The sequence below is a fragment of the Saccopteryx leptura genome, chromosome 6 (assembly GCF_036850995.1).
Source record: "Saccopteryx leptura isolate mSacLep1 chromosome 6, mSacLep1_pri_phased_curated, whole genome shotgun sequence".
In the NCBI taxonomy this organism is placed as follows: Eukaryota; Metazoa; Chordata; class Mammalia; order Chiroptera; family Emballonuridae; genus Saccopteryx; species Saccopteryx leptura.
The window spans coordinates 183860569-183932657 of record NC_089508.1 but is presented as its reverse complement, the minus strand read 5'-3'; positions in this window follow the sequence as shown (position 1 = coordinate 183932657).

The following is a 72089-nucleotide window of genomic DNA, read 5'->3' as shown; positions in this document are numbered from 1 at the left end:
AGTGTTATAAAGGAAAGAAAATAAAATTGACTTTTATTTTCAGATGATATGCCTATATCGAAAATGTGCTAGCCTGCGGAGGACCCGGGTTCGATTCCCGGCCAGGGCACACAGGAGAAGCGCCCATTTGCTTCTCCACCCCTCCGCCGCGCTTTCCCTCTCTGTCTCTCTCTTCCCCTCCCGCAGCCAAGGCTCCATTGGAGCAAAGATGGCCCGGGCGCTGGGGATGGCTCTGTGGCCTCTGCCCCAGGCGCTAGAGTGGCTCTGGTCGCAACATGGCGACACCCAGGATGGGCAGAGCATCGCCCCCTGGTGGGCAGAGCGTTGCCCCTGGTGGGCGTGCCGGGTGGATCCCGGTCGGGCGCATGCGGGAGTCTGTCTGACTGTCTCTCCCTGTTTCTAGCTTCAGAAAAATGAAAAAAAATAAAAAATAAAAATAAAAAAAAAAAAGAAAATGTGATACTTTATACAAAAAAAGTTAAAGCATTTATAAGTGAATTTGGCAAGATTACAGATATAAGATCAGTATCAATAAATTAATCGTGTCTGTGTATTAGCAACAACAACCAGAAATGGAAATTAAAAATACAAAATTCTTAGGAATAAATCTGACAAAAGATGTAAATATTTCTACATAGAAAATAAAACAAATATTGCTATAAGAAATGAAAGAAGAAATGGGCAGAATGTTATATTATGTTCATAGTTTGGAAGATTCTATATTGTTTAGGTGTGAATTATTCTGAAACTGATTTGCAGATTCAGCACAAACCCAAATAAAATTTTATAAGGCTTTTCCTGTATAAACTCAAAAACTTACCCTAAGTTGATTAGAAATTGCAAAGGGGCTAAATAAATACAACTTTTAAAAAGAAGAATAAAGTTGTAGGGTCACCATTTTCTGATTCCAAGACTTAATATAAAGCTATAGAATTAAGACATGGCGCTATTAGCATAAAGAGAGACCAATCAATAAATGGAAAAGACTAGAGTCTTCAGAACTAGATCCGCACACATATGGTTAACTGCCTTTCTGCAAACATACAAAGACAATTTATTGAACAAAGGGATAGTAGCCTTCAACAAATAGCACTCCATCCTTGGACATACCAATTTTTTTTTCTCATTTTACTTCCTGTGGGCATTTCGGAATTATCCATTGGCCAATATATTTGGCAGTAAATTTGGGACCATGTGGTAGAAGTAATGTAAAACTACTACATGCCTGGATCTTATAAACAAACCACATGAGCTTCTTGCCTTCCCTAACCCCACCAGAGAATATCTGAAGATCACACGTTTCAAATAATTAAGCTATGGGATGGTGGCATCGTTCAGCTTCTGACAGACTCTGAGCGGCGATCGGAGCAGAGTCCATGCCAACCTGCATTAGACACACCACGTAAATCAGAAACAAACCTTTGCCCTGCCACGCCCCTGAAATTTGGGAGTTTGTCACTGCAGCATCACCTAACAAACAGGACTAAGAATTTCTCCATGTTTGCCAACTCTGTAAAGCTCCAGGGAAATATATATAAAAGTAAGAGATTTTTCTCCTTTAATTTTAAGAAATTTGTGTTTTATTTCCTCTTTTTCTCTCATCTCCATTTTATTTTTTTTCTTCTAAAAATACATAAGTATAATGTAATTACTAAATTATTTAGAAAAAAAATTGCCTGGATATTTTTTGCAGTTATTAATGAAGACAAACTCAATAATTGAACATTTTTCTCTATTGGTGTTTTGAGAATTTTTTTCAAATTTATGTCTCATTCTCAGCTTAATATAGGATTTTAAAAAAAATTTTAATTGATTTTACAGAGAGAAGAAAGGAAAGAGAGAGAGAGGCAGGAATATTGCTCTGTCCCTGTATGTGCCCTGACTGGGGATTGAACCAGCAACCTCTGTGCTTTGGGATGATGCTCTAACCCAGTGGTCAGCAAAATGCGGCTCTTTGGCCCCTTGAGTGTGGCTCTTCCACAAAATATACGTGCAGGCGCTACCTCGATAAGGAATGTACCTACCTATATAGTTTAAGTTTGAACAATTTGGCTCTCAAAAGAAATTTCAATCTTTGTACTGTTGATATTTGGCTCTGTTGACTAATGAGTTTGCGGACCACTGCCCAACCAAGCTACCCGGCCAGAGCTTAATATAGGTTTTAATCTCAGTTTATTTGTCCTGATTTGAAGCCCTTTAAAACTATACTTATCTTCATTTATATTGTCCTTGGAACAAATAATTTTTCATTAAATCGCCATGCTACTATATTGTTTTCTTTAAATGTTTCAAAATGTCTTTATTTCAGATTGTGTTTGAAAACTCTGACTACATTGTTTTTATTGCCTTAAGCTCCATACAGAGCTTTCTAAATATAGAAAAATATTTTATAATATTTGGTATTTCACACAAGCCCATGTATAGCTATGCCTCCAAAAAAGGACACGTCATAAACGTGGAAATCTTCATCATAATTTTCACTTTAGGGTTTATTAAGAAAGTCTCCAAGTACCATGCATTGGTAACCTAAGCAAGAGGGACCAGATGAAGAGGGAGGAAGTGATTATGGATAAGAAGAAAGTTCAGTCAATATTATATCAAACAGTGGCCTCCAAGAGACTCAGAACTGTGTATTGGTTATTGATAAATCTCTGAGTCTATAAGCTGACCAGTTGTGAGGGCTTCTCTAAAAATAATCCTTAAATCATTTGTCTCACTGATCCAGGAAGCAGCTCTTCCAACTTATTATTTTTTTGCATTTATGTTTTTTGTTGTTGTTGTTTATGTCCCTGTACCACAGAAGTTACCAAGTTCAGGAAGGAAAGGAGTCAGAAAAGAAGGTAGGCATGAAGACAAGCTGACTGGAGCTCACAAACCCAAGAAGCCACTGGCCAGTTGGATTTCTTTTCTCTTGAGCAATTGTATCAAACAACAGCTCACCTTGTATATAATCCTGCACCAGTGACAAGAAATCCAGGCTAAAAATCTCGGTTCCTGGGTATCATTTGATTTATTGGATATTGAGGAATTAATACCATATCATCTAAATCTCAAACAGCTTCAGAAACCATGAGCTCTCCTTTGACTGATACTACTCTATTATCATCAGAACACAAAAATAGTTTGGGGCAAAGTTCTTTCAAAAAGCATATTTGCAGGATTTCCCATTGTTTTTCAATTAGGAAATGACATATGTTTTAAAGGAAACATTTAATGGTAAACGTTTTGAAAAATGGGTTACTTTTTAAGCAAGGATTTCCTGAAAACACAAATCAGGAGTAGAGGTGCCTGGTGCTCATTAAGTTTTTTTTTGTTTGAATTTTTTTATTATTAATTTTAATGCAGTGACATTGATAAATCAGGGTACATATGTTCAGAGAAAATATCTCCAGATTATTTTGACATTTGATTATGTTGCATACCCCTCACCCAAAGTCAAATTGTCTTCTGTCACCTTCTATCTGGTTTTCTTAGTGCCCCTCCCCTTCCCCCACCCCCTCTCTCTCCTTCCTCACTCCCCCCCACACCCCCTTGTTACCATCACATTCTTGTCCATGTCTCTGAGTCTCATTTTTATGTGCCGTCTATGTATGGATTCATATAGTTCTTAGTTTTTTTCTGATTTACTTACTTCACTCCGTATAATGTTATTAAGGTCCATCCATGTTATTGTAAATGATCCGATGTCATCATTTCTTATGGCTGAATAGTATTCTATAGTATATATGTACCAAAGCTTTTTAATCCACTCGTCCTCTGACGGACACTTGGGCTGTTTCCAGATCTTCGCTATTGTGAACAATGCTGCCATAAACATGGGGGTGCATTTCTCCTTTTGGAACAGTTCTATGGTGTTCTTAGGATATATTCCTAAAAGTGAGATAGCTAGGTCAAAAGGCAGTTTGATTTTTAATTTCTTGAGGAATCTCCATACTGTTTTCCACAGTGGTTGCACCAGTCTGCATTCCCACCAGCAGTGTAGGAGTGTTCCCTTTTCTCCACATCCTTACCAGCACTTATTCTGTGTTGTTTTATTGATGAGCGCCATTCTAACTGGTGTGAGGTGATATCCCATTGTGGTTTTAATTTGCATTTCTTTAATGATTCATGATGTTGAGCATTTTTTCATATGCCTATTGGCCACCTGTATGTCCTCTTTGGAAAAGTGTCTATTCATTTCTTTTGCCCATTTTTTTATTGGATTGTTTGTCTTCCTGGTGTTGAGATTTACAAGTTCTTTATAAATTTTGGTAACTAACCCCTTATCAGACGTATTGTCAAATATGTTCTCCCATTGTGTAGTTTGTCTTTTTATTCTGTTCTTATTGTCTTTGGCTGTGCAAAAGCTTTTTAGTTTGATATAGTCCCATTTGTTTATCCTGTCTTTTATTTCACTTGCCCGTGGAGATAAATCAGCATTGAGTTTTTAGTAAATTTTAACTACAAGGTCTCTACCCCAAATAAATAAATATTCCTTGTTTCCATGTGGACAGCTGCTCTCACCCTCTCCTAGTCATTTCTACCGTTCTACAAAATTGGAAGTCACCATGGAACGTGTGGCCTTCTTATATCCTCTAGCTCCAGGATGTTGTGGTCATTTAATATACGATGCATCCTGATTCCCTGTCAAAACCTTTGATTAGCTCTGTGCTGCCCCTCTGTTTTTAATATGTGGTCCCCCAAGGTCTCCTGGGCACACCAGCCGAGCCCCTAAGCAAAATGCAAGAAATGACAAGACAAACAAATGTCCTTTAAGATGCAGTTTGCAAACTCTTCCTTGTTTGGTGCCTACTGTCTGTTTTTAAATAATGCACAAATCAACTTCAGTGCCATGGAAATAATCAACACAAGATCAAAACCTGGAGTTTCTAGTTGAGCACAAATCAAAAGCTGTAGGAATCCAACAGCTGGAGCCTGTCTCATTATTTCTCTGTCCTTTGATGTGCTTTTCAGCCAAGTATCTTAGAGAATTACTCGCAGACATGTCTATCTACAAAATTCTACTTTGCTTACACATTATAGTTTCCAACCGAGATAAATACTGTAACTGAGTTCTCATTTTCAAAATATAGAACCCCCCTCTTTTTTCTCATCTTCTATTATGCACACAATCTTGTAAACAGCAGAAATGAAAATCAGCTGCATCTAATAAGAGAGCCTAGTTTGTTACTGACTCTGAGATGCTAGTTTTCATTAGATCATCCATCATAGCTTTATTATGTGATCAACTGCCTAATTAATTTTGTACTGGGGTATTTAGACAGAACACTGAGTATTTCAGTGGGGTTTTGCTATAATCCTGCACCTGCAGCCTCAGAGATTTAGATAGCCTCCCATCAGAAGTTTGCACCATGCCTATAATCACTTCTGCTTCACTAGGATTCCAACAACTCAGCCCAATGAGATGCAGCAATATTAATTTCAGAAACACCAGAATATTTGCATCTGTGGTTATGTTTCTTTGGACTTTAATCAGATCAAAGTCACTGCGAGATATTAAGAGCGCTAGATACAATATTTTGTTCAGACAGTTTTAGTGGTTAAATCAGACACTGTTTTGATTTTCTGTGCTTATCTGTTAATATGAACAGATGCAATCATGCTATTGTATAATGACTCTTGATTGCCAGCAGTATTTGATTTTTTGCAACCATTCGGCAGTGATAATTAAAGATAACGGGATATCCTTTGCGGTAATAATTAAAGATAGCTTTGTGAGCTTTATCACATGAATAAATGCCATAGAGGAAAAATTGGTTCTCTGAAGTCCACTATCCAATGTGTATTTTTGGAAGGCCAAGTTTGAAAAGTCTCAAAAAGAGACATGTAGGTACAACAGGCTTAGCTAAAGCTGAGCTAATGTGAGAATGTCCAATTGTCCCGGTGCCATACCCTAAGGCTTTGTTCTTTATTTGTTCAGAAAAGTGTCACCACAAGTGCGCTGCTCACAAGACAGAAACATAGAGTGTCAGATAATATGGACTCTTGTATTTCACCTATAAATAGGCATTCGCAAATGTACATACAAAGAATCTCGGAATCTCTCTTCAATTTGACAAGTGGAAATAAAAGCTCTTAAAGCCCTGCCTTTATCTACACCGAGAAGCGAGGCGATAATTCAGGACACCAACAACCCCTCTCCTAGGACATTAAAACTCTCGGGACTGAAGTGAAACCGAAAACTTTTATTAATTTTCTTTCTTCAGTTACTTTAAAAAATGACAATGGCTTGTCAATTTAAAAAAAAAAAAGGCAATTCTTAAAGCAAGAGCATCATTGAGTCCCATTGCAGACACTTGCTTCTAGGAATATGCTGCTCATAAATGTAAGGACGATGTATCAAGTACAAAATCACCATTAAATTTGAATTTCAGATTTAAAAAAAAAATCTTGTTTTAATATGACCATGTCCAAGGAACTATTTGGAATATGCTTATACTACAAAATCATTTGTTGTGTATCTAAAATTCAAGCTTAATTTCTATAGTTGCATTTGAGACATCTGGTAACACTTGATAAACATCTCAACTTTCTGAAAACCTGGCTCTGAGAACCTACTGTGTTTTCCTAAGTGATACCTGACAGGGTGGATGACAAGTCAGAATAGCACGATGAAGCCTTAGAAAAGGCAAAGTCAGGGCTTGATTGCTTCGAGTTAGCAACCAAAATGTTAGGCAAGTTAGTCTCCTGGACAGGGAACCCACCTCCCCTCGGGCCAAAGCTACATGGGCTTTCTTCCCACATGTGGCCCCTTGAGGATGGTGCTGTTGAATGAGACGGAAATGGGTGACACATTAATCAGCAGTCTATTGCACTCATACAAAGCGAGAGTTTACAGGTTTTATCATCTTCTTACACAATGGATAAGAAGTAAAGGTCTCCTGTTTGACCACAACTTGACCAATCTGGAATAGTGTTCCTGTTTTGAAGTTCCCTTATTCTTAGTTCACCTCCATCCTAATGAGATTCTTGACCTTGTCTTCTAAATGAAGGGGAAGGGGAAGATGAAGTATTTCTATACATGGTCTCGTAAGTTTTCTGAGAAGCCAAAGTAAAATCACAGAAAAATATCTAAAGCATAAAAAATCCATTAATAGACATAACGTACTACATAGACATTAAGAGTCAAAGGCAGGCCCTGGCCGGTTGGCTCAGCGGTATAGTGTCGGCCTGGCGTGCGGGGGACCAGGGTTCGATTCCCGGCCAGGGCACACAGGAGAAGCACCCATTTGCTTCTCCCCCCGCCCCTCCTTCCTCTCTGTCTCTCTCTTCCCTTCCCGCAGCCGAGGCTCCATTGGAGCAAAGATGGCCCGGGCGCTGGGGATGGCTCCTTGGCCTCTGCCCCAGGTGCTAGAGTGGCTCTGGTCGCGGCAGAGCGACGCCCCGGAGGGGCAGAGCATCGCCCCCTGGTGGGCAGAGCGTCGCCCCTGGTGGGCGTGCCAGGTGGATCCTGGTCAGGTGCATGCGGGAGTCTGTCTGACTATCTCTCCCCGTTTCCGGCTTCAGAGAAATACAAAAAAAAAAAAAAAAAAATAGAATCAAAGGCAGAGACAGCTTTCAGAGAGGACAGAATTCTCCCTCTCAAATATATATGTCAAGAATTTAAAATGATCTCTGAGTAGTGCTTAAGAGCCAGAATCAAAATTCTATAATCATTAGCTTTCTACTTATTAGCTACGTGAACTTGGGAAAATTACCTTCCCACAGCGCTCTCAAATGGGTATATGAACAGAACCACCACAGGTACTTAACATAACCAAGAGAGGCAATGAGGCAGAGTGGGGAGCACAGTTCTAGCACATGGTAGCTACTGAGTTCAAATGAACTATTGTCCTTATAAATATGACTTGATTATTCCTAACAGTTCAGGTTTTGAAATGTACCTTTAGAGAGTAATTTAGATCAGCTACCAAATTTATTTCTACTATTTATGTATTGCTTAACCGTTTGATGTGTAAAACTGTGCTACTGCCTTTGCGAGGTTCCTATCTTTTTCATGTCAATAATAGCAATTACAAAGAATGTCAAAAAGAAAGTTTTTGAGTGTTATACCTTAACTTCATTTCCCCCCATTAGTCCCCTGGTTCTTACTGAATGATTTTGCATAGCAAAGTGATTTTTATAAAGGGGTATGTTGCATTATACAGAACTGACTATACAGAAAAGATACACATTTCCCCATTTTGAATTAAGTTTATGGTCAGAGGAAAATAAATTAATCTTTTTTTTTGTTTCTGGAGTTTTATTTTGGACCATAAGCATTTCATTCAACATGTAGTCTATAACTTGCACATTTATTCAAGATTAGAGAAGGTAAGGGTAGACTAGAAGGTTAGTAGTAAATCTTTCCCTGTAAACAGTTTGACAACTAATTTTGAATAATTAGCTGAATCTTGCCTAACATAAATAGTAGCTTGCTGTCTAAAAGTTTCCATGGATACTTAAGAGGCTGATTCAAGTAGGTATCTATAATCAGTAAACCCACAGTTAGCAATTTCACTTTCTTCTCTCAAACAAGAATAACAATTTAATTTTAAAATAATCTAATGATTTTCCAACTACTTGGTTTTAAAGCTCAGGAGGTTTATTGTTTTTTAGGTATATTTGCATTTAAAAGTATAGATACCTACTTCACCTTCAGTCAAAAACATGCCTGATCTTAGTGCTGTTATACATCAAAGTCGAATAGGCGCATGCTACTAAGCAGATGCTGCCATTTTCAATGTGGCATTCAAATGCTTGTCACTAAATTCCAGATTGCACGATTCATTTTGATCATGGTTCAGAATCCAGCTTAGCCAGCATCCCAGTTAGTCCACTGGTATTTCATCTAATAAGTGAGAAAAAAAAATTTTAAGTACTTGCATAGAAGCTTTATTCTGTTTAAGATCTGATGTGTGTCATGCATTGAAAAGGCCAATTAAAGTATATCTTTTCTAAAGCTGCTGACTATATACTAAGATATACCTGTTTTTTAAAAAGAAATCTTATGTGCTTTCCTGTTCTCTTTACCCATTGGGGCTGAGAAATGTCTGTGTGTATTTTTCTGTAAGAAAGCAGGTGAATAATGGTTTGCTAGGTGTCCCGTTCTTCACTTTGGTCTTGTGCCTTAAAAAGAGATCAGTTTCTTCCCGAAAAAAGAGTTCCAGTAGCATTTGTGCTGACAGTGTGCTAGTCTCTTTTTATGCCAATTTACACATAATAGGGTGAAACAATCGCGTGGCTCCATGTGTGCCCTATTGGGGTGACAGTATAAGCCTTGATTAGCTCATCAGAGATCAAACTCTTTAGCAGGTAACCGACAGATGCAGTCTTAAATCTAGGAAGTAGGTCAGCTTTATTACCTACATCAATCCTTTTATATAGGAGGGTAGAGACATAAAGCGAAGGAAAACATTTGTGTGCAGGAATGAGTTGACAGACACAATACAAAAATAAGTCTATCCTCCCCCAAAATCCCTCATTTAAAAAAGAAAGTGAACGCTACATCTCAAGGTAGAAACCGCACACAAGCCAGGCTGCCCTGTGTATAGTATGGTTGTGCTGCTTGTCGTTGAGTATAAAGACACTTTTTCATGATACATGGTAAGGGGCAAAAAAAAACCCCATCATTTTCTTTAGGCTAATAGAGACCTGTTAACTAAGTAAAATACCGCTGTAAATTCTGCTTTGAATACGACCTCTGAATTAAAATATACAGATATCTGTCAGCTGAAAGGTGAGCCTGTGATAATCAGATGTAAGCCAAAAGCAATTGCAGATCTGTTGCCACGATTTTGAAGCTTGTCTAACGTTCTCAAGTTATTTCTTAGATCATCAATTCTCCATTTGATCTCACTCCTTTGTGCCCTTTTAGTATGTTATTTTCCTCTGCTGTTAGTAAAAACAAGCTTAGTCCCAAAATAAAACTTAATAAAGTAAACAAATATATTTTTAGAAGTGTATTTACTTTGATTTTTGAGGGAAGATAATTATAGTTCTAACATTCTTTCTGTCCCTTACTGGTTAAATAATTAATGGAGGAACTAAAGAAAACAAAATGTAATCATTTCTATGAAAACTGGGGGGTTTGCTATTTACATTGAGAAATTATAATACAGTCACAGACCTTTTCTTTCCTTGATCCCTTTTTGCATTTAATCTACCCACTAAAAGTAAAAAAAAAAAAAGTGTTCTGGATTAAAACACTTAACATCTACATGTGCTAATTATTAAAAATTTAAAGACCTAAAAAAATAAATGGAGCTAAAACTGAGCTCCACAGAAAAATTATATTTCATAATTATAACATATGAATGCAAAATATGCTTTCTTGGCCAATCATGTCATTTCTATGGATATACCATAAAAATTAGAATGCCATCACATATTCCAATTAATGTTTCTATCTTGGCCAACTTACTGGGTGGATTCAGAAAGCCTGAATATTCTAACAACTTCACATATACAGCAGATGAGTTGGGGCCATACGCTAACGTGTTATTCTTTCCAAATACCAACACATGCTGCTAATACAAAATGACAGGTAGATTTAGAAATAACAGTCTAAAAAGCAAAAAAAAAAAAAAAAAAAAGGCAAAATTAATATTGCATATTAATGCTTGTAATTGTAAACCATTATACACTTTCACTTTATTGGTTGAAGTGGTTGTACAGCCCATGAGGAGCCATCTGTTAAACAGTGCTGATACACGTCAATACAAACAAATTTAAAGACATTGTCAAAGCACTAAATCAAGCCACTTAGTTATTGGGTTGGACAATATTTCTGAAACAAAATAAATTAATAAATTCCCATGAGTCAATCAAAATCTCTACTCAGTATTTCATTCACCTGTTCCATAACAGACACATTCGTAGTTGGTCAAGGCATGGCTGCCAGACTATAATCCTAGTTTGATATCATTCTTTCGAAAAAGTGCAGGCAGACAAAAGGGAGAGAGAAATTATTAGAAATAAAGTATTTGTGAGGATTGGGATAGATTTTAGCCCAGAGAAATACCTTTCAGGATAACATATGTTCTTAATTTAAGTTTGTCTCTCCTTCTGACTTGTTTTTCTTAAGCAATATTTAATTGGTTTCTAAAGCAATTGATCAATTCCTTCCCATTCTGCTGCTGCGTGGTATTCATGTTCCTTTGGTTGCTATTAGATATTGAAAGCTAGAGTTTCATTCTGCTCACCATATCAAATGTACATAGCTAAGATAGCTTCTGTTCAGCTCTACAGAACTCAGAATCTGATTATTCAGGCTTTACTTTTGTACCCAATAGATATCCCTCTATTTCTAGGCCAATAACTACATGGACACAAGACTATTTTTAATGGTGGTTGCAGAATCTTTCAAGTGAAATTACATACAGTACTTAATAAAATGCTTATTCCAGGGTGACTGAACCAGATACTTAGGGTCATAAAGCTGAAATATTGACAATTTTCCCAGTTGATTCTTATGTCCACTAATGTTTGGAGATGAGTGCTTTTAACAATTTTACAAATCAATAAAATCTCCATTATAGGTTAATGAGCAGAACCCAAAAGGAGAGAAGAAAGCACCATTCTATTTAAAAAAGAAAGTGAACGCTACATCTCAAGGTAGAAACCGCGCACAAGCCAGGCTGCCCTGTGTATAGTATGGTTGTGCTGCTTGTCGTTGAGTATAAAGACACTTTGTATTTGTTAGTCACACGTTGGTGGAAGCAAGAGAGAACACAAGCTAAATGAGGGTTTGGAACTGGTCCTGGCTTTTAGGAATTCCTGCCTCTCCCCTACTCTCCCCATCCCCCTCCACGATCATAAAAAATAAAAATATGATGACCTGAACTTTGGGTCCATGATATACACTGAGTTTCTGAATCCATTGTGGAAAATATCTCCTAACCAATGAAATGGAGACACATTATATGCATTCAGCCATTCTTTTATATATTCATTTTTATATCAATCACATATTAATTGCTACATATTATGAGTGCATCACATACTATTTCCAATCTCAGGCAAAATGATGAGATGCTCTCTGCCTCCAGGGAGAAAAATATGTTACCAACAATTTCAAAATAACTATAAATACAATGATTAGAATAGACCATAAGTGAGGTCTGGCGAAAGTACTTGGGAATAGCGTTTTAACGCAGTTCTTGTGGGCAATAAAGGGAAAAGGATCAATAGAGTCTCTTTGAGGTATGAGTTGGGTCTTCTTTAGGCAAAATGATTACTATGAGCAAAGGTATGACGCAGTGCATGTTCAGGAAATAGGTCAGTGTGGCTCATGGAAATTCACATCAGAAAGTAAGGAGGGAATGACCAGCTCCACCATATATTATTTTGCGTCTATGTTTGAAATGAGTTCTAGGACCTGTGTTCACAGAACAGTTGACATTAAAGCTGTCTAGCCCTGGCCGGTTGGCTTAGTGGTAGAGCATCGGTCTGGTGTGCAGAAGTCCCGGGTTCGATTCCCGGCCAGGGCACCCAGGAGAAGCACCCATCTGCTTCTCCACTCCTCCCCCTCTCCTTCCTCTCTGTCTCTCTCTTCCCCTCCCGCAGCCTAGGCTCCATTGGAGCAAAGTTGGCCCAGGCGCTGGGGATGGCTCCTTGGCCTCTGCCCCAGGCGCTAGAGTGGCTCTGGTCGCAACAGAGCGACGCCCCAGAGGGGCAGAGCGTCACCCCCTGGTGGGGATGCCGGGTGGATCCCTGTCGGGTGCATGCGGGGGTCTGTCTGACTATCTCTCCCCGTTTCCAGCTTCAGAAAAATACAAAAAAAAAGCTGTCTAGAAAGATGAACAGGATTTTACCACCAATGAAAGCCCAGTCTGACAACAGAAACAGCATGTGCTAAAGGAACAAGAACATTAGAATGTTCCCTGTCACTGGGGAACAATGTCATTTCATCACCTTAGAATAGTAATCATGAGGCAGGTGATGGTATCATATCAGGTTGAAAGATAAGATTAAGGTTAGATTATAAAAAGCTATATATGATGAACTAAGAGATTTAGATTTTATTCTAAATGAAAGAAAATGAATGAATAAATCAAATGAAATATTTAATAAAATATTTAATAAGGGGAAGGGCACAATCACAGGTCTCCTAAAGTGATCATTATAGTAGCAGCATAGGAAATGGACTGAACCTAATAAGGGACTTTCACTCCAGAAATGAAAGGTGAAGTAAATATTTTGGGAAAACCTTCTAGTGAAGAAAAAAATGCATATGTAGTTAATTTGTAATATTTAATGTGTTTGTGTATTCTGTTTGAATGAGTAGAAGGCCTCAAACATAGTAAATAATTACAGGGCATGAAAGATATAGACTCAGGGAGGTGACTTTGGAATTGGAAGCCACTTTTTATTTTTAAAGTTGTTAGCCAATTCTACGGCTAACAACTGTAGGCTGATCATGATTGTTGGGTAATGGACAGAATCTAGTATCTAAGGTGTCAATGAGAGAAAACTGATCTCCCTTTTTGTGGGTAGAGATCCTAAAATGCTGCATCTTAGGAATAAGTTTAAAGGTAAATAGACCCCTAGAGGAACTTGCAACTCATCTCCAGATGAGCTGAATCCAAGATTACTATTTTCTGCTGGTTAGAAGGCCACCTATGTCCAGTTTGAAAGAAGATAACAATATCAGACCCAAATTATTTCTAAAAATAATCCTGCAACAGACAATGCCCAACAACAACAACCAAAACAACAAGATGGGTCTCCCATTAGGAGACAAAACCATATGAATCCAACCAACAGAAACAACACAAGTTAAAAGCAGATCTACTGATGGTCCAGATACCAGAATACTCAATTGTAGACTTCAAAAGTAACCACTTTATTATGTTTAAAAGAATAAAAGATAAAGTGGTAGAATATTGGTAGACTTAGAAATTAAAAAAAAACTAGTAGAAATCTCAGAACATAAAAATATAATAATTCAAATTAAGAACTCTGTAGCTGAGATGGACAGCATTTGAAACATAGGTGACAACAGAATTAGTGAACTGGAGATTAACTCAGAATAATGAAGAAAGCAGAGAGAGACAAAGGAAGAAAAGTACAAGGAGGAAGATAACAGCCAAAAAATACCCAGTGAGCCTAGAATATGGAGAAAGAAAAGAGGAAGGGAAGAGAGAAGTCATCATACTCGAACAGACAATACCTGCGAACCTTGCAAAGCTAATGAAGGTTATCAAAGCTGTAAGGCAAAGATGTAAGGCATTAGACTCAAATAGATGCCTGACAAAAGAGAATATGCAAGAGGAAAATGAACATATAAACAGTCCTTGATCTCTTATTAATTAGGGAGATGCATATTACATTCATAATAAAATACCAGGCAAGCATGGCTAAAATTAAAAACAGTAATGATCCCACATATGTAGAGCAAAGAAAACTCTCATACAATAATGGAGCTTTATGTTTACACATGTAGAAATCTTATTCCTGAAATGCACATAGCCTGTGTGTATGCAATGTAGATACAGAAACCAGGAAAAGAAAATGGAAAGTTAAATAAAAAATAAATTCTCAAGTGATACCATATCTTTTTTATAGTCTAGTAAAGATGCAATCTTTTCTTAAAAATGTAAAAGGGCCCAGGCCGGTTGGCTCAGCGGTAGAGCGTCGGCCTGGCGTGCGGGGGACCTGGGTTCGATTCCCGGCCAGGGCACATAGGAGAAGCGCCCATTTGCTTCTCCACCCCCCCTCCTTCCTCTCTGTCTCTCTCTTCCCCTCCTGCAGCCAAGGCTCCATTGGAGCAAAGATGGCCCAGGAGCTGGGGATGGCTCCTTGGCCTCTGCTCCAGGCGCTAGAGTGGCTCTGGTCGCGGCAGAGCGACGCCCTGGAGGGGCAGAGCATAGCCCCCTGGTGGGCGTGCCGGGTGGATCCCGGTCGGGCGCATGCGGGAGTCTGTCTGACTGTCTCTCCCCGTTTCCAGCTTCAGAAAAAAAAAAAAAAATGTAAAAGGGGGAAAAAAAAGATAACTTTTCAGAGTAAAAAAATGGGGGCGATCCTTCCTGAATCTCCCTTTAATTTTTCACTGCCAGTGCTTGGCTGATTCCTTCTGCATCTCGCTTTGGTGAATGAGAACTCCACTGTAATCACAGTGGCCTTGCCCAGCCCCTCCTGCTTCCGACACTGGGCTTTGTCCTGTATTCTGTGCAGTCCACGGCGCTCCAGATGGATCTGGGAACTGTGCCATGAGCCTCACTCACCATCCCAACACGATTTTATGACCTTCTGTTGGAGCATTATACAGCACTATCGAGCCTAGATGACATTTTTTAGTCACAATAATAATGACATATGGCACTGCCTTCACAACCCTTCCATTTGGGAGAAAACAATTTTCTACTTATTTTCTTAAAACACAGGGGCTGAGTGACTGCTGCAGCTTCTGAAATGGACTCTCAACACTAATGAGCAGTAGCCTACAGTGACCTATTCAGAACGGAAGGCTCACAGTGTGACATTCTGTTTAAGTGGGCTAAATGATTGGACATCAGTCACAGGAGTTTAAAGGTCTGAAGAGATGGTAAAATATTATTAATTCAATATCTTTCCAATGTTAAAAAAGTATGGCCAGAGGAACCCTTTGACAATTTCTTGGGCTATCAGAATACCGAAATGAAGATTGATCTCTAACAACCTCTTAATACCATTCAGAAGTTTAAATGCAGCCCAAACAAGAAAGAAACAGTCCGTTCAGTAGCGTCATTTAGAGCTAATGCTATGAAAAACTGTTTCATTCATTACAGAATGGGCAGAGAGGCCCATTTCAATTCTTGCCTTATTTCTATCTGGCCAATTAAATGTAGTGCCGGCTAAACTCTAAGATTGAAAAATGGGAACTCCTGCACCAACCTTAACTTCTTCAGAGACATTCTGGGCTGATGACCAACCATCCATCTCGTGGTTTTGCGTCCTTTGCACCCCAAGCTAGGAGGTGATGCCCTCTGTATCCTCGTAGCACTTACCAGACAAAAGTTTAGCTTCAAAAAAATAGTCACCTCCCACAAAAAGGAAACTCCATAGGAAGAGGTGATCTTACTAATGTATCTCAGCACCTGGAAGAGAGCCTGACTCACTAAGTAGATACATTCTTACTCATTGGGAAAAAAAAAAAAGAGTGAATAGATTTAAAAAATGAATGAATGTACATGGAAGCCAAATTTTGAAATCTATTGTGAACGTTTCACATGAGCTCCTGCTCTACAAATATTATTACTCTCTTAGCACATAGTTCTGGAAGAATGGAAGAACGTTTTTAAAACGTGCTACAATTTTCAGCCCTTTAGAAGAGATGTGTCTGGGGTCACGAGATTCTAGCATGTCCATGCACTTCTATGTGTGATAAGAAAGGACTGACCTCAGCATTCTTAATATTGGTCCCCCAAATTGGTTTACTCTCTTAGCACCCCTGCTCTGTCCTCACTGACTGCCCATAAACTGCCGTTGCTTTCTGGAGTAGGGAGCCTGTGGCATTCTCACCTAGCAGGGAAAGGCCAGTGAAATAGATTCGGACCCCATCTTTTGACGTTGGACTGATGAAAGTGGCTACATGCACCTTCCTTTGCCCCTATGGAACAGTCAAACCCCACACACCACCAACCCAAACCTAGCAAATTCCTCCTGTCACCACGTTACCATGGTAACAGTTTAACTCTTTCCCTCTGTTCCATTCAAAACATCCTGGACCTGCTTGTGCCCACCCGGCCCTTTCCAGGAATCTCTTGAGTGAGTTATACACTTCATTACAAATTTTGAAAAATTCTTGACATCCTACCTGTCAACTGGGAGGTGGTCCAACACACCTGCACGGGGTGATCGCACAGTAGTTAGCCTGCATATCCGTTCTCATCAGTGATGAGGTTTTATACCTCAAAATCATTTGGGTACATTTTTGATAAGAGTTCATCTCTAGAAGGCCTTTGTTAAAATTCACCTTTGACTCATGATCCCATGTTGGTTGGTTCTACATAGGGATTCTAAAAACCAAAGTTTTAAACAATAAAATATTAATACAACACATGGACTAAAATTAGACCTATGGGCATCTACTATATCAGGGTCCCAGATCCATGGGAAAACTGAACGGAAAGGAAAGAGTGTTGTCAAGAGAGAAGTAAAGAGGAGAGCACGGGTATCTTATGCCATTTCCGGTGTTGCCCTGGCTATCACTGAGGGTAATGACACTTGGAGGGCTGATGACAAAGACTTTGCAAAGACCTGCTTTCTTAGTCACATGCTAATATGTATAATTTTCTTCTCCCATCTCCCCTTCTTCTCTTTCATCCTTTCTTTTATAAATTCTTAATTTCCACATTTTATTCAGCAGGCCAATGTTAAATGATAAAGTACATAATAAAGGCCCAGCACAAAGCGGTGACCGAAGAACTATTTGCTCTTTTGAGATCAGCAAATCTCTTTACTCCTTGGCCTGGACCATCAGAAGCCCCTCAATAGCCAAAGGAAAGCTGCTATGGTGGGGCAAGAAAAAAAGAAACAAGATGTCCCATTTGTGGCTTATTAGTGTACAAAGTGGTAATCCAGGAAGCATTAACGGGGGAAAACTTGACCTGGCTAGTTGGTTCAGCAGTAGAGCATCAGTCCAGAGTGTGGAAGTTCCAGGATCAATTCTTGGTCAGGGCACACAGGAGAATTGAACATCTGCTTCTCCACCTCTCCCCTCCCACCCACCCCTTCTTTTCCTCCCACAGCCATGGTCTGATTGGTTCAATCAAGTTGGCCCCAGGAACTGAGGATGGCTCAGGCACTGAAATAGCTCAGTTGCTGAGCAACAGAGCACCTGACTCATATGGGCAGAGCAGTGTTCTATAAGAGGCTTGCTGGGTAGATCCCAGTTGGGTCACATGTGGGAGTCTGTCTCTCTGCCTCCCCATCTCCCTTAATAAAAAAAAGGGGGTGGGATTTGTAAAAAATCTTTGCCAAAACACTTATGTCAGCTATGACTCCTCTAAGACAGTAGGGTCACTGACACTAGATGGGACTTGTATGTCCTGGCAGGCACCAAACCCTGCTGAGAATTTCTAGGACAAGATAGTTCGGGAGGGTAGAGCATCCCTAAATAAATTAGCCCCAGGCCTAGACCATGTAACATAGCAGGTGAGCCGCTGTTTAGTGGGAGCAAAGATGGTGACATGGTGACACTAAGAGGCTGGCAGATAGGGAGTAATTTCAGACCTAATGAAAAGATGAGAAAGAAGAGAACAATATGTTACTGTGGGCTGGAACAAAGAAGGTTGAGCAAATACTGATACAATGTCCAGAAAAATCAAATGCACCTAGAGAAGACGCTGGTAGGAATGCAGTGAGCGGAGTAAATACTGAATTAAATCTTTTAATCCTAAAACAACTCAGTATACACGGAGTGAATTAAGACTATATGTTTGTCCATCAAGAAGAATGGGAGCTCAAGATAGAGTCGATGTCAAGTTGTAGAAAACAAGAATTATATATATATTTTTCTGCATATCGGAATTAGTAGCTGGGAAATATGTTCTCCAATATTTCCCATTAATATATCTATGTTAGGAGCCAGCTTGTTAACTCTGTCTTAGAAAATGCTTTCAGCCAAGGATTTATTGAAATATCACTGACTATTTTACTAAATAACATCCTGAAATCAAAATGAGCAAGTCACCAAGGACAAATCTTGTCCTCTGGTAGATGCTACATGAATGCTTTCTGTTAGCTCCCTTTCATCAGGATTTTTTGCCAATTAATTCATAAATATTAGCATTTCATTAATTGCACCAATATTAACATTTCATGTCAGTAGGGATTTTTAAGCAAATTTCTAATTACATTCAAAAAATAAGACAAGGGAATGTTTTCTAATAATGCTGGCATTAGCAGACACCAGAACTAGTTTTGTCTTGAGTACACATACATTCTAATATGAAAATCTGTTGCTCTGAGGTTTAATGGTCAATTTTATGGGTATATTATGAATAACACATACTGAGTGCCATTAATTGGCTAATGAATTTCAATGCTTAGGATGAATTTAAGAAGCAGTCTATACATATTACAAATTTCTCTCCCTCTCTCTTTTAAATCAATAGCAAATCAATTCCCTGGAAGTAAAATATTTTTTTACGTTCTTTATTTAAGTAATCAATAAATCAAGTGAATTATAAGCATAATTTAAGTATATTTTGTTTTGATCATTTTTTTCCAAGAAGAAAATTGTTTCTATAGTAAAATAAAATAAACCAGGGCAGGGGGATTCTTTTACGAATATTCATCTTATTTTTTATTTTAATAATAATCCAAATAGACATTTCCATTATTTTGAGACTCTCTGACTGTCAGAATACTAAACTTTATGCTAATTTATCAAAATTTAATTTGTTTTACATATAAATTGTTTTCACACTAGCAGTGTGCTACAGGAGCTAAAATAACAATGCATTTGTTTAATAATGCCTTTATAGACACTCCTGAGCTCTAATGAGGTGCGAACCTGAGAAGCAACAACTTTGGGGTTTCGATTGGCATAAATCATTTTGCTTGTTTTCTTCCATGTTGGACTCATTTTAATTTCCACGGGGAATCCTCAAATAATCTGAGGGACTATCTGGTGATGAATAACAAACATAAAGGTAACTTGTGAATTACGTCTGCCTTTGACCTAAAAATCCTCATTATTTCTTGACTATTCAGTTCTTTTTGTACCATTTTTTCCCCTTAAATCTGTGACTGTTTTCTTTAAAAATGTAAATCCCTTTCTGAAAAGTAATTAGAATTTGTGTCTCTTAAAACATGTCGAGGACACAAACATCCTTCTGACAGCCCACCCCTGTGGTATGACACAGCAACAGAGACCTTCTTTCAGTCTCTGAGTATTCTGAGATCTTTCCACCAAAGTCCTTCGCACATGATATTTCTGTCCTCTACTTCCTAATTTTTAAAATACCAATTAGAAAAAAATGTCACTTTCTCAGAGTCTTTCCCTAACTCTGTAATCTGAATTAGATAACTGTGTTCCTCTCATTGGTGATGTCCTGTTCTTGATCTTCTCAGCATTTAATACAATTTGAATTATGTATTTCTTTTGTGTATATTTATCCTATCGATGTCTACTTCTCAGCCAGGGGTCTCAAACTCACGGCCCACAGGCCGCATGCGGCCCGCCGAACAATTTTGTGCAGCCCGCAGACTAATCCACGAAGTTCAAAATATTTTGGATAAAATTAAGTAAACCCGTGGATTAGTCTGCGGGCCGCACAAAATTGTTTGGCGGACCGCGAGTTTGAGACCCCTGGTAGACTAAATCCAAGAAGACAAAGGCGTTGTCTGTTTTGGTTTGTTGATATTTTATTAAGCATTGTGTTTGGCAAATAACTGGAACTCAGTAAGTATATAGAGAGAATAAATGAGTGAGTGAATGAGTGAAATGTATTTGCCTACGAGACCCAACTTACTAAATTACACAGCACCCCCATACCATAACACTTAAATAGATATTTGTAATGATTCTGAGCTCCCTATAATAAAGATAAATTATGTTCAGCATAATGATGTTCTGAAAAAATATATATCTAAAGTAATGCCCATAAAAATTAAAAATGGCAATGAAGGGAAAGGCCCCAGTTACAGGGAAATGTATACATTGTAAATTATATCTCTCTAACTGGCTCCACATGCATTCTGTCTTATTAGAGTCATTTATTCCCTCAACATCTAAATACTGACCTCTTAGGAAGATGCAGTTAACTGTATCCAGCCTAAAAAGTTTTTCTTAAACTTAAAATTTATTTTTTTGAATCTTTAAATTTTAGAAGCACTTCATTAGCTAGCGGCTGGAAAGACGACTGGAAATTTACAAACATTGATTAAAAGTCATGATCCAGTCAAACACTGCAAACTTAATGCTCCTCAGTTTTTTTTCCCCCAAGTATCTCAGGGTTCTTATAGAAGAGGAAGAGAAGATGCTGAATGTGGACACTGCACACAGTGACTGCCTCCCTCCATTGCTTCAGCGTGGTACAGAAAGCTGGTAACCGCCATACTGACTGACAGAGCGACAGGGGACCCCCGATGCCTCCTGATTCAGTTGGTATTATAAGGACAGACCAGCAAGATAAAAGCCTGCCAGGACTTCAGCTTCAACTATAATGACAATGCCCTCCCCAAGAAGATACGGTGGCGTGTGGATGGATGGAGACAGAATACGTGGATGCTGTCGGCAGCCCTGATGTCACTCAGAAAGAATGCCTCGGTGATGGGCAGATGCTGTGTCCGCTCAGGGTAAGGATACCAGAAACGTGTGCAATATTTGTTTTCTCAGCTAGAAACTGTCACGTGCCTAGTTGTACAAGTAAGTTTGGGGTCCATCTTAATGTTGATGTTGAGAGAAAGAGAGAGACAGACATATGGATGACTGCCCCTATTAGAAATGAGTATATACCTGACCTACTGCTGAGATGTAAGACAGGTTCACACATTGCTCAGAAATAAAATATTTTCCCAGGATTACTGGAACCTCTACTTTCCAAATGCACCCAGATGCCACGATGTGATTCATTTTTCCTCCCTCTGTAAGACAGACATAGTTGTCATTGTTTATATAAATACTATTTCTCTGAGTCTTTTCTTCTAATTCCATAGAGCAGAAAATTTACCCTCCAGAGGTAAATTTTCAGATCCCCCCTTTTAAAATTTTCTCTCCAAATAGGACACTTGGGAGTAAAATGCAAAGGACACATCACTACACCTCTATGTTAGAGTAGTTAATAGCATTGACTTTGGAATTAGACAATCCTGAGAACCATTTCTCTAGACATCTTAAGAGAGTAAGTATAACTCTAAACATCATTGGGCTGTTGGATTTAATGAGTTAATGATCATAAAGTGAGGCAACAGAAGCTTTCTCTAAATGGAAACAACACCATCATCTGTTAGTCATGCTAACTGATATTTTATCCATTGAACTTTGCTGAGGATGAGGCTGAAGTATGGCAATTAATTAGGTGGGTTTTGTTTTGTCGTTGATTTTTTTTCTTCCTCCCTCCCTCCTTCCCTCCCTCCCTCCCTCCCTCCCTCCCTCCCTCCCTTCCTTCCTCCTTCCTTCGTTCCTTCTTTCCTTCCTTCCTTCTTTCCTTCTCTCCCTCCCTCCCTCCTTTTCTTTCTTTTTTTTTACAAACAGAAGCCAGAAAAGGCTCTCAAACTTCACCTGAAAGAGTGAGCTGCACTGCATGAATCTGGGTCTTTACCTTAGAGAAATGGTAAGGGAAAAAGTCCTTTCTGTGACATGACTAAAAAAGACATTCTGACATTTTAGATAAAACAAAGTATTTTCAGTAAAAACTTAACTGTCATTGGACTCAGAGCCTAGGGGATGTGTGTAATTCCATAAAAGCACTTCAGTAGTAACTCCTGCTCTTCTGTATAATGTAAATCAAATACTTTGTATTTTTCTGCTCTCATCTGAGTCACATGGCTTGCTTTCTTGGTGATTAGGAATAATAGAATGAAACATAACTTTTAGTTTATACTGATGGATATTTTGGGTATAAAAATGTGATAATCTGACAACATATAACAAACATAGCTTTTTATGTTCACTCCTGTCAGTGAGTTACTGAACTGGTCGCATGTAGAAAAAGGTGTTTGACCTTTGAACTCTAAGATTACTTAGAATGAAAGATCATGTATCAATATCTTTCTCTGACACAGTTAATATATGTTATCCTGTTTAATGTTATTATTTTCTATTTTTTTTCTTCTATTTCCAGAACTCAATCTGTACCCTCCAAGCCTTACTGAATTAAAAATTGAGTATTGCCACACCATTGTAGTTTTATATAAGATCACTTGAAAATATTTTAGTCATCAATATTATAAGATAAAAATTACTTGACTTCAGCTCTTCAGTAACTGAGACATGGAACTAAAAGAGGAGAAAAATAATGAGTTTGTTTTTTGAACATATTGTATCTTATACACCTACTTACACACCAGCCATCTGGGGAGACTCAGCATGCCGAGGTTTAAATCTGGACCACATTTGAATGGCATGTCCTAAATACCTAAGAGCTATCAGCCGACACGACATTAGAAACCACACGTACAAGTGGCAATACTTCTTCTCTAGCTGTGCTGTGTTTACTGAGGAGCCACGTGGGAGTTTTGTTAAAATGCAGACTTGAGACAGCGAGTCTGGCTAGGGGTTCTCCAGGTCTAAACAGGTCATAGAAGCTGTTGCTACTGGTGGACAGAGTCTACTGGGAGTGACAAGAACTTAGACCAATCCAGGAAAAATTAGACCGGAAAGAGCAGATCGCTAGGGCAATGATCTGGGTAACACATCAGAAAATAACTTAAAGACAAGCCGCAGAAATGATGAAAATAAATGAATTAGAGAGAATTAAAAATGAGCAAAATAAGAAAAATAACAATGAAGAAAAATCAATTTTCAGGTAGTAGCTAGTGAAACAGGGCCAAGTGATGTGAAAAAAGAAAGCCACAGTAAGAAGAAATAAAAAGTCCATATATTTAATAATGAAGAGATTTTTAGTTATCCCCTGCAAGTACTTGTCAGATATATGCGTTGTGAATATTTTCTCTGTGAGATGTCTCTTCATTTTCCCACTGGTGGCTATTAATGAGCAGGGGTTTTTAATTTTTATGAACGCTAGTATAGCGATATTTTATTATATGGACAGGGCTTTCTCCGTCCCATCTAAGACATTTCTGTCTATGTTATAAAGGCATTTCCCCAGGTTTTCTCTGAAAAGTTTGCAGTTTGGGTAACTTCTATCTTTCATTTCCTACTCTATTTTTAATTAATTTCTGTGTAGGCTTGGATGAATTGGTTTCCTGAAAATAAATAACTAATAAAAAAACAATGCAGAAATCAGCAAAATACTTAAATACTTCACAAGTAGACACTAACATCAAGATAAAAAGTGCTCAACAGCTTTAATCATTAGGAAATGCTAATTAAAATCATATGAAGATATTGTACCTATGTGCTAAAATGGTCAAAATTAAAAAGACTGAAAATGCCAAATGTTGGTAAACTTATGGAGTAACCCAGACTTTTACTCACTACTGATGGGAATGTAAAACAGTGATCCGCTTTGAAAAGCTGTTCAGAGGCTTCTCATCAAGTTAAACATCCATCTACCCTATGACTTGGCAATCCTGCACCGAGGCACTTAACCAAGAGAAATGCAAACATGCCCACGAGGAGACAAGTGCATGTCCCTAACAGCTTTATCATAATGGCCCCAAACTAGAAAAACTGCAAATACACACAAACAAGAGAATGAATTGGTAAGTTAAGGTATGTACATTTAACGGAAAGCACCTAGTAGTAAAATAGAGTGAACTTCTGCTACACGTAACAACTTTGCTGCAACTCCGAAAGATTGTACCCGATAAATGAATCCGGATGCAAAAGGTAGACACTGTCTGATTCTATTTATTTTAGGTCTACAATCAGGAAAACAATCTAGGATGACAGAAATCAGAACGCATTGACCATTGTCCCTGAGGCATTTCTCCCCTCACAGGTTAGCGTGACAGAATGTTCTGGAATGGGACAAATGTACTATATCTACATAGGTGAGCAGTTTATAGAGAGTACACATTTTAAAAAATATTCAGGGGCTCTCTGTTTTTTCACTGATATACCTTATATCTCAATTCAGGAAAAAAAATAACAGGCAGAAAAAAAGAATAATCAATCATATATAGAAAAGATATTTCAGTGGAGTGGTATGGCTGACCTTTAGCTCAGGGACTGAAGGAATTTTTTTTTTTGTAACAGAGACAGATCGAGAGACATAGAGAGGGACAGATAGGGACAGACAGACAGGAAGAGAGAGAGATGAGAAGCATCAATTCTTCGTTGTGGCTCCTTAGTTGTTCATTGATTGCTTTCTCATATGTGCCCTGACGGGGGTGGGGGGGGGTTACAGCAGACCAAGTGACCCCTTCTTCAAGCCAGCGACCCTGGGCTCAAACTGGTGAGCTTTGCTCAAACCAGATGAGCCCACACTTAAGCTGGTGACCTCAGGGTTTCGAACCTGAGTCCTCTGCTCCCCAGTTCGATGCTCTGTGCCACTGCCTGATCAGGCTGAAGAAATTAAAAAAAAATTAGCTTTGGAAGGAGAGAGACCCTAGAGTTGTTTGATATGAAGCATCGTAGTTTCATTGTGGCTGTTTGATTTAGTAACAGTCTGAGGAACTTTTTATAATATAAGAAATTTGTAAAAAAGATGAAGAAATAAAAGAATTAGATGGCCCTTAAATTATGTTTATCCTTTTCCCCCCTATAATGACTCCATCCTATGTTATTACAGTTAAGTGTGTGCATATGTGTTCAAAATTATTTTAAGGAGTCTAGAAAATCTTGTGTCTACACAGCACCCAACAAGATTTATTGTGTTCTTCCTTCCTGTTTGTTTATTTGGTGAACTGCTTGTTCAGGGTTGAGAAGACTTGAAGAAAAATTGTTATTCAAGCTCCAGGAATGCAGCCATCATGCAAGATTACACTTAATGAGAAAATAAGCTACTTAAATGTCCCTGGCATTTAGCTCTGTGTTCTTCAACTAGTGGTCTTGGTTCTTTTAGGATGGTCACCATCATTCTCAGAGCAGAGATTTTCTGTGGCAGTGTCTTTCATGTCTATCTGAAGCCCAGGGTGCTTGAGGGCCCACTGTATTTTAAAATAAACTACTACCTGAAATAATTCACATTTAAGAATTTATAAAGTTTCCTGGGATAAAAAGATAGCTTAGGTGTGAAAATAAGACACACACACACACACACACACACACACACACACACACACACAAATATAGAAAGCAAGGTTAGCGTATTCCTGAAAAATACTGGCAAATACACAAGGAAACCTGCATAGCAAAATGACTACATGTGGGGGTAAAGAACAGGATAACTATTTAAAGTCTCCATTTCCCTACAATCTATCTGGATGCACTCTGTAGAAAACAGGCAGTCATAAGCAACGGTGGGCCTTCTGCAATGAAGCAAATAGAGGAAAAGCTACTTGCTAATATTTTTCATGGGCTCAAACTTTAATCTATTACATGTTCTACTTCTCAGTTTTATACTCTTTTTTTTTTTTTTCACAGGGACTGGGTAGATTCATGGTGTTCTTTCCTATTTCTTAACACTTCATCTAGCTTCTTAGATATTAAATCTACTGTACTTGCCACAACCACTATTACCTTGTTTATCCTAATTCCCCAATTCACATAGTAGATTTGGGCAGAATGCAAACCCTAGAGGAGGAACATACATATGTATATGGCATTACATAAGCAACACATAAATCAGCGTTCCCTAAAGTCCAGGGAAATACAGAGGATCCCATCACGGATGGTTTTTTCTTGAGAACAGGAATCTGGATTTGGAGAGAAATCTGCAACACAGTGGTTGGAGCCTGAGGCCAAATGATCTGTTTTTGGAAGTTGCTTAGTCTCTGTTTGCCTCAACTGATTTACCTGTGAAATGTAGTTTATAATACTTATATGACCTACCTCACAGAGCACCTGTGAGGAATGAAGGAGATGATATCACTGATACTGAGGATTGTGCTTTGCTGTAATAGGCACTCAGTAAATATTAGGCATTGTTAATGGAATGAATATAAATACCTCATGGCTTCCATTAGCTGTTCGTACTGAAACACCGTACACACACATAGACAACCCACAGAATCCTGGATTCATGTTCCAAAGTAGGTTTGAATTCACACAGCCATTGTTCCAGATTGATGACATCTAAACATACATTTCTAGCTCAACAACGCCATTCATTTCTCTTTCCATAACCAACTCAGAGTCCATTTGTCAAATACCTGCCAGAATTTCTGTGTGATTCAAGGACAATTTCAAATTCTGTACGACGTACCACACATTCCTGTCTCTGTTACTCTCCGTGGATGCTTTCAAAGCCATCTCCTTTCCTGAACTACTAGAACGGGACTCCTCTTTGTTAAATACCTCAGTTCCTATTTTCTTCTTTCTGATGTGGCTCTCCTTGTTATTTCCGGGAGCCTCCCAGCACTCCATTCACTGCAGAGGTAGCCTGCCCCGGAATCTGTAATTACTGCTCATATCACTCTCCTGATCGCCTTTCCTCCTTAGCTCTGTTCCCCTGAGGCTGATTTGTGTCTTCTGTCCAACTGCTTCTCAGTGTACATCTGCCCCCCACCCACTGATTTATTTCTTAAAAAGTACCTGTTCTGCAAAGACTGCCACTTTGAAAGGTTGTTAATCACCACGTGTCTGTCCTGAATTGTATTATTCTGTATTGTATCATGCTGCTCGATTGTACGCCACAGGGGGCAGGCAGAGCCTTTGTTTGCCATGCCTGGGCTATTTCTCAGTGCCATACACGTTGATGGCACTATAACAAAAACAAACAATGACTTTTCCCACGTTTCCTCATTTTAATTGTCAAATGAGATGGTATAAAAGCGCAATTCGCACAGGAAGTTGAGTATGCGGTCCCTGAAATGGCTAAGCTAAACTAAGCTGGCTGAGAGACTAAACTTGTCTTTTTAAAGAATAAGTCAACACTTGTGCATTTATCATTAGCGCCTCTAAAAATTACCTGGAAATCAAACATGTCTATTTAAATAATTGCAGGTACCCTTCACTCATTTGACTTCAGGGAGAACTCTCTGGGTGTTGAAGCCTGTGCCTGAATAATCTTGGCACCGCCAAATTTACAGGAATTAAAAGCAGTGTCTGTTAAATGCTCTTCGCAAGCTGGCTGTATAAAAGGCACCATTCCCAGTGAAGTTCTCTGTTAGCACCATGGACAGCAGTCGACATCTTTTTTAACCAGTGTTGTTTTTTTTTTTTGAGTGTGTGAGGAAGTCATTTTATTTAAGGGTGTTAATCTCTTACGGATGCACAATTTGCCTTCTTTCTAGGAAATTCACACAATGAAAGCATAGCAGCTCATTCAGGTGCCAGGTATTTTAACTGCTGCCTAACATCAGTTTCTATCACGCATTTCCGTTTCAGTGCATTTCTGGATTCAATATCTTACTAAATAGAATGTTGATCGAATGGTCAAAACTCTAGATAGACTCTAAGAAGTGGCAATATTACAGAAAATAGGCATATAAATCTCATAACTATAAAGGCAGATTCCAGGAATACGGACTTATAAATGGATATCACACAGGTCTACATGTCAAGTCTTCCCCAAAGTCTCAAAGAGAAATTCAGACAATTTAAAAATAAACATGTAATAAAACATTTAAGAAACTGTATATAGGATTAAGTATTAAGCAGTAATCTTTGATCTTTAGAGACAAAAATTTTTATGTTGCAGCGTTTTCTACAGTGTCTGCATCACAATAATTTCCAAGGACGTTTGTCAAAGAGAGAATTCTGAAGCTCCACTCCACACCTAATAATTTAGATCATCTAAGTGAAAATGCTAGGTATCTGAATTTTTTTAAGAGTTTGCCCAGTTGATTCTTTATGATCAAGCAACAAGAGTCAGAACCATCAAGTAAAATTGGGGATATCAAGCACTGATTATTGTTTGTATGGTTTGTATCTACCGGATATCTTTCTGTGAGCCTTGGGTCAGTTGTTTTAGCATTCCGAGTCTTTTTTTCAAATACAAAAAGATGAGCCTCGACTGACTCCTATTTAAAGGCTTTTTCTGTTTCAACATTCATTCTATGATTCCAATTAAGAAAATGAGTTGGTTCATATTGCTGTCCTCTTTACATATCTCAGAGATTCAGTAAGCTTGCTAAGAACAAAGCACAATTACTTTGTTGTTTCTCTTGATCCATCATATTCAGGGTGAATTCTGTCTGTTCTGCATGCCAATACATGAACACTAATGTAGAATATACTTCCTTAAGAAATTGGGATGGTGGGGGTGGTGTTTTGATGAAAATAAGCAATAACTAAAAGTGTTTGATGGAAAGATTAAATTAGGTTTTAGAAGACTCTTAGCAGGCTTTTTAAACATCTATTCATGATATGGCCACAAGCCCCTGGAGAGTCAAATAAATTATTCTTCAGATTATTTCATAAGATAATGGAGGCTAATTTGCAGAAGTAAATAGTAATTGCGATATTAAGCAGTTCAAACCACCTTTACAACTATTTCTGGAATTCCCCATGCTGACAGCTTTATTTGATACTAAGTCCTTTTCCCTCATCTTCTGAAAAAGCATTTTACATAATCCAGCATTACCTATTTTACATATGTGGCATTTTGCTTAGCATTAAAGTCGTTTATTTGGAGAAGATCTTTTACAGGCTATTCTGGGGAACAGGCTGCTACCCTCTTCAAGAAGCAGCAAAAGATGCAGGGATGCTTGTTTAAATGTGGCTCCTCAACAGCTTGTTGAGATAGGGAGCAGAACCAGAGTGTAAACATTATTAAAATAGTCTATAGTGCCAAACGCAAGGAAACACGTGCCAAGAATGCTCCCAAACGAGCGCGGAATTGACAAAGGATGCATACTCCAGTATTTACGCGCTTGCTTTACTACGATTTACCAAGGCTCCTGCAGCAGCCACGTGCTCTAATCCCTGAGCTCCAGCGGCACCCCTTCCCTTCCCAATGGCTCTGCAAAGAAAACAACAGGTGTTTCTAATCACATCATCTAGCAGAACACAGTCAACAAAGACCCAGATGGGCATAGTAACCCACAGATTTGCTTTAAGATTTTCTTTTCGTAGTCTCTTTTTGCTTTCCTGGTCTTTGAGAAACACATTCAAACACACACACACACACACACACACACACACACACACACACACACGGTTTAACAGAATTTCACTGTGTTCTCAACCTGACAACAGAGGCTTAAGGTAATAAAAGAATAGAACAGACACAAACATAGGGACGCCTGATAATGCTGAGTACCTTAAATGTAACCACCCCTGCCCTCTGTAAAACACTAGCTGCTCCATGCTTGTGCATGAACAGAGTTCAAATGCAGAGCTGAGACAATAGCTAAGTCCTTGGGATCCTCTTTTGAATACCGTGTACAAGAGTGTGGCGAGGATTACAGGAGCTGTTCCTGCTAGGCATGAATTTTAATCCGCCCCCTCTGGCCTCTTGGAGGTCTGACAGTTTTGTACGGATGAGGTAGGAATTTACTCATGCCTTGAAAAAAGTTGAAGTTATAGGCTGTTTACCTTGGCAACAAGGCAGGTATATATATGGTCCCTCTAAGGAGACTAACCCTGCCTGACAGCTGGTGAGTCTCGCGTTACTAGAATTGGTTTTCTCATAGTTATCCAGTTCCAGGAATTAACTGACAATGGAAGATTGTGACAGAGCTATTTTGGAGTTTTTTTGTTTGTTTGTTTTACTATAGAATCTATGAGATAAAAGAAAGTTCCTGTGACAACAGGTGACAAGTTTAGATAGCTCATTGTGTCATCTCCATCAGGATATAGAAAACTGTGTTCTCTGCAATTTTTATGTGTGTATCACTACTTCAATTTTAAGGCTACAGTCTTGGCTGCTCTAATTTGCCACATGCTTATCCATTCTATCCTGCTGTTAATTATGAAAATACTGTTATCTCATGAAAATGCTTTAAATAGATTTAAGCTCCTAGAAGTTACGTTAGTTAGATACAGCACATTTCTGGACACACAACTGACATATGTTGAATAAATAAATAAATAATGATAATGCAAATAATTCTAATGATTAGTGTTTTTGAATGTTCACTATGTGCCAGGCATTATGTGAACTATCTTATTTGCATCATTTCATTTAATTTGCCAAAATAACCTTTTAAATTAAATACTTTTTTCCCACCAAAAATAATAGAATAAGTAATTTTCACAAGGTCCTATACTGAATAAGTGAACAGAAAACTAATCATCTTGCTGTTTATTCATTACTTTAGAATGCCTCATAAAAAACTTACACATGACTACTAAGACTCACTTAAACGTACAATTGAAAAGATACTAGTCCTGTTCTTAACATTTTATAGTATAATGTTCAGTAAATAAGCAAGATACAGGGTATAGGATACAGAATACAAGATACACGAATAATAGACACTTTATAATTTTCAAGCACACACACACATGCACACACACACACACCCATATTTCTTTACCCAAGACATGTACTCAAATGCAAGGACACCTTCCTTCTTACTGGTGAAACTGCAGGTGATTGTGTTTCTTCTTTTCGCTCATATTTATTTTATTTTTCAAATTTATACACGCATTAATTGTAAAATAAGCATTTTTGAAAGCATTTAGCAAATTAGAACCCCAAGAGCTGCAATGAATGCAGTGTAACCTTGGCAGGCTTCATGAAAGAAGGTGATTGAGCTAGTCTGAAGAATCTATCAGATGTGGGCAAATGAAGAAGACAGACAAAAGCCTTTAGAAAGGACAGAAATGCCCTGGCTGGTTGGCTCAGCTGTAGAGCGTTGGCCTGGCGTGCTGGGGACCCGGGTTCGATTCCAGCCAGGGCACATAGGAGAAACGCCCATTTGCTTCTCTACCCCCACCCCCTCCTTCCTCTCTGTCTCTCTCTTCCCCTCCTGCAGCCAAGGCTCCATTGGAGCAAAGATGGCCCGGGCACTGGGGATGGCTCCTTGGCCTCTGCCCCAGGCGCTAGAGTGGCTCTGGTCGCGGCAGAGTGACGCCCCGGAGGGGCAGAGCATCGCCTCCTGGTGGGCAGAGCGTCGCCCCTGGTGGGCGAACCGGGTGGATCCCGGTCGGGCGCATGCGGGAGTCTGTCTGACTGTCTCTCCCCGTTTCCAGCTTCAGAAAAATAAAAAAAAATAAAAAAAAAAGAAAGGACAGAAACGTTTCCCACAAAGCCAAAGGCAAGAAAACTACAGAGCATGTTCCAAGAACAAGCGCAGTCCTTCCTATTCTTCATGCCAGATACAGGCCAGGGGATAACGGAGAGTATGCCACAGAGGGAGAAGGGTGGATATCCCAGACCCGAAAGAGTACATGTTCAGCCTTTCGCAAACCATTCCGGTGACAACATCTGGATAGTTGTAAGGCCAACACTAAAAACTAAAATTCAGCCCTGGCTGGTCTGCTCAGTGGATAGAGCGTCAGCCCGGCATATAGACTTCCTGGGTTCAATTCCTGGCCAGGGCACACAAGAGAAGTAACCATCTGTTTCTCTCCTCCCCATTCCTCTCCCCTTCTCTCCCTCTTCCCCTCCAGCAGCCAGTGGCTCGATAGATCTGAGCATGACCCCGGATACTGAGGGTAGCTCAGTTGGTCCAGACAGAGCATCAGCCTCAGGCACTAAAAATTAAACCAGTGATTCGAGCATTGGCCCCAGACAGGGGTTGGTAGGTGGATCTCAGTCCGAGCACATGCAGGAGTCTGTCTCACTATCTCCCCTCCTCTTAATTAAAACAAAACACTAAAATTCAAATCATTTTCAAAAGAGCATTGCTGTCATTTCCATTAAGGTCTGTCATTCACGACTGGCCTTTTCTTCAATACTTCTGTGGCATAAAGGTCCTAAAAATTTAGACAGAAAGCCAAGCCCCACAAAGGCTTTAAAGAGATTCAGACATGGATATAAAGTTGCCTCTTGCAAAACCGGCCTAACAGCAATACTAACTTTCTAGTGTTGGGTTGAGAAATACGTGGGTCACTGCATGTTAAGGACTTAGCCCCGTGTCAGGCCACGAAAAGAATTCCATAAGTGGTAGCCATTAACACTGATACTCAGTAGTTCTGTAGATAACTTCAGGGCATAGTCCCAGACCTAAGTGTTTGGTAGGGCGTTGAAAGCCATATTGTAGGAAAACGGTTTCTCCATCATCTTCATGCAATCTATAACTTCTACCATTAATCATCTTGTTGGTAAAACAGCCAAAGGCTCCTGCTGAGATGCTAGCTTTATTTAAGAAAATAAAAAAGAGGAAAGAAACATTTACCAACCAACTGACATTTCCCCAGGCACTGTGTTGGGCTGTTTACACACACTTCTGTATTTACGTCTCACAAAGAAAACAACAGAAAACCTGTGTCGTTTCTGGTTTTAATCTTATTTCAAAAATAAAATAACAGGGGCTTACAAAACAATATCTAATGTGCTCATAATTACTGGATTAGAACATGGAAAAATGAAATTCTACTTTTTATGGTTTTCCCACGCGTGGTTTTCCCATGGGAAGTCACGCTGTATTGGAAAGAAGTAAGGCATATGGGTGTCGAGCAAGAGTACAAGAAACTCGAGTTCTGGGTCCATGAACCATCGGTTCACCCTTGGTCAGATCGTTCGGTTCTTTACAGGTGAGGATACTGATGACTCAGGAAAGGAATTATTGTAAGTGCTGTCAGTGTTTCAGAACCCCTTCTCTCCTAGACTCTATCGAGGCTCATTACTTAAAGCCTCTGGCAGGGGACACTTCTTATCAAGAGCTGGGGCTTCTCTGGCCCTTGTGTATGTGTCAGGAGCTGTTCTAAGCACTTTACATGTATTAACTTGTTTTGAGTCCTCACAAGAACCGGTGACAGTTATTATTATAGTATCATCATCATTATACATATGAGGAAATTCAGACACACAGATGCTAAGTAACATGTCCAAGGTCTCATAAAAGGCCACCCCTCCCCCCCCCCCAAAAAAAAAAGAAACTAAGAAATTGAGAAGTTTTGTAATTATTTGGATGTTTTGAGGTTTTTAATGAATATGCAAGCAGCGAGTCTTTGGGTCTTTTCAGCAGGCTCTCTGAGGAGAGCAAAAAAAAAAAGACATGTTTGAATTCAGAACGGTAGGGATCAGCTGCTTGAATGTGACCGATTTTACATAGCCAGAATCAAATTATGAAGCTACCAATAATAGCTGGAGTAGAAAGGTCACGGAGAAGGAAAAAGGGCTGAAATACAAGCAAATTATGTATTGTAGGCTTCCAAATTTTCACCGACAGTCATAGCTTAAAACTGTGCTTGCAGCCTGCCCGAAAGCCACTACAGAGAACAGCACTCAGGTGTTTTGGTGGGAAACCGGCCTTCCAATTCTGTGAGGCAGAGGTTTGCAAAGTGTGGCCCTGAACTGGCAGCATCAGCATCACTGAATACTCACAAATACAGCCCTGACCCGCTAGATCACGTACTGCCGGGGTGTAGGGGTGGGGTGGGGTGTGGTCTAGTGTATGTGTGTGAATAAGCCCTCTAGCACAGTGGTCCCCAACCCCTGGGCCGTAGATCAGTACCGGTCCGTGGGCCATTTGGTACCGGTCCGCAGAGAAAGAATAAATAACTTACATTATTTCCGTTTTATTTATATTTAAGTCTGAATGATGTTTTATTTTTAAAAAATGATCAGATTCCCTCTGTTATATCCATCTAAGACTCACTCTTGACGCTTGTCTCAGTCATGTGATACATTTATCCGTCCCACCCTAAAGGCCGGTCCATGAAAATATTTTCTGACATTAAACCAGTCCGTGGCCCAAAAAAGGTTGGGGACCACTGCTCTAGCAGAGTCTAATGTGTGCAAAAGTTTGGGGACAAAACTGCTTTGAGATCTACGGTTTGGATAAATCTAAACTAAATGTGAGCTTTGAAATAGACTTTTTCACATTAGATGTGGCCAATCAGGAACGACCCACCCCCGAGAAAAGTGGCTGATTCACCCAAGGGGAGCCCATGAGACGTAACTTTGAGACTCGTACTGGAACTGTTGAGAGGACCCAACATGTGAGAGTGGCAGTGCTTATCACTAGTATGGGGCAGCCTGACTGAGAGGAGCCAACTCAGAAATGCGGAGACCAAGATGAGCAGAGCCGTGCTGTCTCCTACCAACACCTCTCTGCATCTCTAGTTCCGGGCACCGCAAACCACACACTGTCGGGTGCTCCTTTATTCATGATGTTTCCTCTGCTTGTGGGGCCCATGCCCCTCTTTTGCCTCCCCCAGGCAGAATTACCCATATCCTGTTCCCATTCACACACCAATCTTTTCTTATACTGAACGTATTCCCAGTTACTCTCCGTTCTATAGTTAGTTATAATGTATCTCCTCCCCTCTCCCCAAGAAGGGCCTCTCCTCTGGCTTTGCTGATGGTATCCTTTGCTGTATAGAAGCTTTTAAGTTTAAAGTATACTTATTTATTTCTTTTCCCTCTAGCCTTTGCAGTCAAATTCACAGGAACCATCAACAAAATAAAAAAGGCAGCCAATCAAATATGAAAAGATATTTGTAAATGATAGGTCCGATAAGGGGTTGATTGATACCCAAAATATATAAAGAATGCATACAGCTCAACCACAACAAAACAAGAAACAACCCAATTAAAAAGTGAGCAAAAGATCTGAATAGGCATTTTTCCAGGAATGACATACATATGGCCACCAGGTACATGAATAGATGTTCAACATCACTGATTATTAGGGAAATGCAAATCAAAACCAAAATGAGATATCAGTTCATACCTGCTAGAAGGGCAGCTATCAAAAAGAGAAGAGATAACAAGTGTTGGAAAGAATGTAGAGAGAAGAGCAACCTTGTCCACTGTTGGTGGAAACACAAATTTGTGCAGCCACTGTGGAAAACAGCTTGGAGGTTCCTCAAAAAATTAATAATAGAACTACCATATGGTCGAGCAATTCTACTACTAGGTATTTATCTAACAGAACAGGAAAATATTAATTTGAAAAGACATATGTACCCCTATGTTCATTGCAGCCTTATTTAAAACAGCCAAGCTAGGAAAACAACTGAGCATCCATCAAGGGACGAATGGATAAAGATGTGGTACATTATACAATGGAATACTGTATGGTCACAAAACAAGCTGAAAGAAGGCCAGTTGCAAAGACTTGGAAGGATCTTGTGAGCGTTCTGTTAAGTGAAGTTAAGTCAGGTACAAAAGAACAAAAACCACATGGCTTTACTCATATGTAGATTATAAAACAAAACAAAACAAAATAAAAAATGCAATTCATGGATGTAGACAACAGATTTGTGGTTGCCTACAGGAGAGAAGACTGTTTGTAGGTGTGTGTGGGGATGGGGGTGGGGTGGGGTTAAATGGATAAACAGAGTTAAATTTACGGTGACAGATGAAAACTACACATTTTTGTGGTGATCTTGCTATCATGTATACAGACATTAAATAATAATGTTGTATACCTGAAATTTATGTTATTGACCAAGGCTACCTCAATAAAAAAATAAATAAAATAAAAGGAACTCCCTGTAGGTAGGAGACAAAATTGCTGTTTATTTTTATATTTGTATCCCTAGAACATAGCCTCAAAATAGACGCTTAAAATGTTTGTTGAATAAATAACTTTCCTAAATTCCTCATGAGATTACTGCAAGAATCAAATGAGAATAAGACTTAGAACAGGCTTAGTAAAATATAAAGCTCTATACAAACATGAGTCATATTTATAATTATTAATCTTTTCTCTTGTGGACTCATCTTTTCCACAAATGTGCCATCATACAGAACAACTGGGAAATAAGTCTGTTAAACCCTGTAAATCTGTGATAAATTGATTACAAAAATGTCTGCAATTTTTTTTTTTGCTGCTCCCTGTATTAAATCAACATATAAATACGTAGAAATAGAACCATTGTGATAGGAATATAAAAGAGAGACTGATGTTCCCTGAGTGTGTTTTCTGTAGAAATTTGACTTGGAGTGATTAAGCACAAGAGTAGCACACGGGAGCAATTAAAATGAAATTTTCAGGCCAAGTTTATAGCTATACAAAGGCCCTGTGGCAGCAGTTAACTGGTATGAGGAGGGCTGTAGAGGTAGAAAAAGTCTGCAATGGGCACTAGGCTGTTAAAGAGGTGTTTGTTTGTTTGTTTGCTTATAGTTTTGTTTGCCAAGAATAATGAGAAAGTATGAAAAGGGTTTAAGTAGAGGAATGACATAAGACTGGTATTTTGAGCCTGACCAGGTGGTGGTACAGTGGATAGAGTATCAGACTGGGACATGGAGGAACAAGGTTCAAAACCAACAGGTCTCTCTGGCTTGAGCATGGGCTCACCAGCTTGAGTGTGGGGTTGCTGACTTGAGCGTGGGATCATAGACGTGACCCCATAGTCGCTATTTGAGCCCATAGGTCTCTCTGGCTTGAAGCCCAAGGTCGCTGGCTTGAGCCCAAGGTCACTGGCTTGAGCAAGGGGTCACTCGGTCTGCTGTAGCCCCCCAGTCAAGGCACATATGAGAAAGCAATCAGTGAATAACTAAGGAGCTGCAATGAAGAATTGATGCTTCTCATCTCTCTCCTTTCCTGTCTGTCTGTCCTTCTCTCTGACTCTTTCTTTGTCTTTGTCAAAAAAAAAAGGTTTAAAAAAAAAGATTGGCATTTTGAAAAACTACCCTTGGCCTTATGGCTTTTCCAAAGTGATTCCAGACCCCACCCTGATATTTTACTGCTTTTATTACTTCTTAATTGTAAAGTTTAAAAGTGCAATAATTGTTTTAGAACTTTAAAAAGTTATATTTCTTTTGTTTCCTAACTTTCACTTGAGTTATGAAATTTGCTATATTCTAACCTCTTTTTCATCTCATAGATAGTCCCATCACTTATGCATTGTGAAAAGTAAAGTTCTAGTCACTATCATTTAAGGAAGTAGCTTATTAAAGATTAAATTGCTGTCATATAAAAATGAATATACACGTATCTGATTCTTGTACACATTATTAGAATGCACTTACTAATCTCAGTGGTTTATATGGTAAAAAAAAAAGTTAACCTGCTTAAGCACATTAACACATAAAGTTATTTTTGAAATCATAAACTTGCCAGTTCAGGCCCTGGCTGGTTGGCTCAGCGGTAGAGCGTCGGCCTGGCGTGCGGGGGACCCGGGTTCGATTCCCGGCCAGGGCACATAGGAGAAGCACCCATTTGCTTCTCCACCCCCTCCCCTCCTTCCTCTCTGTCTCTCTCTTCCCCTCCTGCAGCCAAGGCTCCATTGGAGCAAAGATGGCCCGGGCGCTGGGGATGGCTCCTTGGCCTCTGCCCCAGGCTCTAGAGTGGCTCTGGTCGCGGCAGAGCGACACCCCGGATGGGCAGAGCATCGCCCCCTGGTGGGCAGAGCGTCGCTCCTGGTGGGCGTGCCGGGTGGATCCCGGTCGGGCACATGCGGGAGTCCCTCTGACTGTCTCTCCCGGTTTCCAGCTTCAGAAAAATACAAAATAAATAAATAAATAAATAAATAAATAAATAAATAAACTTGCCAGTTCATATAAATAAAACTCTGCTTAAGCATTTGTTCTTATTTAATGCTATTAAAATTAGAAATGATAAAACATGGACACTTCCAGTGGCTACCATTTCTTGATATGTAATTAAGACAATACTGCAATAAAAAGAAAGACAGAAATCCCTAAGGAAATTCAGGGGATTGTATATAGAACCTCATAGCACCATCAATAACGTGAATGGACTATGTAAGTCCTTAGTCTAGGCATAAAAGAGTTTGTGACATATTTCTTTTCCCAGAATCTCCATGTTATGCTAACTTTCCATTCTTTTCAAATGTGGTTTTGTTTAATAGATGCCCTAGCAATGTTGTTTGCAGATGTTTGGCACTGCCTTGCTTAAGTCACAGATTAGACACTCCCACATAATCTCCATGTTTCTCCACTGCCACTACACATGATTGCTATTGTCAGCGACAATTAGCACCCTCTCCAGAGGTTTGCTTAAGCTGTTAGTTAGAGAAAGTGTGTGCGTGTATGTGTGTGTGAGTGTGTGTGTGTGTGTGTGTTTCAGCAGCTTTGAGAAAGAACAAACTATGTATATAATTCACCCTGTGATGTTTACTTTGTGCGCTAGTATGACAAAGGATGAAAAGGCAAAAAATTGAGAAAATCTCAGGTCTTTCTGATTTGGGAACCATTTCCCAAACCCCTGAGCCTATTAGACCACACCCCTCTGAAAATGTTTTCTGTTCACCTGGATTTCTTTTCTTTCTTCCCAGCTACTAACCATGACCTCGCATGGAGACAATCTGAGATATATAGGTATCACATGAACTGATCTCAGACACAGTAACAACTAAAATGATTACTTGCGATTCTATAGAACACACACCTAAAAAGGAGCGAACCTTTTAACTCAGAAATCAAAATTAGAAGACTTCAATAAAAATCATAACCAACAATGAGCCATTAAAAAAGATCCTGTACTAGCTCGTATCAATTCATATGGTAATGAGTTTAATATTGTGGTGGAATTTCAAATGCCAAGTATCAGCCTCTGTGACTGTTAACAAATGGAACGCTACCATGTGTGAAAATTTCACGGTGATGCAATCTGTGCTTCCTAACATATTTCAATAGATGGCAAAGGGTGAAGGTGAAGACTTTTCTAACCCGTCTTCAGATTTCATTGAATTTCAATATGATTGGGTGACCTCCTCAAATCCAATAACAGGCAGTGGTACAATTTTCTGCAAGTGAGGGGATGGGTGTGCTTACAATATCTAAAGTGCCTTGTGAAATATGTTTAATTATGCATAGGTTAACAGCTGTTTGTTTACTGTGCTCTCCTATATAGGATGAGATATTCAAGTCAGAAATAATACACAACCTGTTGGAAAGGATATTAAAGACAGCTACTGTGTAAACATCCACTTCGGAACTGGATGCCAAATGTTAACATTCCAAATATATGAGTAACTGTATTTTCTTATCTTTCCTACGGCTTGTGGTTCTGTAATTAGTCCAATGGGCAATGGCAATATTATAAAGAGTCTATTAATCTAAATTCATGATTTAATTCTACACGATAAAAAAAAAAATCTCTTTACTGGTAGCCAGAGCTTAATTCTGAACCCAACTTAAAACCCAATGCATAATTTAAAATAAAATGAAACAAAGATAAACGGACCACCCACCTTCACAAACACCAAAATATCAGGAAATGCAGGTCCCTCGACTCTGCATCTGAGGAATGCAAATTAGTCAACAACATGGTGGCAATGAAAATAACTATAATTCTTTCAGATTAGCAGCAATGACTTGTATGTCTATAATTTGATTATGTACCCTCCCACTGGTCTCTCAAATTACTCGTATTGCCTACCACTGTTTGGATTTCCTTTGGAAGCAAAGTTTGTATGTGTCTTTTTATTTTCTGTTTAAGTATATATTTATATGCACAAGTGATAAAAATGTTTGTTGAAAATATTTTAAAAATTAATTTCCCTTAGCCGACTCCCCACTGCCTGTTGGTGGGAAGGAAACATCCATGTTCTGTCAACTTATCTTTCGGTTTTTCAGTTCTTTCTCAATCCAACAGTAAATTACTTAGTTATAAAAAAAAATAAGAGTGTTAAAATGTTTGCGAAGAAGACTTGGTAGCTTATAGAAAACTAATAAATGATGAATAGAAAAAGAGAGATGAGGAAGAGATTTTTTTTTTTTAAATTTACTGAAGGCTTAATAGGTGACAATCACAGTGGCATTCTTTTTAAAAATGGTATATCAAGTTAACATTACTAAATCTCCAGAAGGTAGGAATTCTTCATTTTATTTTCCTGGAAATTCAGTGTTCTTTTTTAATATGGCCATGATTATAAGCCAAATATTGGAAAAATCAAAATTCAGAGTCATGTCTATTTCACATTGAAATCCAGGCTTATGTTCTGTATTCGGCTCATATAACTAACAAATATTTTTTAACTATCTACCATTCCCATAAGGCTCTACACAAAATTGTCAGAGTTTTACAAGAGCTCAGATTAAAGCAGAATATAGATTAATAAAGAGATCATTACAATAGATAAAAATAAAACTAGAGGACACGCCTCTGAGTTTTAAGTGAGCACACTGCCATAAAACTACAAGTGACGATGAAATGACTTCAGTAACAAATGGATATGATATTTCCCTTGACAAGCACAGAGGTGCTATTGTAGAAAACACAGAAACATGAGTGAGGACCCTGTTATGTGAACGCTCTGCTGTTTCCTGCCTTCCCATGTTGAGTGTGGTGATTGAGCCATTGTACGGTATCAAAAAGTGATCAACCCTTTCCAAAAAGTGGAAAGCAGCTTATGATCTGGCTCCTGGCAACTATGAATTTGTGAAATCCCCTCTTCTTGAGTGTGGGCCAGGCTACATGACCTGATTCTCACCAACAGATTATTCAAAATGTAATGCAAGGTCACTTCACTGCCAAGATGAACTTATGAAAGACTGTGACTTCCATTATACTTATACTCTGTCTTTGGCCCTCTGAGGAAGCCCGCTGCCATAGCAGGAAGTCAAGAAGTCAAGCCAAGAAGTCAAGGGATGGAGGGCAGCCTCCAGCCAACTACCAATGAGGAACGAGACCTTCAGTCCAATATCCCGCAAGAAACTGAGTCATGCTGACCACCAGGCGAATGAGTGTGCAATGAGATCCTTCCCCAGTTGAGCCTGGAGGTGAGACCGCAGACACTGCAGACATGCTGAGTGCAGCGTTTGGAGACTCTGAAGCAGAGGACCCTGCCAAGCTCTGTCCGTATTCCACAAGTACAGAAAGTGAGATAATGTGTCATTGTTTCATGTCACTGAGTTTTTAGGGTAACTGTTATACAGCAATACATAACTGAATGTACGTGGTGCTATATAGGGTTAAGTAGTGCTGAGAAGACTTTTGCTACAGTTATATTAAAAAAAAAAAACTTTCCTGCGATCAAACTTCTCAAACCTCAGTATCTCTCTAATATTAGGAGTAGTCATAGATGAACAGGAAAAGAAATGCAGAATTGTACTATAATATTAAGTTTAAGATTTGGGTAGAATATGGTCAAAGGAAGCAGGGACTAAGCCAGGATCAGGCAAATCGCATGAAGTGATCTTGAGACTAATTTGATTTGCATGCCTTTATCTGACTTCACGGCTGTGGTCAGTGTAGGCGGGAGCCTCTTTGGTTAAGTGTGTATGCATGTTCACCTGTAGGACAATGGATTGGCCCCACTGAACCACAAAAACCAAGATGAAAAACCCGTGGTTCCCAAAAATGTCCATAAGACTGCTGGTAAAATAAAATACAGAGGGTATAGGTCTGCTCCAAAAGTTGAAGCAACATGTGTCCACAACAGAAGTCGCCCTGCAATCAGTGGAGCTGTCTCAGCATCACAGTAATGTAATTCCTTTAACTGGCATCACTCTTAACAGGCTTGATGCATGTACTGCCTGGTGCCTCGAAGGCACCATCTGACACTTGAAATATATTTGATGCTGGGGACAGAAGGAATTGCCTTTCCAGTGGAGGTGTGCTCCCTGGCTGCCAAGCCACATCCTCTTTAACCTGTAGAGAGAAATTCAAATGCTCCTTCAGATCAGGCTGCCTCAGGGCTGGCACTAGGGCAATTTATCCCGTTTGGCACTTCCTCATACCTAAGGCTAGAGATGCTCGATGATGTTACCAATGCATTTTGCGGTTGCTCAAACTTCTTTGATGCTATTTCCATGTATAATTACTAAACTGTCTGTTACGCCTTTTATGAAAGACAGAACAAGTCACACTGCAATTAAACAGCTTACCCAAATCTATATACTACATGTCACACTTAAAAGTGCAATCCCGAACTCTAAGATCCTGCCAAATGTCTGTTTTACTATACAGTTGCTACCTTATTTTCCATACCTCATCAGTCCCTGGTGGCATGCAACCATATTTTCCGTTGACACGAAGCTGAAGGGATCACTACTACATGGGATTACTAAATCAGAATCCAGAAAAGTCATGTTAGGCTAGAATGCTGAGCCAAGTCAGGAATTCAATCAGGATAAACATCAAGTCCCGAGGAAAGGAATACTGGGTACGTATCGGCAGGTTGAGACGTACCTTCATTGCACATGTTACAAAGACCTAAATTTTCATGCAATATAATAAATGTGGTGACAAAAATGTGACCTATTTGACAACAACCCAAATCTATACTCTTGGAACGCATTAAGAGATTCATGTGTCGGGGTTCTTTCCTTCCGCAAGTTCACCAAGCTAGATTTGTACAAGTTGCTATGCACGTTATATCTGAATACATGGTGTTTCCTGGCTCCTTTTCTAAACTGATCCAGACAAGAAGGGGAAGTTAAACGTCACTCCTCAGCTTTTCAGTAGTTCAGTATAAGTCTTACGCAAGCGTGGGCTGCTCTTATATCCTCAGTCTCCAACAGAGTTACCTCCTACAGAAAGTATTTCACTGTGTTTTTTCAAACTCCAGGAGACTTACGATTGCCCCTCCCTGTTTTAGACATTTGGAGGCTTGGTGTCCCCAGTCTAGAAAAAATCTTTCTCCTGGGATTGCCTGATCCTGATCTAAGGGGGTGGATAATGTCATTCCATGTCCCCAGCACCCTCTCAGCTCCAACTGCTTGCAGGAAGGAGAGTGCCTACCTCGAGCTCAGTTGGGACAAGTGGCTTGTCTCCTCTGGGATTTGCAATTGTAACTGAGAACAGTTGGTTGGTCTGACAAAATCATAAAGAAAACATGTACACTTATAGCTAAGAATGGTGCATACGCTAGTCCCAAGAGAGAGAAAAAATATAAAGGAAGTGAAGAAGTAGAGGAAATAAAAAAATAAGATGGATACTGAGAAAGAGAAAAAGAGGGGAAAAAAATCTTTATTCTAATTTCTCTTTAAAACTTGGCTACCTCCCTGAACTTCACTTCCATGAAACACTTCTGAACTTTTCTAATTTCTGTCATTTAAACCTCTTGTGTGGCTTAATCAAAACACATACCAAAACCCCCAAGATCTTAAGAAACTGCATATGCCCTTTTGGTCCAAAGCATTAGCCAAAACTCCCAACACATAAGTCCTTCTCAGTCTTTGATTTTATAGTTCCTTCCTACTTTCAACTAATATAGAAATATGGAGGCTGCCGTCAATGTTAGGAAAACCTCCATGGTGTCTGCAATATCCACATGGTTAGAAAAGATCTGGAATGATAACTCAAAACAGTGACCCATTAAAAACTGCAAAAACCCTCAGGGTTCTCAGCTTGGGAAGGACATGACTAGTAAAGGTAAAAGATCAATCCGCAAAGTATGTAAAGAGACATTTAACTTAATGTTTTATGCAGGACCATTAAAATTACATGGGGTCTTTTAAAAGGTAGTGAGTTTCCTAAAACTGGAGGTATTCCAATCAAGCTAAACACCCTCCTTGGCAAAGTGATTGTAAGAAAAACTATTTAAGCATCGAATCAAATGAATGGTTGCATTAGATTACTTCTAAATTCTCTGCCAACTCAAAGATTCTGTGATTCATCAATTGATCCTGAATGCCCATAGGATGTAAATGGTAAGATTAATTCTACCCAATTAATTGCATCTTGTTTAAATCATAACAGGAAGTAAACAGCCAAACTTTTTGAAGAATAGGCATAATGAAAATATACAAGGCAATAATATTTACCAGTTGTATGACCTGATCCCCAAACGAGAGAGAAAGCCTTTTCCAATGACATTTAAAGGTAGGCTTTTGTTTAAGATCAACTATGTAAAACAAACTCAATAATACAAGGGCCTCAAATACATGTTCAGTCTTGATGACCTCATTTCTGAATGGTGTCTTCAGTTGAATCACCAAGCCTGGAATCCTGTGATCTCACCCTTCTAGAAAGTTCTAGAAGCACATGTTTTGCTGTTGTTGCCAAAATCACAAATTTAAGCTTATTAGAAGCTTAGTTTTTCAAGAGCTTTGTTCCCCCTTTTCAAAACTGTTTCTTGTATAATCCACATATCTTCAGATAATATTCTTTTTTTAAATATAAATTTATAATGCAGTTACTGCTATTAGGGCACATTGCAACAAAAATATTAAGCCAGTTAAAACACAATTACTAAATTTCATTCCACTGGATGCTCTGATAGTCTGATTATGCTTCTATTCCAGACAATAGTGAGAGGGATGGCAAGAAAGTTAACCATATCTCATTTCCCATTAATTCCTTCTCTCCAGACATCTAGAGCCTGTTTGATAGTGAAATCCTATCTTCTCTTTCCTCTCGCATCATTTAAGATTATCCATGTACAATGGACTCAGTGTTGGCTCCCCAACACGTATGTACGTATCCTAATCCCTGGAAACTGGCGATACTGTTTCACATAGCAAAACAGAAAATATTACCGTGTATATCTAAAGGAACAGTGAAATTAAGAATCTTGAGAGGAGATCCTGAATTATGTGGGTGGGCCCTTCATGTCATCACAAATGCCCTCCTGAGAGGGGGGTATGAGAGGATCAGACAGAGACAGGGAGAGAAGACGACGATGTCAAGTTGAAGACGGAGATCAGAGTGACGTGGCCTCTAGCCCAGGAATGCTCGTAACCACGAGAAACTGGAAATGATTAGAAGTAGGATCTCCTCAGGGATTCTACAGAAACACAGTCTTGTTGATGTCCTTATTTCTGCCTTCTGGTCCATTAAATGTTTGTTTATTGCCTACACTGTCCATAGAGCTGTCCATAGAATGTATATATATGTAAATTGTATATATATGATGCAAAAATATCTTTAAACATATGAAAAGATATCTATCTTCATTCATGATCTGAGAAGTGTAATAAAAACTACTCTGAGCCTGACCATGCAGTGGTTCAGTGGATAGAGCGTCGGACTGGGATGTGGAGGACTCAGGTTCGAGACCCCGAGGTCGCCAGCTTGAGCACGGGCTCATCGGGTTTGAGCAAGGCTCACCAGCTTGAGCCCAAGGTTGCTGGCTCGAGCAAGGGGTCACTTGGTCTGCTGTAACCCCCCACCCTGGTCAAGGCACATATGAGAAATCAATCAATGAACAACTAAGGAACTGCAACGAAGAATTGATGTTTCTCATCTCTCTCCCTTCCTCTCTGTCTGTCCCTATTTGTCCCTCTTTCTGAATCTCTCTGTCTCTCCCACAAAGAAAAAAAAATACTCTGAGACACTATTTCTGAACATTCAGATTGGCAAAATTTCAAAAGCTTGACCACCCACTCCGTTGGAGAGTCTGTGGAAAAACAGTTTCTCTCAACACTGTTGGTCAGAATGCAACATGGTCCAACCCTTATGGAGGGGAATTTGAAAATATTTTGTTAAATTATATATGCATTTGCCCTTCAATCCAGCAGTTCAACTTCCAGAAATTTACCCTGATGATGTACCTTCAAAAAAAAAAAAAAGAAAATGCATGTGTTATTGGTAAATAAACAAGTATATTCGCTGCAGCATTATTTATCATTACAAATTACTGGAAACTACCTAAGTCTTGAAGCATAGGGGAATGAGTGAATTTAATAGCATGCTATGCTGTTATAAAAAGGAATGAGGAAGGACTCTATTAACAAGATGTACTGTTAAGTGAAAAAGCAAAGTATAGAAAAACATACATGTAAAGCTATTCACTGTATAAGGCTAGAAAATAAGAAAATATATATACATCTGCTTATTATTACAAAAAAAAAGCATAAACCAGAAAACATTACATTTTTAACTACATGGCTGAGATGCAGTGATAGGCTGGAAAAGATAGGAAAATGAGTGAGATTTTACTGAGTATACCATTAGGTGTAGCTCTGAGTTTCTGAGCATGTTACTAGCTCACATATTGAAAATATATATATATATATATACATATTAATTAAATTGATAAGAACAGGAAGGGGGAAAAACATCAATAAACCAAACAAATGAGTCTAATCATATTAAAAGTGAACACCATAGCCACATGGAAAGGAGAAAAGAAGAACTAATCTAAGTACCTGTGAATACAGCATTTAACAATAAACCCCCCATCCTGGGCAGTAGAGTAGAAAGATAGAACAGCAAACACATCCTACATTCTTTTAGCAGTTTTGTTTATTTTAATGGTATAGGCAAGAATGAGAAAAAAAAATGGAGAAAAAGAAAAAACCCAATAATTTTAGAAGACGTGAGCAACACCATGGCCAGATGTTGGAATGGACACCATCAGTGAAGACAGATAAACAGCATGGGCTCCAGATGGACTAAGCATTTCCTCTGTAGCATTGCAGCGAGAATGCATAACCACAATCGAGTCAACAGGAAAACAGCAAACTGACACATAATGAGAAAGAGTCTATTTTTCAAGCATTTCTTCAAATATTTTAATGTTATTAAAGATAAAAAAAAGATTATAGAAATGCTGCAGAACGAAAGAGTCTACAGAGACATGACATCTAAATGCAATATCTGTTCCTACTGCATCCTGTCCTGTTAGAGAAGTATAGAGCATATTATTGAATCAACGGACCAAATAAATATGATTGTGGTTTAGATAAAGGTATTATATGTATATGTGTGTGTGTGTGTGTGTGTGTGTGTAAGTTAATTTCTAAAGTTGACAACACTATTGTGGTTATGGAAGAGAGTATGCCTATTCTTTGAATATCCTCTGCTAAAGGACTTATGGGTAAAGGCCATAATACATTAAATTTGCCTTCAAATGCTACAGAAAAAATAGTTATGCTTTTACACATACCCAGAGATCGTATGAAAGAACATACATGATAAGTCAAATAAAGTGAAATACTAAGAATAGAAAAATCTAGATGAAAAGTTTATTGAGGTCCCCAGTACTATTTTTATGACGTTTTAGAAGTTTTTAAATTACTCACAAAAACAAAAACAAAATACACTCAACCCCAGAAATTCTTTGAATGTTAAAGCTGCTCAATGCTCAGAAAACGCAATTTTTATTTAATATTTCTTGTGATCAAGATCCACTTACCCATTCAGCTGTCTACCACACACACACACACACACACACACACACACAAACACACACACACACACACAATATCTCAAGCCTCAAGGAGATTATAACTTAAATGAAGTATTGAAAAAATATCACTTAAGAATACAGCTAACAATTCAGGTCTCACATAAACGCTAAGTGAAAGGCAGCTGTAATAGCTACTACAGCCGTTTGTTTCTTAGCTCATTGAAACTCTACTTTTTATAATCTGTGCTTTCTTTTTTAATCAAGTGAGCCAATACAGAAACGATTCTCACCCATTGCTAAAAAACTGAATGTTGACCTGAAACCCACTACTGAAATATCTTGTCTCTCTTCTTCTTCAGCTTGAGAAACTCGGCTTCCTCCACTTATTCCTTTATATTAAATCTTTCTTCCCACAGTACAGTATGCTCATTCATTGCTATTTATGCAGGTCTAAAAACTAAAAAAAAAAAAAAGATGCTTTACCAGCATTCTTCTGTGACAAATTGTTAGCATTCCTCTTACAGGTTTCAGATGAGGAATTTAGGGTTCAATTGATTAGATTTTTCATCAAATTCCATGGTCTTTTCCCCTAATGTTAAAAAGAAACTTTTTTTCCCAGTAAAGCTGTCAACTTGGTGACTGAGCTGATCAAATTTCATTTACCTACTAATAATGTGCCTATACTCATGTAGTAGATTACTGTTACACTTATCACTGTGTGGTTTTCAGGACTCCTCTTTCCTGGGCACACTGAAAACTGATGTGTCGGGTTAAGACTTGACCTCAAAGTATTTGGGCGTAGAATTTGATGGCATTTACTTTCTCCATTCACAAAGCGGAATTTTTGAAAAGTAGTTTTTGTTGTTCTATTATAGGCATGTCAAGGTTATAACGTTCAAGTTCAAATATCCCCACAATGATTTGGCAGTAGTTTATATGTTTTCAGCAAAATATGAGAAGTATCCTAATATATGGAATATTGCATGACCTTACAAGAACCTTCTCTATATATCTATTTGTGAAATTTTCAGAATTCTATAGCCTTTTGTTTTTTATGGATTCTTCATCATTTCCTCCGCTCTCTCTCCTCCTTCCCTCCCTCCCTCTTGCCCTTCCTTCCTTCCTTACATTCTTCCTCCTTTCTCTCTTCCTTCCTTCTTATTTGATGGGAGCAGTGAGTGAGTAATCTCTTAACTATTCCTGATGCCTCAAATAAAAGTAGAAATCTGAGGTCCCAGTCCTATCTTTCTGCATTAGCTTCTGTTGGCCAATTGTTCCTTATTCCTCCTTCTAACTTAGATCATCACCTATCTTTGTCCTCTTTCTCTAACCAATAAACATGGACATTGAAGTATAAATTTTTACTCATTCATCTGTTAATTTATTAATGCATACAATTTATTTATTATTTCATGTGTTCATTTCAACTTGCTCCAGACACAATCAAAGGTTGACATAAAATCATAGAAAGAACTGAGTCTATTTGTTTTGTAAGTACCCTAACTGAATCTCTCCATTAGAGACAGCATCTGCTTTGAGATTTCAGGTGTCTAGCCCACCAGGATCACCTGTTTGAAATGTACAAAGAGATGCACTGCAAAGAACAATTAAATATGCTCATTGCTAATGAATGGTTTTCATGCTGAGTGAGCCCATAAAAAAGTAATGGGAGTTACACAATGGCCTGATCTCAGGTACTATCGAGTTTCCTAATTCACTTTCACCCACTGACTGAAAATGGATTCAAATGGATTCATCAGCGCACAGTCTACCAGCCAGCCAGCATTCGCCAGGTAGGAGAGATTTTCACTGTCAAGTTTAATGAGTTATTACTAATGGCAGGTAGTTCCTGGCAACAGCTGGTAGCATTTATCTAGAATAAGAAAAGTATAAATGAGTTCCATGACAACCTGTCCCGGCAGCAGGAAAAGATAAAGGAGAATGCAGAATGGATAGACCACATGAAGATACAGGGTGAAATGCAATGCTAGCTGGTTGAAAGGTTCGAGAAGACATCTGCCTTGGGTCACCTGGTACAGAAAGAGGAATTTTCTGTAGATATTCAGATGAAGATACGGAGGAATGTGTTTCTTGGTAAAAATTGAAATCTTTCCAGGGATCTTCTAGAATATTAATTTAAAGGTATTTTCTCACTGCAGATTTCATAGCCTTGTTCCACAACCGAACATTGGGTTTATATCTTTTGTAAAAATTTCCCTTTAAGTATAGAGATCAGCAGCTTTTAATGATTTGAAGATGAGGGGCATACTATGAAAACTGTCTTCTGTGGCCTCTTAATTTGATTTTATTGATAGATTGCTATTTCCTTAACACTGTTTCAAAGGATGTTAATCCTTCTTTTCACAAGGCTTTACCTTCTAACTCCTACTTGTGTCTTTACACAGCATCTTTGGTGTAATCTTGTGCAGATATGAGACAAAAACAATGAGAACAACGTGATTCGATGGTTCATTTTACGTGTCAATTTGACCAGGCCATGGAGTGACCAGACATTTGTTCTAACATTATTTTGGGCATGCCTGAGTGGCTGTTTTTAGATGAGTTTAACACTGAAATTAGCAAGGAGACTAAAGCAGTTTGTCTTCCCTAATGTGGGTGGGTGCCACCCAATCAACTGAAGGCTTGCAGAGAACAGAACATGGTTGAGAGCCCCAGGAGCCAGAAGAAACTCCTCTTCTCTGACTGCTTTCAGTCTGGGACACTGTTTTGTTTTTCCTGCCCTTTTTTTTTTTTTTTTTTGTATTTTTCTGAAGCTGGAAACAGGGAGAGACAGTCAGACAGACTCCCGCATGCGCCCGACCAGGACCCACCCGGCACGCCCACCAGGGGGCGATGCTCTGCCCCTCCGGGGCGTCGCTCTGCCGCGACCAGAGCCACTCTAGCGCCTGGGGCAGAGGCCAAGGAGCCATCCCCAGTGCCCGGGCCATCTTTGCTGCAATGGAGCCCTGGCTGCGGGAGGGGAAGAGAGAGACAGAGAGGAAGGGGGGGGGGGGTGGAGAAGCAAATGGGCGCTTCTCCTATGTGCCCTGGCCGGGAATCGAACCTGGGTCCCCCGCACGCCAGGCCGACGCTCTACCGCTGAGCCAACCGGCCAGGGCCTGTTTTTCCTGCCTTTTAGTCAAACTGAAACTTTAGCTCTTCCTGGGTTACAAGACTATCGGCCTTCAGAAGGCAACCACACTATCAGCTCCCTGTTAGACTAGAACTGCACTATTGGCTGGGCTGGGCCATCAGCTTGCTGACCGCAGATCTTTGAACTTGTTCACCTCAATTATCATGAGCCAATTCCTTACAATAAATGTAATTTAAATCTCCTATTAGTTCTATTTCTCTGGCGAATCCAGACTAATATACACGGTAACTTCCAAAAATAAGTGAATTTATGGAAAATACGTTTTCATTGAAATGACTCTTCTAAATGTCTATGCACCTACCTGTTGGCCAACATTTTTAATCAGTCACAAAGTCTGGCACAGAGTTAGTACCTAATAAATTGTTTTCTAAATGAATAACCTCTTAATTATGAAAATTAGGTATATTGTGGTTAGCATGTTATAATTGTGCTAACTACACATAAAAGAAGTATATATCATATTAATTACATAAATCGCATATATAAAGAAACCTTGTGTTTGAAGCCTGAAATTGGGTATGCAACTGAGCTGTCTTAAAAAGTCACTTTTTTTCCCCTAATATGAGATCTAAAAAAATATCTTACTAACTTGCAATGTAGTATCATATTAATCAAGTTGTACATGCTTAATAAAGACAAAAAGTTGAAGAGTTTTCAGTGTCTTACAACTCAAACATTATAATCTATGTGAGTATAATACTCAGTGACCATAATATTAGAAAGGGAAAGATAAAGTAAAAATAAATTTATTAACAACAATCAATTCTAATTTTATTGTATCTTGGGTGTCTCATTTGTTAGAAGACTGAGCTCCCTCTGAGACGTGGTTTAGAGGTGATACACTTAATATTTTTTATCTCTATTGCAAACTGAAAGGTGAGAAATACAATATCTAAATATATATTAATTTGTATTACTATTTTAAATTTTATGTCATTAGTATCAAATTGAATTCTGCATTTTAATCGTGTATATTTCTCACTTTTGACCCTTATAAATCCATCTTCCTTATCATTTTTATGTCCCTGCTAATACTAGTAACCCCTCATAACCTCTAATTTCATAATTGTATTTTAGATTAAACTAATTGAGACATCGATTTTTAAATATTATAAAAATATAATTAATTGCTTCCCTTGGCATTCTGTGTAAAAACCTTAAACAAAGTTTATTAAAGATGATTTGTTTTTAATACTTCAGTAAATGCAATTCAGTTTTAGAATAAATAGGTCCATTGTAACATGAGGCCACTAATAATATGTAAAATTAACATATCTTTCTGTTTCTTCTCTTTCGCTCTTGCATGAAAACATAACAAAGACAGAGATAGAGAGTGGGTGTTAGTGAGAACGGGAGAAAATACTGGGAGAAAGGAAGCAAAGGAGATTGACTGAACATGCTCTGTGTCTAATCAATAAAGCTAACCCTAATGTGTATACAGACGCTTTCACCTGCTGACTGAAAATGGATGCAAACAGATTCATCAGCACACAGTCTACCAGCCAGCATTCATACCTGGTTGGTGCATACCAAACCCAGGTATGCACAAATTATGTCTAATCAAACAGGTAGAACGGGTATGGAAAAAACTTAAAGAACAGTCTTTATACTAATAATTCACATACTATTGGGAATCATAACACTTTAATAAGTTAACTGGAACACACTTATAAAAGTAGAAAAGAATCTCATAAATTACTTAAAGACAATAAGAGTATGATACCTGAATGATAAAACAATAAATATCTCTATGGAAAGAAAAGGACATAATGATCCAAAAAAGAAATGTAAATGGCAAATAAAATATAAAAATAAATAAACCATATGAAAAAGATATTAATATCTTGAGATATGATCATAAACTGCCAAGGCAGTGTGATATGAATCAGTCTTTCAGCCTTCCTGTTGTATAATATGTCAGTATCTATCAAAACTATAACAATGTACATGACTTAGACTTTTCAATTTTACCTATAAGAAATAAACCTAAGGAATTAAAAAAAAAAAAGCAGAGCTCTACATAGACACAATTTTATAGAAAAACATCAGAAATTTATACCTAATAGCAAAATAGACATAACCTAAAAATACCCAAACATGTTATTTTAAAAATAAAATACCGCCCTGGCCGGTTGGCTCAGCGGTAGAGCGTCGGCCTGGCGTGCAGGAGTCCGGGTTCGATTCCCGGCCAGGGCACACAGGGGAAGCGCCCATCTGCTTCTCTCCCCCTCCCCCTCTCCTTCCTCTCTGTCTCTCTCTTCCCCTCCCGCAGCCAAGGCTCCATTGGAGCAAAGATGGCCCAGGCGCTGGGGATGGCTCTGTGACCTCTGCCTCAGGCACTAGAACGGCTCTGGATGCAACAGAGCGACGCCCCAGAGGGGCAGAGCATCGCCCCTTGGTGGGCATACCAGGTGGATCCTGGTCGGGCGCATGAGGGAGTCTGTCTGACTGCCTCCCCGTTTCCAGCTTCGGAAAAATGAAAAAAAAATAAATAAATAAATAAAATACCAAATGTCACACAGCCTTGAAAACCCCTATTTTCAAACTAAAGATTTGATGACATAGGAATTGCATAGAATATCCTATTAAATATCAAAATAGGCTACAAAAAAAGGCATTCTGCAGTCTTCAATCTTTAAAACTGAGGCAGTATTTTACACACAGCTAAAGATATCTTATAAATGTTGACATTAATAGGATTATGAGTGTCTGTGTGTGTTCTCTTTAAATTTTTCAGTATTGTCTTCATGGAAATCTATTATTTTTATCAGGAAAAGAGAAGATTACTGTACATAATTTTTAATGTTTGCCAACTGAAATCTTTCACTTTTTATTATTATGATAAGAAGTGTTAGTTTTTTATGTTATAAAAATTTTATAATGTTATCCAAATACTGTAATACTCTCCATATATCTCGATACAAGATTGAGATTTTTATAAACAACCAAGTAGAATAATTTACTCGTTTTTCTGTTTTGAAACCAGATCACATAGTAATTGGCTACTAATGATACTATGTGACTTTACCATTGGAAACTAACTTAGAAAAAGTGCTTTATGAAAGTACAATTTATGCCATTAAAAAAAATCACTTAACCCATTTAATTTTAGAAAATGGTTACCTATAAGATAAAAGCTTAAAAGAGAAGTTAGGGGAAATGCTATGTTTTAACATTTTCATCCCCTGAGACCTTAATACATTAAAAAAGAAAAAAAAATTATGAAGAGGCTTTTGGATTGCAATTTTACTTAAAGTCACTAAAATGGCATCTTTAGACTGCTTAGTCTTAGAAAGTAATTATTCTTTCCAACTGCAGTAAAAGAAGATTGTCATTTTCTTTTTTAACCAGGATGTTGTCACACAAGAAGAAAAGTCTGGAGATGGAGAAGAAGTCAGAAAGAACACTGATATTAAACCAGTCTGGTAAATACATTCCAAACAAGCTTCAGTTTATGCTTCTTGCTAATTCGTATACTTTTCTCTACTAGTTGAGAGAGGTGGAGAATCTATTTGCTATACTGAACTTACCAAATAAACCATGTCTTACTGAAGAGAACTGGTTAATAGTCATTTATAGGAGAGAAAGTGAAAGTTTGAAGTGTTCAAGAAATTTGGTTACTTCAAGACTGAACTATTGAGAGATAGTATGAGGGTAGGTAGGGGGTGTTAAAGTGTGACTGTGCCCAGATGCTTAAAACAAAATTCAGGTGGCTTTACAGTCATTTTTATTTTCAGTTCAAATAATTTGGAAATTTGGCAACACAACATAGGTGCCGGAAAGGTAACACACACACACACACACACACACACACACACTTTCACTCACGTGTCTATGGACAAACTAAGAACCCAAAGAAGGATCACATTTGGAAACATGGTGATAAACTTTCCATTAAAAGAAAATCTAGATCTGTTCTTTAAAAACATTTCAAGAGACAAGAAAGCTGGCAAGCATAGCCCTCCCTCATGAGAAAAAGAAAACTTGAAAGACAAGCCCAAATCTCCCAGAAAATCTTAGGCTGCACGTTTTCATCATGCCTGCGTAAGTACTCAGTGATTTTACTGCTTCTGAAACAACACTGACACTCTTGTCATTCTGAAGTATATATTTGAAGGACTGAACAACTGTGAATTTTCCCCTGAAATATAAATAACGGAAACTTCTCTGCTCATCAACTACAGCACGATTATCCCCTGTGTGCAGAGTACCGATATGGACTAGCTAACACGCTAGAGAGGATGTACAAGAAATACAAGATACAGCCCGTGAGCTTCTTAGTTTGCCTGAGAGATGGCTGTGCCACAGAATGATAAGGGTTCCCACAGAATGGAATCAATGGTCAAATTATGCCGTACAGAGGGAAAGAAAAGCACCTTGCTCCTACAAACTGTGAAAACCTCATAAACTACAAGAAATGCAAAGAAAGAGGCAGGATTGAAGATGGGGAGACACAAGGACCTATTCCTCTTACTCCGGGACTGCGTTCCACGCCCACAGGTTTCCTTCATGTTATCACTTCCGGTCTCTTTGAAGCCTGAGATGTGTGCGGTGAGCACATACGGACAGAGAGAAGAAATGAGGGGGATGTTTTCAAGTTTTTTCTCTTTTTTCTTTTTCTTTTTTTTTCTGAAGCTGGAAACGGGGAGAGACAGTCAGACAGACTCCCGCATGCGCCCGACCAGGGGCGATGCTCTGCCCACTAGGGGGCGATGCTCTGCCCCTCCAGGGCATCGCTCTGTCGCGACCAGAGCCACTCTAGCGCCTGGGGCAGAGGCCAAGGAGCCATCCCCAGCGCCCGGGGCCATCTTTGCTCCAATGGAGCCTCAGCTGCGGGAGGGGAAGAGAGAGACAGAGAGGAAGGAGGGGGGGGGGGGTGGAGAAGCAAATGGGCGCTTCTCCTATGTGCCCTGGCCGGTAATCGAACCCGGGTCCCCCACACACCAGGCCGACACTCTACTGCTGAGCCAACCGGCCAGGGCCTGTTTTCAAGTTTTTTTAAAGTTGGTATTTACTTTGAAGACTCCCAGGAGATTCCTGGCTTGTCCAGGTGTATTGGAACCACTTCTTGCTTTTCAAACGCTGTTTAGGAGCAAGTCCTCACATGCCACTGGGCACTCTTCCTGTTGACAATTGTGACCTTTATTAATTCAGGTCCTCTGGATCTCCACGACTGATCTGTCAATGCCGACACCTTGTCACACTCTGACTTTGCAGAGAGAATGCTGAAGGAGTTCACAGGCCATCACACTGGGTGACTGGTCACCAGAGTGAAAATAATAATAATAAAAAAAAAAGAAGAAGAAGGACCGACCTCATTCTCTTTCTATATTTAAACACAGGCTAAATTGAAGTTGTACGGAGGATTACTCATGTGTCCCCAAGAGTTCTCAAGATGAATACCAGACATATTATGGGAACGGTTATCCTATTCATATGCTTATATAAATTGGTTTTCATGAGTACATTTCCTGGTTTGCCCTTTTCTGCTGAAATATGTCCCTTGTTGCAGGAAAAGGCAATAAAGCAAGGCAATGTGTTTTTTAATCTGTGGAAAGTTGAAAAGGTTACATGCTGTGTATGAGTTTTCTGTTCTCAGAATATACATACACACTCTATGGAACAATAGCAAAAAAAAAAAAAAAAAAAAAAAAAATCAGCGTAATTTAACAGATCCCTGTGTCTTTGTTACCCCCGCACTGTAGTTTTCTGGCAAAGAATGCGCACAAAAGGAACTTTGCAGAGAGGCAGTACTTTGATTCGGTACATTTCAATTGGCGATTATGACCTGAAGACTTTTCTAGGCAAAGGACATAAAACTGAGAGGCACGCACCCTTTGAGATTAAGTTATTAAGCTACAACATTCAGGCTCAATGCTGTTTAACCAATAAAATAAACTACAGTTTGCTAACACGGACTTAAAACTTAGATATTTTTGTTTTACCAGCTTTTTGTTTTTATCAGATTAGCCACAATATGACCATGATTAAATAAACATTGTTTACTGATCATACTATTCTTAGGGTAAGTGTTGTTAATTATTTTGTAGTAATGTTAATATCTTGTTTGAAACATTTACTGAGTTTTGTCTCTTTCCTTGTAAGTAGCCGAAAGAGGGGAGACTGAGGCTGTGGAATGGAGGGGTTTTCTCTATCTAGGGCTAGCTGGGTTTTAGAGGAAATGTATCAACCAATTGTAGAACTGGAATTAAAAACTATGTCAGTGGTGCTGGTAGTACAGCAGGCGAGAAGTAGAGCCCAAACCTCGAGGTCTGGCATCTCCCCCCTTCCCTTCTATGCTGCTGCTTGTGACAGTCACCCCAAGTGAGCTACAGATGCAAAGGAAGAAGCCAAAACCTCACGCCTTTCACATTCACGCGTGCAATTTTTAAAAGCGTTTCTAACAGTCGTTGCGCTAAAACCTGCTGTACAAAAAGTTTTACTGTACTTAAAAAAAAAAAAAAAAGACGGAAGTGTAAAATCTTTGAAATTAACATTATATAAAAGGCTTTGAGGTTTAAAGCTGAGGGAGGCAGTGAGGAAATGGCGGCCACCACGTTTTTTACAATTTCTTTTCCCTTCCGCTCTACCTATGGGATTAAAGGAAAAGTTGGTGGAAGATACCTCAGGAGCTGGGTGGATGAAGGTGTACCATGTGCCAGGTCCTGTGATAGGAAGAACCTGCCGTTCCTGCTCTCTCTGACTCATCCTTCCTTGAGCCACGCAGAATGTATGCAGGTAGCATTATGCATGAACAACAGAGACCTACCGTGTACTCTCTAGTTCTGACATGGAGGTATCTTTCTGGAAATGTAATCTGTCTGAAAAAATAGATAGATAGCTAATGGTATATTAATTATGAGTTACTTTTAAAAAATGGGATTCTGATTTATTTCTCTCATTGTGTTTCACAGTGTCTTAAAAATAAAAGTAATGAAGTGCAATGTGGGATCCCACGCATGGAAGAAAATGGGGGACCTGAGAAATCCTATTCTGTGTGATGTAGAAACAAAGTGTGTATTTCTAAGCAACTCTGAGGTACTATCCATTCACAGTCTTTCTCTTGAAAGATCTTCAACCTTCGAAGGAAAGCCTTTTAAGCTCTACAATTTCCAACTTACATGTATATATGTACATATATGAAGTGCAAAAAAAAAAAGAGTTGTAGGTTTTATTGACAGTTTATCAGATAGGTGATAGCATTTAAAGCAGTGTTTGCAACTTCCATCTACATTAAGCATCAATGTTTTATCTATTGTTTTTGACAGGTTTTATATTTTTAGTCGGTCTTTAATGGAGAAATAATGCATGGTAGCTATGCAGTATATCACATCATCATACCCAGAATCTTCATTAAAAGTCTCTATTCTCTGAAGGCTCTTTTCACCTAAAGAGTATGGCATATGTCTGTTGTATGAGTCACTTAAAATAGGACACCCAACATGTGCGCCAAAGAAGATTAAGCCCACTCAATACTCCATTACAAACTCCATGATTCACCCAAGTGTGTGGCATGTCCCTGTTGTTGTGTAATAAGACAGTGTCATAGATTAAAAACACTTTGATGCGTCTACAATAAGAATTGTTAACCTGTGTCGGAACCTGTCCCTTAAATTTATTTATACCCGAAACTTTTCATTTTTCTAAAAGCGAGGGTAACAGAATATATTGTGGGGAAAGATAATTTCCTTTTCATGACTATAACGTGCTAGAATTTAGAGTTAGGTAATATATCTCTATGGTTCCTGGGAAATCTATGGAGGAGGTCATCAAATAGAAAAAAACAAACAAACAAAACCAATCACGACACTGTTCAAATCGTGTGATCCCCTAAATCTCAGCAATCTTCCAGTGACTTCTTGCCACCTCTGAAAACAACAACAAAAAGAAGCAAGAAATAAACGCAACCCATATAGGTTTTCGCTCTTCTCACAATCATTAATTTCCTTTTAATTACTGGGTGCAACAGGGTGAGAAGGGAGACTTTTCTGTAAGTAATTCATGAAAGCTGCCCATATATCATCAGTCATCAGTCCTGCCCTCTGTCCCATCCTCCATCCTTTCGTATGCCGCTGAACATGACATTAATAATAATGTCTAATTAATGGACACCTCTCCATTTTGCCGAAGAAAGTTGTAAGGCACATTTCCAGAGCCACCGGAGTGCTCTTTTAGCACATGGAAAACTAATCTCGGTTTTTCCAGGCCCAAATCGAAGATGTTTGCAGAAGTGGCAAGCTGTGCTCGGATGAAACGTCACACGTGAAATCTCTCACCAAAGGAGAAATAAGAAAAAAAAATTATTTCTGAGCACACACACAAACACACGGAAGAAAATTCCCTCCTCTCTGCTTCTGGTAAGCCACTGAAATCTTTTATTCTACGTTAAAAAAAGGTTCCTGCCAAACTTTTCACCAGGTTTTTTTTTTCTTCAAAATTGGAGGAAGTGAGAAAAAGAATGAAGTCACAGGGAGACAACTGACATGTGGAGATGAAGAAATGTACAAAGTGAGCTTTGCAGCCATTTTATGACAAAACTTTGACTCGAGAACAGCCGATGCTTCAGGTAAAACTATGGGTTTTCTTTCCTTGGTCCTCAAAGAATACGATCTATTATTTCTACAAAGAAAAAATTAAATAAAATAAATAATTTTTATTAAATCTAAAAACCACCTTAATTTCAACATTAAAACTATTTAAGATAAATGTATAAATTCCATTTTGAGAACTTTGGTTTGTTGGGCAGTTAAAAGTGCTGCTGTTCACAGTTTCATGGTGATGCATTTTTTTTTTTTATTATTATTTATTTCTGAAGCTGGAAACAGGGAGAGACAGTCAGACAGACTCCTGCATGCGTCTGACCGGGATCCACCCGGCACGCCCACCAGGGGCGACGCTCTGCCGACCAGGGGGCGACGCTCTGCCCCTCCGGGGCGTCGCTCTGCCGCGACCTGAGCCACTCTAGTGCCTGGGGCAGAGGCCAAGGAGCCATCCCCAGCGCCCGGGCCATCTTCGCTCCAATGGAGCCTTGGCTGCGGGAGGGGAAGAGGGAGACAGAGAGGAAGGGGGGGGGGGTGGAGAGGCAAATGGGCGCCTCTCCTATGTGCCTTGGCCGGGATTCGAACCCGGGTCCCCCGCACGCCAGGCCGATGCTCTACCGCTGAGCCAACCGGCCAGGGCCTCATGGTGATGCATTTTAAAGTTTCTCATGATATCGTCAGATCCCATTTGGTTCAAATAGTTCAGGATAACAAGACATAGAATATCTTAGGAATATGGTACAATGCCTTTATTTTAACAGTTGGTAAAATTGGATAGAGACTCGTCATGTGACTTGAAAAAAACTGATATAAATTTAAAAACAGGCAATATTGAGACAAAAAAGTATTTGGAACTGAGAAACCGTGAAAATATTTTTTGAGAAAAAAAATATATAAATGTCAATAGAATTTGTTAAATAGGAGGACCCATTAGTAATTAATGATCTATTGAAAAACAAATAGGACAATCCGTTGTATGGACTGAATGTGACTTCCCTCAACATTCATACATTGACATCATCCCCGCAAAGTAATGAGAACAGGTTGTCGGGCATTTGAGAGATGATTAGGTCTTGGGGAGAAAGTCCTCATAAACAAAACTAGTGCCCTAATAAACAAGACCCCAGAGAGCCTCCTTACCCCGCCCACCATGTGAGGACACAGTGGGAAGACGGGCCATGTATGAACTGAGAAGACAGGTTTTCTAGCACCTGAATTTTCTCCCCCTAAAGCTTGTGTTCCCAGCTTCTAGAGCTGTAAGAAAGACATGCTTGTTATTTAAGCAACCCAGTCTAGGGCACTCTTATTATATAGCCGCCTGAATGAACTAAGACAGAGAATGTACAAACTGCCAAGAAAAACAACAACAACAGCAAAAAAGGTGTTACAATAGTTCCCCACTTACCCCCTATCCACGATTTCACTTTTTGTGGTTTCAATTTCCCACAGTTAACTTTGGTACAGATATGTTACTGCTCAAAAAAACTAAGGGATCAAGGAACATGCAGATACTCCAGTACTTTCAGCCTTTTGTATAGTGCATTTTCACCAATGAAATAAAAGTTGTTTTTGCATCTCATTTGCATAATTGAACAACTTTTTTTGGCTTGTCATTTGCTTTTCTGATGTTCTTGTTTAAAAAAAAAATCAAATGCTTTTTTATCACTTCATATTGATTTTGAAATATCTCCTAATTTTTGTAAGCAGTATACATGAAAAATTCCAGAAACAACCAATTCATAGGTTTTCAATTGCATACCCCTTTGAGTAATGAAATCTAACACACACACCCTCCATCCCACCCTGGATGCGAATCCTCCCTTCGTGCAGGCATCCCCAAACTACGGCCCCTGGAGGCCATTAATCCGGCCCCCGCCGCACTTCATTAAGGGGCGCCTCTTTCATTGGTGGTCAGTGAGAGGAGCACTGTATGTGGTGGCCCTCCAATGGTCTGAGGGACAGTGAACTGGCCCCCTGTGTAAAAAGTTTGGGGAACACTGGATCCAAATCCTCGCTGTAGATACTTCCTGCCCCTTAGACACTTAGCAGTCATTAGATTGACTGTCATGGTGTCCCAGTGCTTCTGCTCAAACAACTCGTATTTTACCTAATAATGATCCCGAGTCACAAGAGTAGTGATGCTGGCAATTTCCATATGCATAAGAGAAGCCCTAAGGTGAATTATTTTAGTAAAAAGGTAAGTAGGTATAGGAAAAAAGCATAGTATATATAGGATTCTATTCTCAGCTTCTACTGGGGATGGGTCTTAAAACTTTAACCCCATGGATAAGGGTGACTACTATATGCAGATAACTTGTTTTACATTGAAAAAGTAATGATGTGTGTTTTAGAAATAAAGTATACAAAGCTCATAAAAATTGTTTAACCAGAAGAACCATTAGTAATCACCTAGTCAAAAACAAATAGAAAAAGCCCTCAAATGCATATAAGAAACTAGACCCTGATGAAATTTTACGCTTGGGTCAATAATAACACAGCTGGTTAAAGGCAAAGACCGACAGAGATCACCAGATTTGCTGACTTCCTATGTAATTGTCCATTATCCAGAAACATTCATTGATTCTGGATAACCGAGAGCCACTTCATAAACTATGAATTTCAGTTAAAAAAAAATTATGCTTAAACATTTCTGGTAATATACAAAGGAAAGCAGAGTGCAATGTAAATAACTCAGACATTATAGGGAGCAGAATGAGGAGACTCAATTCATGGTTCTCAATTTACTAGCTCTGCACTAAGCCTCAGTCTCCTCTTCTGTAAATTAGGGTGACATTAAACCCTTCAATAGAGACGTGAATATGGGTCAAATAAGCAAACCGATGTAACACAGTTTGGGTTCACTGTGATGACAAAGGGCTTTAGAAAGCTCAGTGATCTCTGCTGGACTATTCAAGGGAAAATATTTAGGTGTTAACACACCCAAATGAGCCAACCAGGGTCCGCTCTGAGTGCATTTATTAAACACTGCACAAGGAATATCATTCCAAGTCCTCCTTTAAAACAAATAAACCCCTGATTGGCTCTCTTTTGTCAGTTTCATGATTGTACCAAGCAGAATATAGAAGGGAAAAGAGGTCCCAGTTAAAACTTGAGTGTTCTGGTTTACCAGATTTCATCCAAATGAGAGCAAGGAGCTACTAAACTGATATCTTCAGTAGTTCAAACCCAAGATAGTAGAGTATCCCATCACTCCTGGCTCTAGGGATTCTTAAACCTTAATGCAGGGGTTGGGAACCTTTTTGGCTGAGAGAGCCATGAACACCACATATTTTAAAATGTAATTCCATGAGAGCCATACAACAACCTGTGTACGTTCCACATTATCCAATAAAAATTTGGTGGTGTCCCAGAGGACAGCTGTGATTTACTCCAGCCACCCGCAATCATGAACATGAGCGGTAGGAAATGAATGGATTGTAATACAGGAGAATGTTTTATATTTTTAACATTATTATTTTTTTTTATTAAAGATTTGTCTGCCTGCCAGATGCGGCCATCAAGAGAGCCACATTTGGCTCGCGGGCCATAGCTTCCCGGCCCCTGCCTTAATGGATAGAAACTCCAGGGTGAGGAGAAGGAAAGTGACATTTCAAAGCAGCCAAGGGGTTTCTAGTTCTCAAGTGTCAGAAACTTCAAGACTGTATTTCTTTCCTCAGAATGCTCCTTTGTTCTGCAAAAACCATCTAACTGGAGCCTTTTAGTTATGCAAATGTAAAGCAAATACTCTCCTCTGAAATGGAGAGGGATATGCTACAGATTGAACACTGTTTCTCTGGGTAAGCTTATAAAAGTCGTCTACCTGGGTCGTTTCAGTGGAAAATGGCTTACTAAGAAGGAATGTGCCTGCCTTCCTGGGCTCACTGACTGTGGTTAGAGAGGCGGACATTGAAAACTCTTTCCAGAAGACAGTGTGTCATATTCTGGGCACAGATGAGAACTGCTTTTTGGTCCCAGAAAATAAAGTGTGGCTCTGGAGCTAGCCTCATATTTGCACACGTTATTCTTATCATTTTGTTGTATTTTTAAAAATTTATTTTTGTAACAATAAGAATTGTCTTCTTCATTCCCGGCCAGGGCACACAGGAGAAGTGCCCATCTGCTTCTCTACCCCTTCCCCTCTCCTTCCTCTCTGTCTCTCTCTTTCCCTCCTGCAGCCAAGGCTCCATTGGAGCAAAGTTGGCCCAGGCGCTGAGGATGGCTCCATGGTCTCTGCCTCAGGGGTTAGAATGACTCTGGTTGCAGCAGAGCAACGCCCCAGATGGGCAGAGCATCGCCCCCTGGTGGGCATGCCAGGTGGATCCCAGTTGGGCGCATGGAGGAGTCTGTCTGACTGCCTCCCTGTTTCCAGCTTCGGAAAAATACAAAAAAAAATGTCTTCTTCATTTCTAAATTCTTTTGGTTTGAATCAAATATTTCTGCTCCTTATTACAGTTTCTTTGGGATTATTATTTTGGGATTTCATCTTATATTGTTTACAGTTATAAAATATATTTTATGTGTATATGTGAGCATTTAATATTCTTTATCTCATAATTGCAAGATCTGAAGTACTTGGAGATCTAAATCTTTTGTGCATTGTTTCTGCAGACTCTTACTGTCTAGCACATCTAGGTATATCTCAGTGGAAACTCATTTTTATTCGTATCTGTGGAATATATGTGTGCTTACATGCATGGTGTTGGTTTGGGGCATTCTCTTACTTTCAGTAGCCTTTCTTGTGAGCCAGGAAACGCTACGTACTTGAGTCTACTCCAGTCGTATTCTGACTTTATCCTAAAAATGTATGAGAGGCAGGCCAAAGGCTTACATCCACCCAGGAGGACCAATATCTGGGCTCATCATTCATAGCCTTTGTTCCTGCTCATTGTTCAATTTTCATCATTCTTTTATTTGTCCTTTGGTGATTTCCTTCATGTCCTTGATCCCAGCAACACAGCAATATCAGTTTATGATGTTCATCTTGAGTTTTTAGGAGGGCCTCTCAGGATATCTGCTTTGACATCACTAGGAGAGAAAGCCCAGGTTTCTATATCAGTAAATTGTTCTCTGGCCTCCCTTCTAGTTGGATGTGAACATCTTTACAAAAAAAGCCAATGGTGAGAAGAGTTGATATGTTCACCGTTTGAGTCACTTCCTTAAAGACCAGTTGCTTGCCTTAGACTTCTTATCCACACACTCCCCCAACCCCCTTTTTATTTTCTGAAAACCGGTAACAAATAATGCATCACTGTTTATCCAGCGGAGAAAGTCACCTGTTGAGAAGCTCAGAACCTCTGGCCCGCCTGGATCTCTAAATAACCACGTGGATTAGAGACTCCTACCATAAATGAATATCATGTGAAAAGAATGGCCCAAACAAACTTGTCTGTTGTTTGAATCTCTACCTTGCGTGGCCTCCTAAAACAGCCAATCCACATCCTAACACAGGTACTTCCTTTTTAGGGGACAACAGGACTAGAGAGCCTAATCACGCTAAGGCAAGGAAAACGTCAACTTTTATAAACAAGTTCTCTAATCTTTTAACTGAAGATTGCAATGGAAATTAAAATAAAGAAATCAGTACCTAGGGGAATAAAAGGGAACACAGAGAGAAGGGGGACACAAAGAATTTAAACGTGACAGAAAACTGGAAAAAAAAAAAAGTCTATCTTATCTTATGCCGGGAGGAGGGAAAAAAAAAGTTGTAATTACCCAGTAAGATAAAAGCTGTTGAATTTGTAGCAATGGAAATATTAAGACAAATTAAATACCAAGCTTATCTCTGCTCTGTGCTATCAATATTTTATACTAAACATCTGTTCCTTGTATCTCATCTCAGAAACACTTCTACACTTTATCAGCACAAGCATAGCTTTTCAAAGAAAATTAAGCTAAACCGTTTCCACTTAATCACCAATTGATCACAACATGCGGATGCCACATATTGATCTCCAAGAGCCCCATTTCCCCCCAATTCAGAAAAGCATATTGGAGGAAACACTTGATTTTCAATCAGAGTAAACTGGTTGGGCTGGCGCTGCTGACATATTTTAAGTAGGAAGCATTTCAGTGATTAAAAGGATAAAACAACAAACATTTTCAATGAGAGGTGAAAAATAAAGCAATTCCCACTTCTAGTTTACACAGTCTCAGAGCTACAGGAGCTCTGCCAGGTCCTCCAAGCTTTATTAAGTCTCACAGGGGATGCCAGGGAAAAGATGGACGTTTGGTTCTGTAGGACACTGTGACATTAATATCCGGGTGCATTTGAGAAGCAGAAGCAACCTTTCTTCCTGAAATTTGCTCAAGAACCGTTACTCCAAGCTGGGTGGACCTCATGCAGCTTTACAGCCAATAACCAGTTCAGTCCAGGGCTGAATATTCCAATGCTTCTGGGTGCTAACCGGGCACGTAAATGAGTGAGGAGGCACATTATGTCACATTGAACAGGTAGACGCCGTTCAAGTTCCGGATGGCTGCTCTTGTCTGGGATACGCATGGACCCATTGCCACCATGCTTTCTTGCTTTTCCAGACAAACTTCAAAAAAAATTTTTTTTTTTAAATCAACATAAAGATGGAAAAATCTCACATTTTTGGCACTATGGCGTAGCTCAAACAAAAGATATTTGTTGACTGGATTTGGCATCTGACTATCTGAAAATACCTGATCTAGTCCCATCCACCCAACATACCAAAAAGGAATGGAGGCCAATAATGAAGGAGCATGAGAAATGGCGCCCAAATCCAAGCTTCCAGACCAGGGTGACCAATCGACCCCGTTGTCCACAGACTCTCCGAATTGTAGCAATGATGTTCCTCATCCCAAGAAACCATTCACACATGCGCAAACTGGAATGCTTTGCACCCCTATTCTAGACTTTTAAGTCAATGACCCCCCACACATTCACACTGCATCTTTCTTTATTTCTATTAATAAAAACACATAATAAGCTTGTGACCCTAATCAGTTTATATAGGGATGTGGAGGCCAAGGTCCGTGGTGGCTACTGATCACATCAACTGTGACCAAGCCATGAATAGTGCTAAATGGGGACCAGCAGTCAGACAGACTTAAGTAATTAATTCTGCTGTGAAAATTTAGCTTCTGTGGCTCCTGAACCAATCACTTCCTCAAGGATGTCATATATTGAGATACTGGAAGTTATATATGGTCATTTTGGTTTTCCATTGGTAGGCAGGTAGGCAGGCAGGCAGGTAGATACAATATTATCGATTTAGATCATATACACATGAGAGAGAGAGAGAGAGAGAGAGAGAGAGAGAGAGAGAGAGAGTTTAAAAAGATAACTTGAAAAAGAAAACTTTAGTTGATCTGTTCTACACATTGCATTGGTCACCAAAATCCCTACCATTTTACCTAGTTCGTGTGGCAGATTCGACTTCAGAAGTTATACAAATTTTAGCCATTCTTTTAGGCATTTCCAGCGCATGAACAAGACCTCCGGGAAAGAGAGAGAGAGAAAGTGAGCAAGCCTTATGAACTGTGAGGTTACAGATCTATTACTCATTTTACTCCGAGGCCCAGGGAATCTGTCTGCGCTCAGAGTTCCAACCAACTTCAAAGGGAGACTTGTGATCACAGAGGCCCGCTGAAATAATGGAACAGGAATAAAAACCGGCCCTGTGTGAATTAGATTGCAAAGGCAGGGACCGGGCTTCATTTACCTAAGAAGCCAACGTTTACGTTCTAACCTTGATACGCCCTCTGTAGCTGCGCGGAGTCCGTATTTGGCATCAATGACTAGCCCAGAGAAGCTAGCCAAGATATGATGGCGGGATAAAACAAAAGGGACTCGTTTTTCTTTACTCTGTTCAAATAATTGTCCTTATATACGCACTTTTTTTTTTTTTCAAGAGCCAGCATAGAAGTGACAATTAGACGATACTTTTTTTTTTCCTTTGGCCCTGAAGGGCATCTAGTAAGAGACTTTCGTATTTTTCTCTTTGTAAAATCAAGCCTGGCTTTGAAGCCAGGATCTCTGAAATGAGGCATTGCAAATGTCCTTTGATGAATCAGTGTCTGTGAAGGGGGAAGGAAGAAGAAGAGGAGGGTGGTGGATTGGATTGAAGGCATCTAATGCACCTCACTGGCCCTACCCTTTCATTCCCCCGCGGATGGCCGCGGATAATCACGAAGTCAGTCACGCATCCCTCAAGGGCTCCTTGTCTCAGGGCCGTTTCCAAACGGTGGAAGCCCTCACTCACATATGCCACTTAAAGCAGTTAGCCAGACTATAGGGCAAGAGTAGGGTCATGGCGGGGGGCGTGTGGGGGGCATGAGAAAGAAACCTACTGCAGGGGTACTCTGTCCGCCAAGTGGGAGCACATGGCCAGCAAGGCACACCCCTGCTGGGCCACACAGAGCCGACTTGCCCAATGAACATCATTCAGAAATAAAGAAAGAAACGACAGCCTCACGCTGCATGAGACGGGGCAGGTGCGCAGGGGATTCTGGGTACGATGAAGATTTAATGCCCAGAAGAAAACCAGGACAGGGGAGAAAACTCAGTTGTGGTTAAGAAACAGCAGTTGCTACAATTTTGTAACCTCTGTCGGCTGCCACTTCTCCAAGTTGTGCTAAATGTCCCCTTAGGGATTTCATGCCTCAGGGGGCCCTCTCTCTAAGACAGAGAGAAAGAGAGAGAGAGAACAAATATGAGTTTAGGGGCTGGGGAAGAATTGCTTCCATGAGGAATCCGTCCTCTCTGTGAAGTCCTGGGAGTCTAGGGCTGCCAGCTCGCTGCTGCCTCCCCGGTAGAAGTCCTTGGCGGCTTCGATCCTACGAGCCCAATCAAGAAATAGCTTTTTCTTCCCCTCCCACGAATGTCTCTCCGACTTCAGATGGCAGCCTTTTTTAAATTTTGGATGAGATGTCAGATGAAATTTGACAGCTAACTGATAGGTTCAAATTCTCACAGGGCAGCCTATCCCAGAGGACACGGGAAAACGAATTCACTGCCAGGCCGGCAACTCCTCAGCGATCCCTATCATTCCACATTCGGTTTGATGTGCGACCAACTGCTTTTTCAGGTGGGAACACAGGGCCCCTCATTAGAGAGCCCCTCTGTGACAAACGACAATGATGTTAGAAGACACATGTCAGCCCCCAAAAGTTCTCTGATGTGTGCCAATAATTTTTTATTGGCAAAATTAAGAATTGCCTCTGTTAGCAAAACTGCTGACCCCAAATGGTCTGTGTAGGGGGGAAAGGGCATTTTTAATATCATTTAGGTCTCTTCTTATCACTAGTCTCTCAATCAGATAATATGAACTATTCAAAATTGGACAGCTCGGGAGAATTAAAAATTAAACTCGATTTTTATTAGCTTCCCACTGTATTTCTAACCCTGGTTCCACCAGCTTTTCCTCATCAGGTATGTTCATATCTTCCTAGCTGTAGGGCTGATCCTGCCCCAATCCTCAAATCAACTGAAACTTCAAACCGGAAATACGTAAGCAGCTGTGATCTCACTCTTTCCTGACTGTGGGGAGGGTGATATTCTAGAGGTTTTTGTTCAGATGTAGGCTCAGCTTCTAGAATGATTGACGAGTTACTGAATATAGAAACTCCTTTGTCTCACCTGTAAAAGGAGGAAAGTAGAAGCTCCACGTGTATAGGTCTTAAGAGGTTTGAGGCAAACTTTGCCTGGTGCAGAGTAAGGGATCAATGAATGGCAGCTTGGAGAAAAGAATTATCAGTGTAAAAGTTCTTCACATATGAGCCGGAAAACAATGTTATATTCTTAAAGAGGATCATTGGGGTTCACCACTGTTCTTTTAGTCCTAACATATTTCCTCCCTATTCTTCTGAAATGCTATCAGGGAATGTCATCTTGAGTTTATTGTCTGAGCTCCTCCTATGTTAAAAAAAAAGGAAATAGGCCCTGGCCGGTTGGCTCAGTGGTAGAGCGTTGGCCTGGCGTGCAGATGTCCCGGGTTCAATTCCTGGCCAGGGCACACAGGAGAAGCGCCCATCTGCTTCTCCACCCCTCCCCCTCTCCTTCCTCTCTGTCTCTCTCTTCCCCTCCCGCAGTGAGGCTCCATTGGAGCAAGGATGGCCCGGGCGCTGGGGATGGCTCCATGGCCTCTGCCTCAGGCGCTAGAGTGGCTCTGGTCGCAGCAGAGCGACGCCCCGGAGGGGCAGAGCATCGCCCCCTGGTGGGCAGAGCGTCGCCCCCTGGTGGGCGTGCCGGGTGGATCCCAGTCGGGTGCATGCGGGAGTCTGTCTGACTGTCTATCCCCGTTTCCAGCTTTGGAAAAATACAAAAAAAAACAACAACAAAAAAAAACAAAAACAAAAACAAAAAAAAAGGAAATAGAATTCGTTACTTGGTCCCTATTACCACGACCCATGTCCTCCAGTGTGTCCACCGTGCCAGGTCCATGGAAGAGGGATGATGACATGGGCCATGTGTTTGTCATCTTAGCTTACAGTGAAGGGAGAATAGAACCAGAAAATTGAGGTTGAGTTTTATCCTTAAATAAAAAATTGTCCACCTTGTCTTGCCTGTGAATAAAGCTTTTTGAGCATGTTATCTTTATCTCAAAGATTCCATCTCTCTCGACCATCCATAGTGTAAGCCAGACAAGCCTTGGACCAGGGTGGGATTTAAAAAAGTAAGTTAGATGGGAAGTAAAAATTTTAAGCAAAAGAGTGAAAATAAGTAAAAAATGTGGCATCATAATCAAAGAAAATGTTAAGCTGACACGTAAAGCATAATCATGCTAAACAAAATAAGTATGATTCAATTTATTAAATGATAAAGAATATAACTAATTGTGTTTACAATGCAAAAATAAAATCAACCGCCCCTCCCCCCAGAAAAGTTGCACTCGCATCAGTACTCAGCAGCAACAGTAAGAAAATGTTGATAGCTTCCACAAATATTGATTGATCTGCTCTCTGACAGGTGACGCCTTAGACCCTGCAGGACACATCAGTGAGCAAAGCAGCTAAAGATTCCTGGGCCATGAGAAATTTATATTCTAGGGTGAAAAACAGTAGATAAATAATAAACTGAACAAATACCAGTAAGTAAAGTATTTCAAGCATGCCATACTTTAGAAAGTTGTATTATGAAAAAAAAAAAAAAAAAAAAGAATAGGTTAAGGAACAACCGAAGTAAATGGACAGAGAGAAGTTGTCAGACGAGGTAAACTGAGTGGTCGGAATTGGTGGTCACTGAGAAGGTCACATTTGAAGAAAATTTGAAAGAGGTGAGGGAGTTTGTCATGTAGCTATCCAGGTGAGGGTATTCCGGGTACAAGCTCTACAGGGCTGAGGGTAGGGAGGGAGCATCCTCAGTGTTGGATCACATTGTATCGAAGATGAGGCCAGAGAGTAAAAGTCATTTAGGCCGTTCCAAAAAACGGAAACATTTTTCAAAATAAGAGACCCTTGCAGGGTGTTAGGCAGAGGAGTGACATGATCAGACTTATATTTTAATGGACTTCCTCTGAAAATCCTGGGGTAGAGGGTGGGTAGCAGGTGAAGATTTCAAGCCAGGTGTCCACTGAGGATGCTTCTGTAGTAATTGAGATTAGAGATGTCAATGGTCATTGCTGGGACCCTGGTGGTGGCCAGGAGGTATTCAGAAATGATGAGATGCCAGCTCTATTTTAGAAGTAGAGACATGGGACCCTGGCCGGTTGGGTCAGTGGTAGAGCGTCAGTCTGGCGTGCAGGAGTCCCGGGTTTGATTCCCGGCCAGGGCACACAGGAGAAGCACCCATCTGCTTCTCCACCCCTCCCCCACTTCTTCCTCTCTGTCTCTCTCTTCCCCTCCCGCAGCCAAGGCTCCATTGGAGCAAAGATGGCCCAGGCGCTGAGGATGGCTCTGTGGCCTCTGCCTCAGGCACTAGAATGGCTCTGGTTGCAACAGAGCAACGCCCCAGATGGGCAGAGCATCGCCCCCTGGTGGGCATGCCGGGTGGATCCCGGTCGGGCGCATGCGGGAGTCTGTCTGACTGCCTCCTCGTTTCCAGCTTCGGAAAAATGTAAAAAAAAAAAAAAAAAAAAAAGGAAGTAGAGACACGGGAGGCAAAGGCAGCAGGATCTAACATGCATGACCGGGACTGATGTAAATAAGGCTGTGGCACTAGGCAGCAAGACAGAGTAAAGGGGAACCAACGCTAGCAGGTGGGGAGATGGGGTGGAGGGCTAAGTGGAGATAATCTTCGATGGATTCCTTTCTCTCCACGAGGTAAGAAGCAGTATCACCATCTGGGAATGAATATGGAAAAGAACCATTGGAGGATTCAAGAGGGAATTTACTAAATAAGAAAATGGGAGAATGATTAGACTAGGAAGTGAAAGTAGAAATGCTTGGCAACTTTATAGTCTCAAGTGACAGTTTTGTTTGTGAAACTTAGAGGAGACCAGAGTGGTCACGTGTTTGTTCCCTGTTGCATTTAAGCTGCGCAGGTGTAAGCATGAAACGGAAACATTTCAATGTCCTAGAATTTTGGTTTTGTGAATTCAATATGATGAAGGGAAAGAGGAGTGGAAATCCAAATATTAGCAAGGAAGGGATTATAACAATTGACCATAAAATTAATATGTGTTGGGAGGGGGGAGAAGGGCATTAAGTGATGAGAAGAAAGAGAAGACAAAACCCATTGATCGGAAATACTCATGTTACTAATGGGGGGGGGGGGGTAGGTCCTAGAGGGAGACTGAAGGTG